Source organism: Takifugu rubripes, chromosome 13, assembly GCF_901000725.2.
Source record: "Takifugu rubripes chromosome 13, fTakRub1.2, whole genome shotgun sequence".
NCBI lineage: Eukaryota > Metazoa > Chordata > Actinopteri > Tetraodontiformes > Tetraodontidae > Takifugu > Takifugu rubripes.
In genome coordinates, this window is record NC_042297.1 from 16,469,722 (window position 1) to 16,541,810 (window position 72,089).

General features: G+C 41.9%; 1 protein-coding gene across 3 annotated transcripts; it reads right to left on the reverse strand.

The window, feature by feature from the left end:
- Nucleotides 1–9,164: 9,164 nt before the first annotated feature.
- pcdh17 (protocadherin 17) lies at nucleotides 9,165–55,495 on the reverse strand. 3 transcript variants are annotated; one of them, XM_029846074.1, is made up of 5 exons: nucleotides 54,801–55,495; nucleotides 51,540–54,144; nucleotides 38,561–38,619; nucleotides 37,963–38,135; nucleotides 9,165–13,966 (listed from the first exon to the last, which is right to left on the reverse strand). In XM_029846074.1, the coding sequence occupies exons 2-5, from the start codon at nucleotides 53,823–53,825 to the stop codon at nucleotides 13,272–13,274; spliced, it is 3,213 nt and encodes a 1,070-aa protein (XP_029701934.1). In that variant the 5' UTR covers nucleotides 53,826–54,144; nucleotides 54,801–55,495; the 3' UTR covers nucleotides 9,165–13,271. The 3 variants fall into 3 exon arrangements, with proteins under 3 accessions (XP_029701934.1, XP_003969709.1, XP_011608397.1); XM_003969660.3 differs by having other exon boundaries at nucleotides 51,330–54,144; XM_011610095.2 differs by lacking the exon at nucleotides 9,165–13,966 and adding an exon at nucleotides 18,596–19,836 and having other exon boundaries at nucleotides 51,330–54,144.
- Nucleotides 55,496–72,089: the final 16,594 nt, after the last annotated feature.

Sequence of the window (72,089 nt, forward strand, 5' to 3'; positions counted from 1 at the left end):
AGTGGGTGTCCAACTCTCCTAGAATTCATCATCCAGCCAGTTTTTACAAGTATAATTTTTTTTTTCCTGTGTCAACTTGTCTTACTATTATTATTATTCTCTGTTAAAAAGCATTTTCCAAAGGCAGAGCTCTCCTTGGACAATATTCTGCAGTCACAAAAGCCCATTTTATTATTCATAACACCACTTTGACTTGTTTTGTGTCATTGAGAATGTGCAAACTGACTCCTAATGTATTCCAATTTTGCATTTCAAAATTAGAGTGATTTGTATCATTACAGCTCAGTCAGGTTGATGGAGGGGTAGATGGAGCCGCTGAGATGTTTTTGGAATATTAGAAAATTTTACTTTTGTAGTTTTCAGTGGAAACTATATGCGCAGGCGTTCAATGAGGGACATACGGTATAATTCCAAAGAAAGTTGTGTTTGGCTGTGACAGATGCATTGATATTGGTGGCAAAAGGGAGGTAGAGGTATATGGATTTTATTTTTTAAAAATCAGCTGCTTTTACCTCAAATTTGGAATATTTGAAAACTTTGAAGCAATTGACAGCATGCCGAACTTGTCAAGGTCCTTGCCAAATAAAAGCAGCAGATGACCATGTAATGGCGGCAGCCCCTTGGCATGAAAAGGGAAGATCTGCACATAGTTTTGCAGCTTTTGTTGTTGTTGTCTATTTACTTAACTTTCCCTAGATGGTGCATTTGCACGCAGCATAGTCCTCACAGAGCCTGTTTGTTCCATCAACGTTAAAGGAGCCGAAAGGGGCTCCCATTTCAGATTTCAATTTGACTGGCTCCATTTGAATTTCCATCATTCAAATGATGGCTGTGACCTTCTGCAATCATAGAGTCGCAACTCTTAAAGCATGAGTATTTTACTGCAGAACATCATCTTATCCAGAGTGTTCCATCAATCCTCTCATACAGGCAAAACTATCTCCTCCAGATCAAATGTAGTGTAGTGAGCTCCGTTAAACAATTAAAGCTGACATAAATGCGGAATGGGAAAAGGCTTTTAGTGACAAGAAAAGAAAAATGATGAACTGCAAAGATATATCTCAGTTTAACTCTCTTGATTTTGAAAAAACAAAACAGAGTATACAAAACAGAACCATAATTTAATTTAGTGATGGCACTGGCTGTGCCAGTCACAACCTTTCCAGTTTCTTAGAGGTGGGCCAACCTTGGCCAAACCACGCAGTTCATCTGTCCTCACATCTGTTCATGAACAAAACACCACCCCCTGTTTACATGGCTGATTTAAAATAACATGACCTCTATGGTAATCACTACATGCAGGTAGAGATGAACAGGCCAGGCTGGTTGTCACCGCAACCCTGCTACATCAGTTGCCACCCTTCATCTTTTTGCCTCGTTCTCTCTTTCTTTCTCTCATTGCATCCATGACAGTCTCACAGATTCCACTCCTGGCAGTTTATCTAACTCCACAGGCCTCCTTCATCACAACAGATCTCCAGCTGTCATAGCAGCCTTCCTCCTAGTGACCACAGCGAGAAGGGTTCCTCACCAACACACCAGGCCCTCCGAGGAAGCAGGAAGTAGGCACAAAGACATCATGTTCCAATCCACTGTGGCTGAGCCAGTTAGAAATCACAGCTGGAGGCAAACACCTTACAAAAATATAAAGTGCCAAAGCATCTATTCCTTTGCTTTTACTTTATCATTTTCTACTTTGTACCAGAAGCGGCGCTCCATTTTCCCTCACTTTCTGCCCTATTTTGCTAGACTCGTATCAGCACAGGTAATACGGACTAACATTGGAAATAAACTCTTCTAATCTCAACAAAGTGGCTGTTACTTTATCCTACGCAGTCATCTGTGGCAAATCAAAGGTTTTATGCAAATAATGGTTCTGATGGGGGTCTTACGTTTCATCCAAATAAGCAGGAATATCAGGTTGTAAGCCGCACGGCTTTGAACTCGCTGTGTAAACAAGTGTCAGGCTTCATGCTGAAAAGCAAACCTCCCCGACGCTCAGCTGTCAAAAGCAGACTATTTTTCCTTATATTACACCTTTTCTAATGAGACGGCATAAACCGCAGAGAGGTTTACGTTTTTAATCAGGTGTGTCTGGAGAGTGAATCACCTTCTCTGCTATATTTGAAACTCCTGTGACCTTAAAGAGCTTAGCGCTTCCTTACTGTACATGTAAAGCTGCAGACTGTCAGCTGTGCAAACTAGATAAATAATGTTCTCTAACTGCTGCAGTTCGGATGTCAGATTTGTAGGCTTTTTTTTTTTTTTTTTCATTTTGCACAGTTTCGAACAGAAAACTTTCCTAAACATACACACTATACTTCCACAGTGTATGTGCGTCTTTTTTTTTCTTTCTATTTTTTCCATTTCAATTGTATTTCAGACATGGCTTCAGGACTTTTGGAACCCAGTCCTTGAGGGCCATAATCCAACCGGGTCTTCTGACCTACCAGGTAGAGAACTCTTTCACCTGGCCTCCACTTGCCTTGGTGAAAGCTGTTTTCTCTCTGGGAGGACAGAAACCTCGGCTGGGTTGCGGCCCTCGAGGACTGGGATCCCGACACCCCTGCTTTGAGGTTTTTATAAATTAACCACTGTACTTTGAGATATTTGCAGTCTGCCAGAGCGTATGCTCGGAAATATAGTGCCAGCCCAGGGCACAGCTGTCTCATAAATGACAGGCGCAGCAGAAAGACAAAGCATGGTGTGCAGTATTTATGACCAGTTTTTAGGCATGTACGGATGTGGTGCTGAGTGCTCTCCGCCGTACTCACCAGTCTACTTATCCTGACCTACATAACCTACGTGTGACAACAAGGATTGTCAGATGAGAGATGTCAACTCGCCATGAGAAAATCTTGTTTCCCTCGGACGTGGGCGGTATCTTGCACTCAGAGTAATGCGGAAACCCATCAAATCACCGGAAAGCTTCAAGAGGAGGGAGAGAGCGAGATTCTACCTTTGCCAAGTGGTGTGCAAATCATGATTGGTGATATTTACCAAGGTTGTCAGATATTTGCCATTTGGATTCATGCTGCTGAAGGAAACGGTGTGAGTGAATGGAAATCTAAGCATTCATCAAAGGTTGCAAATGATGTCCTTCATTTCTTAAATTAATTATTTTATTTTATATTAAAGGATTTTTGTCTCACACCAGGGCCCAAATACATTATTTAAACTCAAATGAAACACTGGAAATCACTTGTAATAATGAAATAAATTGCAGTAGTCGGTGACCACTTCTATTCAACATCGCACTTGCAGTAGGTCGCGTTTGTTGCATTGCGGCAACAACCGTGGTTGCATGTTTGTTTGTGCCAAGCTGAGCCGGGTTGATGCCATCAGGAGTGGTTGTGGTCTAGATACCACACAGGCAGCTCCGTAGCATGCCAGATGCAGCGTCGCCACCCGTGGCACTGTTTCAACCTGGAATTTAACGGTTCATGTACGCCAGGGCTGAACCATCTGGCCTTCCAAAGAAATTTTTCCTGTAAGAAAAATATCATTTATATTAGAAGCCACAGATGAAACTTCTACACAAACTGTTAGAACTTTTGTTTTAGCGCGCCTAATATGTGATGCATTTGAGCAGAAAAGGTTTGGTCCATGTATTATCATTATTTATTGTGTATTATGACACATCAACCTGCAGTTTTACTGACTGCATTCATATACATCAAATTTAAAAAAAAAAAGATAGCATTTGAGTTATTGTGTTTTAATAATAAGTGATTTACACTTCCTGTAATGTATATTTTTTGCCACCTTTTGGTTGATTAAGAAACTAAGGAAATAGTTATGTCTGTAGAGAAGAGAACTATGGGAAATAAGAGCATACATGTGACACATGATAGGGATCCCATTCCAATTACTGTATATGATAATAGGAATTAAATATATCTACCTTTCTCGAGCTTTAGAAATTTCAAAATTGAACCTTTTTGATGTTAAATTTTACTGGGTCATATTCATTATTCTACTAATGAGCTGAATAAATCTGTAGCCCTTCATCTGTTATCTTAGTGAAGTTAAGTCAACTGTTTCATCCATGAAATGGTCTGTTTTTTATAAAGTAACATTAGAAACCTTAACGTTTAAAAAGAGGCTTTATTGCAGAGAAGTATGAGATTCCGGCTTAAAGAGGACCGTGACCGGGGACATGATCATTGGGATGCAGAAAAAGCCATTTTAATCTGTACACTGACATAAAGGCAGCGCACCTTTCATTCCATTCTTTTTTCTTTTTTTTTTTTTTTTTAAATTTCCTGGTAATTATGTAAAGTTAGCCTAGGAATGAGAATCATTCAGGGTGAGAAACTGCTGCGTGAGACAAGAAATATTTTAGACACGGTGCTTTCTGAAACCCTTTTCAGCTGTCACAATGATAATGAAATGATCGATCAATCAGTCCATCAGTCATTATGGTGTGAAATGAATCAATAGCTTAATCTGTTGAGTAGTCCCTCTGTATGCGCTCGATCAGTTAGCCAGTGTCAGTCATACAAGCTCTACATAATTTCAGAAGCGACTTCTTCTCTTCTTTCATTTCCCCATGTCGGACACCTTGTTGTGAACCGGCGAGAGGCAGAGCCGCGTCGCAGGGATCAGAGCAGACGCTGTCATCCCCTTGTCACTCCGGTGACACTTAGAAAAAAACCTGGGTGTTCAGATGTGCACTGAGCTGTGGTCGCAGCTTTAACGTGGGGCCAGATGCACTGTCACACGCTCGTGTCTTTCATTGTGATGATCCGCCTGTTCGAGGCCATGATGGAGACAGGGAGGCGGGCGGCGGCGGAGAGCAATATATCTGAAGCCGGAAACGTTAGGAGAGCATCTCTTGTGTTTTCCATTAAGGTAGCAGGAATGCGATAGCAGTGATGTTGGAGCAGATAACTGAAAGAGACAAAAATGGAAATGGAACCCTTGTTTCTGCTGAATAACCTAAGGCTAACATGATTCACCAGTTAATCCTGAACACTCAGCTTGCTGCTCTACTTTAAAAACAGTAGCAACTCAAAAAAGTAGATAACTTGTTTGACTTGCATCGTCATGACATACACACAAAGGGAACTTTACGTACAGCTTAACGTATTATACAGTAATAAATGTACAGGTTTGTGGCGTGACACCTCTAACACAGATTGACAAGGTAATATCAATCCAGTTTGAGTATCCTTAAAGATAATTTCCTTGCAGTTGGTTAAGTAAATGTCAGGGAGTGTTCGAACAAATCAAACCCTCAAATGGGGGAATCTTTGTGTTATGTGGCACACGTCTCTGGGGATCGACTGTTATTTACACCCTCTCATCCCATCTCCGTTGTTGCTGTGTGGATGCATCCCCTTCTCACTTTGTTGTAGATCAGCTCACAGTGTCTCTAACTGTCAGTCGCAGCCCTTTAAATCCCTCAAGGCCTATTCTATTTACATTAGCCATTAGCCAAGGAAAAGGCCTTTGCCTGCTTATTTAGCAAGTCTTTGTTTTGCTTTCCTCTTGCTGATTCCAGTTTCATTGTTCCGTCCCTCGCTCCTCAGTGACAGAAACCGGGTGTTCCTTTTTTGTTATCATGACAGAGTGCAAGTTTGAGAATAGTTTTGGTGGTTCAAAGCAACAGAGGATGGTCTAATCATATACAGACATGGATTTAATCGCATTTGTCAGTGGCTTTGGAGTTCAGAGACGGGCCGAGGCGTGACACCCATTGCTGCATCCATATTGGTGATGAATAAACTCTTGAAACAAAGGGAGGGAGGACGAGGCACAATGCTTTGATCCAAAGTAAAAGTTGCCAGCTGCCATTTCCAACCATTCACCATACAAAAGCCTGGTCCCACTGATAGTAGGTGTTGAACAGATGCCAACAGAAATTTCTCAGAGATTTTCAGTATAATCTGTTTATCACTGCGGCCAAAGTATTTAGCTATCAAAGTGAATGATTACTCTTTTCAAAGTCTAATTAGATCACTAGCATATTTCCAAACTTGCTGGAAAACTGACATTGGTGGTGTTTGAAAACTGTTGTGTCAACAACAACAGTTCTACCGTGAAAACTTCAAGTTTTATGACTACACCTTCTCTCTTGCATGGTGCTAGTTCAATATTGACACTCAGAATTAGTAAAGGTGTAAAATACTAATGCCTACTTCTACAATAAATAATGCATTTACAAGTCGTGAAGACAAAGTATGAAGTACATTTTGAGTATCAAGTACTAGTTTACTACTTCTTTAGTTGCTGTTAGAATTGATGTCACAGTTTCAAATCACTGCTGTTGAACTTTCACATCCGTCACAGTGATTGTGAGTATTCTTGGCCTTTATTTTCTATATCAGATTTCTATTTCCATACATCTCAAAATAGAGCAATGTTGGCTCTGTAGAAGGGGAAAAAGGTGTGAAAACGGCATTGTGGCGAGTGACATATAGTGACGGAACAGGTAATTGTCATTAGTCGGTATTGACGCTTCAGCTCTGACCAAAGAGAAGTGTCTCTAGTCGGATGATTGTCCCCATGGTCATATTCTGTTACTGTATTATTGACCTTCCTGACATTCTGTTCAAATTGCATCCTGTTGTTGTGGAGCCTTTTACTGGTAACTGTCTTTACTCTCATCTCTTACATCCTCTCTGATGGCCATTGTGGCATGTTATCAAACTCTTGGCATCAAATCACTCAATTATTGATTATGAAAATAACTGTTCCGACACTTTAATACAGAGAAAACAACAGTGGGACTGCTACGATGCTCAAAGCTTTAAAGTCTGGACTCCCAGGAATTGATACTCCTAAAGTGTGGACTTTACAGCCTTTATGCAAATGCTTTTTGATACAAGTAAATGCCAATAATGGCAAATTTGCAGAATTTAGAAAAAAGTGTAAATGCCGTTCAACCATTCATAATAAAAGACCTGTCGCACAGGGACATGAGGCGTGCCTGTGTAACTAAACCTGATCATCCTGGAAGACCCAATAATAAAGTCTTCCTATGACATGATGAGGGCACAGAATCCCTTGTTGGACAGGCAGTAATTGTTTTCAGTTGTGGTCTGACAATGCGCCGTGTCTCCAGTCTAAATGACATTTTGCGAAAGGTCCTTTTAGCTCATAAGGGTCTTGCAAACCAGACATTGGATAAGTCTGAATGGATTTACCAGATGTAGTCCTTTGCCAGAAGCTCTAATCCATGCGATGCAATTCATATGTCTACTTCATATTAACTTTCTCATGTTGCTTATTGACCTTTTCATCTGGCATTTTGCTTTGCTGATTTGAGTTGGCCCTTTCACAAAGGCTGTCTTTAGGTAGGTTTTAGTTGTATTTGTTTTCCTCTGTTCTGCTTCCAGGAGGACCTTCTCTCTTCATTCAGGTGTAAACGAGATACAGCCACACTTGATTAAATTAGCAATTATTGTGATTAAGGACATGGATGTAAATTGCAAATTTCTGAGTGCTTCTCAGAAATGATACCCCTCAAATCTGACATTTATTTTTATTGTGTGTGTCTGTTTGAATAATGCAAATTGCAAAATACAGCAGGGGAGCATGTGTCACCAATGATGAGGCTGGTTCTTTTTGTCTTTCCAGTCATGAACTTCATGCGGAATCCAGCCACTACAATCCCAAGAATATGAGTGCCTTTGCTTTCTTTTTTAATTAATCCCAAACCCGAGGCTACTGGCAGAGATAGAGTGAAACAGGCTCAGTCTGCTCAACATGAAAGTTAATTTGATCATATTCCTTTTGAAGTGATGGATCATTCTACAATAAATAAGAAATAAAATCTATCGCTTTTCGACTTTTCTTTATATATGTAAAACAAATCTTGCTATTAACACTTAATTGCATTTAAATGGTTTTGAGTAAACTGCCAAATGTCCTCATTAGGAATTATCATCATTCGCTGACAGCTGATGGAAACTTGTCATGGATCTAGATTAGCCAGTAACATTTGAGAGTGAATGGTAATAACCAGTAAACCAGTAACAAAGGTATGTTTGCTTCCAGCATTGTGCCAGACAAGTGAGAACTCACCTGTTAATCACATGACCTCTGGGCATGTTTGATACGTGTCAGACTTCTGGTGACTCTGTTGCACGTCGAAGCAGTGATCGATTCAGACAGACATGTTTCACCTGAGGGACATTTGTACCAACCTGTGTCACAGCAGCCGTGAAACAAAAGCAGAACTGGAGCAGATCTGGTAGAATTAATAACATTTTAGGATTCTGCAGCTCTGTTTAGTGAGATACACACTTTCAAACAACTTCTATGTGTTTTGACCCTGAATGGATCATTAGTAACACCTACGATACGATTACCCTTTCCTGCAAATGTGGCCATTTTATAACATTAGCATTTATGTTATTATTAATATATAATGCGTACCCACTGACAAAGAATTAAAATAACAAATATGATATAATGGTTTCTTACTTTATTCTCTCTCTTTACCACCATATGCACTGGTGCAGTGGAGACTAAAAAAAAAAACTTTAATCGAGGTATAATTAGGTGTCTAATTTAGCCACATTGCCTCTTATTTTACATTAAGGAGGCATTAAATATGAAATTACCCTAAAAGCATTTTCTAGAGGGAACAGCACACAGCAGCTTATATCTGCGACTGCGGCACCGTTTCTGTGAAAGCATCTGTCACTTTTACTGACACTAAATACGACTGAAGCAATCTGACTGAGATTTGATGAGTACAGTTTGCTGTATTTCGCTACCCACAGGCCATGTTGAGGAGACTCCAAATTGGCCCCTGAATATGAATTCAGCCTGAGGCTCTAGTTGGACATCTTATCTAAATAGTATTAATAAATATAATTTCAAGCGCCAATTTAATTCCCTTTGCGGAATTAAAAAAGAAAGCATGAGAACATCTTTCCGAATGGCAGATTATAAACAAATGTCAGGAATGAAGTCGTTTGACCAGAACAAGTTAATCATGTGTAGCGTGCCTTTTATACATGATGAAAAAAACCACATATTTCCGTTACAAGCCAGCATGGAGGAGGCAAGAATTAAGAAAAAGCACGACAATGTGGTCTTGTAACGTCCCAAAAAATAAATAAATAGAAATAGTCAGATTATCTAATGGGGGCCATAAAAACGCATCACTCTCCAAACCACCCACACAAAGACAAGCAAAATCTTCATTAGTAATTGCATTTTTATTTAATCTTTTCATTTTTTTTCCAGATAAATCACAATGAACACAGCCTTTAGACAATAGCAGTTGAAATAATCCATACAAATGAATGTCTCTGGTCTCTTCACCAGTTGCCCATTGTAGCGTGGAGGTCTATGCTATCAGTGTTGGGTGTGAGAAGAAACGACACTGACAAACACCGGGTGCCCGTTGAAGCGAACCAAAAATGGCATGTTGTCTCGATGTGTGCGAAGCGGTGGCTGATAGAGTCTGTGTGCTCTTGCATCAGTGTGAGTCAGACACCAGAGGCGGTTGGTCACATTCATCAAGGCCCTGTCCTAATTGTTTTATAAAACCTGCAGTCTCTACTGGGCAGAAAAAAAAAGATTAAAAAAAAATAACACTCATAGTTGTCACTCTGCCAACTGTGTATGATGGCAACGCGTAGGTAGACGATGACAGGTCTTACATTATGCACAACCTCTTAACTATGAGTTGACCTCAGCGGCAGGCTGTGCTCTATTAGAAAGCAAATAGCCTGAGAGAGGGGGCATGGCTTTAAAGAGTACCTTCATTTTACTGGACCCAGCTCATTTCCTCCCACACTTTGCGGGCATAGCTGGGCCAAGAGCACCATTAGAGGGGACAGCACTCAAAATGTAAAAGATTGGCCATTTTTGGCCAGCCAAAGGAGTGAAAACGTCATCCTGGGGTGGCCTCTCCACACGATGTGATTCAAAGCTCTAAATAAAGCCAAGCAGCAAATGCTCAGTGCTCAGCTGGCAGATGTGTGGGCTGGAATTAAATCCATGAATTAAAAGTAAGAAATTCATTGTTTGTTTAAAAAAAAAAATAAAAAAAATGAAGACATAAAAAGAAAGAAAATGGAGGCACAAACACACAAAGAAGGGCTGGGCAATACAGGGACACACACTGCATCTGTTTGAATGACTAAAATCTGATTGTGTATATCATCACACACTTTAGTCAAATCTCCCATATGTAAGATTATGTCCAAGTATCTTATCAAAGAATTAAGTTATGTAGTTACGTATACCGTCAATATTATTTTAATTTCATGGTGTCAAGGCAAAATAAGTAGTCGTGCTGTTGCTGATCTAAAACTGATCTATTGTGTGCTATTTTGAGATCATACTGCCCAGCCTCATGCATGCATCCACACACACACACATGCACGCAGTGTCCATCTATGTGAGAACAAGCTGTTAATCCAACACTAATCCTAACCTTTAAAATCAAGTCTTAACCTGTCAAACAGTCCTTTTTAACAGTGTAAATGTCCTCACAGTGCTGGTTACAGTCAAGATTGAACATACCACACACACACACACACACACACACACACACACACACACACACGAGAATAAAAGATCCTGCATACGATTATATGAAAAGAAAAGGGAGGAAAAAACCATGAAGACAGGTGAGGAAATTTAACCCTTTTCTCTGAAGTGTTTTGCCCTCTTCTTACGTCTCCGCTCTTCTGTAAGGGCCTCATGCATTGAGATGAAAGGCTTTGTACAGCCTTCTGAAGTGCACAGGTGTTTGTGTGCAAAACAGTGCTTTGTTGGAATCACAGTTTGCGGGGTTTGCTTGGAACAGCATATTTAACCGTATGAGCCGTTTGGATATCAAGATTGCTTTACTAAGCCCAAGATTCCAGATCATCTCCAATGTTCCCCCTGTTCTGCGCTCGTCTTCAGTAGAATTCACAGAAAACACACCAGGAGCCTCACAAATCAAAGGTACTGTTCCCTCTGATGGCTGCTGTTGACACAGATTCATTGATTGTGAACTATTTTCCCGAAAACATCTAATCTAATAGCACACCGTTCTGCGAATTTCAGTGTCAGAGAATCTTAGAAAAAGTACCTTCTACTTTTATCTCAGAAAGTGGCTGAAATGTGCCAAAATTGTCCAAAAAATAAATGCATCATTTTTTTCCATATATATATATTTATATAAGAAAGCCTGAATGTGAAGACACCTGGTTTTATAAACCGTGTACCTAAACAGCTAAGACATCAAATTCAAAGTAACTTAGAGAGTATTTCCGATGCCAAGTGTCTTTGCAAAGTATGAGAATTCCAACATGTGAGGATTATATACAGTAATAGCACAGACTGTTGAAAAAGGACCTATATTGGTCCTTCATAGAAAATGCACATTCTGGTGGACCAGGGCTTTATAAGCAGTCACAAGCTCCAAAGATACAATAAGCTCTCCGCGGAGACAGTAAGGCAGTTTTATGATCACCAAGGAAACCACTCCACCTTCCATATGGCAGGTTTTTCTTTTTTTTTTTTGGGAAAGTAAAAACGCGATGAACCCAAGAAAGCGTACTAGTTATTGTAAAAGAAAATAGCTGCCCTGTAAAAAACTGCTCAGTAAAAATATTCAAACTGGGTGGTTGTTGCTCTTTGTTGTTGGTTTGACGTGTTTCCTAGCTCGACTGGCTCATTAAGCTTCGACAGGAAATGTATCTGATCTGCCGTGGATCTCTGGGTAAAAACACTGAAGCCGGCCTGCAAAGATGCAGAATAGAGAGGGAAAGAACACCAATAAATGAACTCAACCTAAAGCAAACTCACAGAGTTCGACAGCTACTAAGGCAACTTTTGCCAAATACAATATAAGCCCATGTATATTGCAACACAACTATATATTAATTTAATAAAATACACAATATAGCTTTTGTACACATAACAATTTGGCTCAAATGCACAGAAATTGCAGTAAAACCAATAAAAATATGTCTTTTTTTTAATGTAAACACATCTAAATTTGATACATTTACACACATAATGATATTATGTATAGTGGTTATGTGAAGGGACATTTTCTGCTTTGTTTATATTTTTGGATATTTTAAAAGGATGGCAGTGTCCTCTGCAGATTTTAATTCATTTATTTTATTTTATTTTTTTAAATGTTTTGCTTTCACACCTTGAATCCAGGACACCGTTTGCTGAGAATCTTCGTGACTTTTTTTTTGTTTTTGCTTTTATTTTTTTAAATAAAATGTATAAATATTATGTTGATATTTCGACACCATACATGGATTCATACATATAATCATCTATATAATCATATAGATATTATCTTTTCACAGTTGAGGAAAAAATGTCCCTTTTTATACAACTTGTGATTGCCTTAAGGCAATGCCACACACATGATAATTCACTGTACACAAGGGACTAAAAGCTGATGATGTTCATGTAAAAGACAATTACACAGATGGCCAGTTGTGTGTAACCATTAGTATGCATGTGTGTGTTTTGCGTGTCGGTGTGTGTTTGGGCAAAATGTAGTGCACATGCGTGAAATTGGGATGTGCAGCTACACTGGCCAGCAACACGGATGTTTAAATAGAGGTGCGAGACAGACACAACTCACAAATGACAGGTGAAACATGGTTACACTGTTAATCCTCGTCCAGCACACTGTTTCAGCTCCACCCACCGCATGAATTGAAAATCTTTTCATGTTCAGGATGGATCCATCAGATGTTAAACACCGATATTAAAGTCAGAAAAGATAAGGTCATTTATGTGTATTTTCAGTTTTTTCACCATCCCAAATGGATTGGAATTTGTCGCGCTGCTTCCGCATCGATTGTCGTGTCTGACCATAAAGAGTCCTCCTTACAGTTCAGTCAGTTCCTATGGCCATCACACAAAACAGAAATCCTCCTACACCCTTGTAGATATGTAGGATTTTACAAGAGACCATGAACAACACATGTATGAGCTGGTGGGCACTTAGATAATAGCTTGCGAGGTGCCAGAGGCAGAAGCTTCTGGAATTAGCTTAAGAATCCAAAACCAAAAACAGTTTATAAATTCAGCAGAGTTCAGATGTTTGTTACGCAGTTTCTTTCAGTTGGTCGGGATTACAGCACTGAAGTGCTGCATATTAAATGTTCCCATTGTCCAGAGCAAGTACTTATCAACAACAAATACAGTGAAAGGAGCTTCTAAGAGCCTTTTAACCTTCTTGATTAATTTTGGTGACATTGACAGTTTTGGCACGAGGGGAATAAGCTTTTGTCCCCCACTCAGCCTCCATATTTCTTTTTTAAATGCCATTTTTTGTGTCACTTCCTGAGCGTGCCTGTGGCCTCACTTCCTCTGCAGTCCTGCAATAATTTGTCGATGTCTCTCACCACCTGGTCAGCGTCCATTCCATCACGGCTCACGTTGGGCTCCGCTTGCTCCAGGACACTCTCCATTTCGCCTGCCGTCTCCTGGCTGATCCTGGATCGGGCCTCTGCCAGCATCTTCGCCACTGGGTCCGAGGATGGCAGGGATGGGTAGACCTGGTCTCTGGTGTGTTTGGTTGGTGACAAATACTGACCATCAGGAGGCCCGTAATGGCCGGAGCAGGTAGCGGGAGGAGGTTTGCCTTCGGCTCCATCAGCTGGACTTTTCACTGCGGAGCAGGGAGGCATGATGGAACAGCCTTTGGTTGGACTGCCAGAGGCCGAGGGGACCTCTTGCAATAGTGGGCTGAGAGCACGTTTTGCCTTCAAGTAGGGCTTGACATTGGCGATCAGGATGGTGTGGTCCCGCCTCTCTTTACCAAAAGTACAGAATGTCTTCTTCCCATTTGGGTTGACGGGTTCGTAGGTCTCCGTCTCCTGAACTGACTCCATTCCCACCGGCACAAACATGTTATTGCGGTAGTCGACGCCCTCTGCCTGGTTTCCTCCAGCAGGGAACTGGGGCATCCAGCAGCGGTCGGAATGACCCAGGACTCGGCACTCCTCCGTGCAGTTCACACAGTCCTCATCTGTGGAAAGAGACAGAAGGACAGGATGAATGGATGGAGACAAAGGCAACGTTTGTTTCAGAAGTGTGAAGAGAACAAAGCGTAGCCGTGGAGGGGCAGGAGGGAAGAAGAATCAACCTGCTGACATTAAACAGAACAGCAGAAAGAGTTGGAGCCCAAAGTTAGCGCAGTCCAGTCAACCCTAATGAAATTACGCAAAAAAAGGAAGAGACCTTAAACATGCCCTGCCAAAAACTCCGCAAGTGCATGTTCAGAAGCACGTGCACGCAAACACATCTTCAAGGGATTTGGGGGACACCTGCTAGCATTTTCCAAAAGCTCTGATCAAGGGGATAGCGCAGCATACAGAAGGGATGGGGAGAGAGAGGGAGAAAAACAACAGTTGAGGTTTGGCAAAGGCAGAGTGCCGTTATCATAAATTCATGTCAGCGCGCTTTGAAGCGCTCCCTCGACAGTGTGACGACGCCAAATGGCTTGCGCTTCTTCCCCATGTGTTGGGGATGTTTATTTGCGCGCTCGATGCTGTTGTTTTAGTGTGTGCACGCATGTGTGTATAATTTTGAGCGTGTTCCTCCCCTTTCATCTCGATTCAGAGGGATGAACACTGGCTGATTATGTGAGTGCTCTTGCCTGTGTCAGACACATCCAGGACTTGGGGAAAAGAGTACAATTTTAAAAAATAGATTCTCTCATTGTCCTATTATTCAGTGAGACTGGAAAACTAGAAAGTAGGAAGTAACTGAGCATATGTTTGGTTGGCTGGGGAGGCTTTAAGACATTGTATTATATATTATACTGTATATTTGAAATGGATTATGATGGTCCATTCTCTCACTTTCTTTCAAACTTTAAAGCTGACATACTTTGATGTTATGCAGTATAAACTGCAGGTAAATTCTAACATTTGAAAAATAAATGCGGTTAGTTGTGTCATCTCTACGGGCTCTACAGTTTTAAATAAGGTCTAAAGCCACAAATAAGCTCCTAATAGTAATTGAACAAGCACGGCAACTACCTAAGATTTGCTAAATTAGTTTTGCTGATGGAAAATTTAGCTTCATTATAGAGGAAAACAAAGAAGAAATTCTTTCATTCTCAGAAATAAAACAGATCTTCAATATCCCAAATGTGAGAATTCCTGAAATCATATACTATATTCTGTGTTTCCAAAACCTTTCAGTGACCTGTTTATTATAAAACCAAAGAACAGGACAAGAAACTACAGTTTTTCCCACAGTGGCCAGCAAAAATCCACACAAGCTTTGAACAAAGTCAGCAATTTTGGTTGATTTGCATTTGAAGCAACGCTGCAGCACGTTAACAAACTAACAGAAGTGAGGCAGTGTCCTATGTTAAGTGGAATGTCTGCATCTTCTGTGAGCCTTTGTTGTTTTTGTTTTTTATTTTATTTTATTTGGGGATCTAACGGCATGCTGTCAACTCCATTATGCAATGCAAGGAACTTCACAGCCCAACAAGAGTGCGCTTTAAAGACAGTGAACGTGGAACTAATACAGTCTTTCAGTCATGCAAATTAGCAGGCAAAGGGGATGTGCTTGAGTGCACTTGGCTGGGCTGTCTTTGCTGTCTTGCGGGTCAGCAGCCTTGATTCCTGAGAGACTGGCCTTCTTAGCAGCAGAGATGAGCATAACACTTGACAAATGTTTGAAGAAGCCAAACAGCAGTGGCGAAGAAGGCCTGACATTTCCCTTGTTGAGGCAGTCATCTGAAGAGGAAACAGGGTAGCGCTGGAAAGCAGAGGCCAGGGCCAGCTTCAGATGAACTTTAAAGGGTGGTTCTCTGTGTGTGTGTGTGTGTGTGTGTGTGTGTGTGTTAAAGTTGCCACCATTCCCGTTTTTTTTTCATCAGCTGTCTTGGTGAATAAAAGATTTCTCCCATTTGTCCCGTCTTTTTGGGTAACAGGTAATTTATTTATTTTTTCAGTTTCCTTGTTCTACAGTGCTGAAAGGCTCTTGTCTCAATAGTCGTCCAGTTTGTGTCCTGTGATAGCTTATGTCATACGTCCAGTCGTGGGTATCGTGCATTGGCGAAGAATGTGTTGGGTAAAAAACATGCTCCATCATGTTGGGCACATGATGTCATTGATGTATGAAAACTCCTATGTTTTCAATATAGAAATGTCTTCCTCACTGTGGAGAATTATTTTTAGCTGAATCTTTTCTTGTTCCTCATGATGTTCCGGGGTAATGGGAAAAACCTGGTCGAGTGTCCCCCTTTTTCCCTACAAATTTAAGTTGGCAACCCTCTTGCATGTGTGTGTGTGTGTGTGTGTGTACAAATGCATCAGCACGCACAGAGAAACATTTGTGTGTGCCTGTGCATGTGTTTCCTGTTTGTGTGCGAGAGTGAGTTGAGATTTGACTACAAAAATATGAGCAACGTGTCGAAGCACGAAGATCGATGATGTGGTCAAAAGCCTGTACATACATAATACAAACCTGGGCACACGTTCCAGCCAGAACACTCTATTACTGCAATCCATCACTGGGCTGTAGAATGCAAACTACATGTAACCAGCTGGACTACCAATGTCTGTCACCCACAGGCTCACATGCATTCCAGACACGAAATTAGCTTATCCACTACAGAATCTTCTTGCACTCAGAGGTGATTGTCCATTCGCCGTGTGCATATTAAAGCATAAATAATCCATGCAGACACATTCCCCTCTATTTAGTTGCAGGAAACCTCTGATAGATTATTCATGTCTCAGCTACACGTTCAACCTTGAGGCGTTCTCTTCATATCTATGGCTAACAATATGACATATGAGAGCAAGGGTGACATTCATCCACCCCCTCGCCTGCTTTCACCCACCGCGCCCTCACTCCCACCCTCCCTCTACACCGTTGCTTTGAGATGGGCAACAGAAGCCTGTACCAAGGACAAATTTGCCTGCAATGATTTGGTTACCAAAGGCGTGTCCAGAGTCTCCCTCTCCAGTTTCCCTCTCAGTGCTGAGCCTGGCCAAAGATAAATTACACTGATATACACAGAGAATCATGACATCTTTTGTCGCGGTGTGACTCGCCTCTCAGCCACTGAAAAAGAATGTTACACACCATTTCAGGGTTAATGAGAATAACATTTTGCTGTGTGTGAAGTGAGGCTTACTGCGCTGGTCTCTCGGTGTAATACCACACTCTGTCTAGGGAGGTGATAGTGAGTCGTTGTAGCCTCATGTTGTGTCAAATAACACTTGTTGCTAGGGCAACCAGACAGAAGCTTGCAGTTATATCTGCCCACAATGAGAAGACACCATTTCCACCTTGATTTCTGGTGGGCTAACTGTCTAAAAGAGTCAGGGCACTGACTCTTATTTGTTACTGAAAAAAAGACAAAAAATAAATAAATTGAAGGACACTCGTAAGCCACTTTTCTCAATGTTTCACATGTATTCTATCATCCATATCATCATTGAATTGGCGTTTGCTGACAGCTACTCTGAAGATTTGTTAAGATGTTTGGTGAATGAAAATGAATTGTCAAGTGGCAGGTAAAGTCAATGTTTGCATTTTGCATTTTAATGAAACTTTATTTATGACAATGGCGGTTAAGTATTTGTCAGATTTAATTAAATCCATAGAGGCTTTTGAGCCTGTGACTGTTTTTATTTTTTCGTTTTCTTTTTTAACGGCAAACACCCACAGCTATCTAACCACCTCTGGCAGGGTTAATTGCCTTGAATTGGAGCAAAAGACTGGGTGACAATGAATTAGAATGGGCAATCGTGTAGCTGCCACATATCTTTACTGCTAAGAACAAATGAAACCAATAGAGGCAAATTGACTTTAAGAACAATTCAGTGAGACCCTGAATTCAACATCAACGCAATAAAGAGAGGGGATAAAGTCAATTATCATGGTTAACTGTGTTACCGCTGTGTTGTATCACTGACCATGATACACAAAAGTTGGGGGAGGGGGTTCTGAAAATAAAGAACTTTTCTTGAGATTATGAAAGAATAATTGAAAAAAATCAAAAATTCCAACTATTCAAATTCAAACTATTGTGTGCTTATTGACAGATTTACACAAAGCAGATGGCAAACAAATTTAAATTATTTTTTTAATGATGAATGCATGTCTGCAAGCATGAGTCAAAGTATGAATTAAATCAAACCATTTTGTTTCTTTTACAAGGACAGAAACAATTACAATCTATTTCAAAATAGTTGGTGTTCTTTTTTTGGTGAAAGGACTGATTTACAAGATTGAAGTATTCCTCTGTAGTTGATGTTCTTTAAAGTGCACTTCTTTGTGTACCAGTAGGTTCACTGAAATAAGCCAATAAATCTGTTGATATCTTATGTGCTAGCCTAACAGTTTCTAATACCACACACAGTATCTCAGTTCAGTTTAGTTAAAAAGAACACAAACAAGGCAGATGAAGCTGCGTTTTATCACCATCTCCAATAATGAAAGTGATGGAAGGTGCAAATATGACTGGAGAATATCAGGATCACAGCAACTGTCTTTCTTCCAACAAACTATTAAATGACTTTCTTCTTTCTTTCCAAGAGCAGGGAAACAACTACCCCCCCCCCCCCCCCCCCCCCCCCCCCCCAAAGCCTTACATACTTAGTACTTAATTAACGAGGGCCATGACCGACTAGTCATGTGAAAGCACATGTTGGTGGGCAAGGACACAGGGAGTTCTAGTCCTCTCCTTGAGCAAATGTTCACTCCTTAATTTAATGTTCAGAATAGATCTGACAACAGTACGGGAAGGTTGCACAAATGAACCCTGTAAGTTTAAATGTGTGGTTTTTCTCAGTGTGGGTCATAAAGCATAGTGTGATTTCCCTAAACACCCCTCTTTTCCCTTCACACACCTGCCCTTCTGGCCCTATGTGCCCATCCCTCCTCACTTTATTACCCAGCGTGGTGATTAATGTCCCTCTGTCACATATGGTTCCTGAGGACGTGTGTGTGTGTGTGTTGGGGTGTGTGCGTGCATGAAAGAGCTGCACAAGGCTTTTGCCTGCAATCCTGCAAACAGGACAAATGAATAGTTTTGTAAAAAAAAGTGTTGTTTTTTTAAGTTTCGAGCTGTGGCGCAGGATAATAGAACACAAACTGCAGGCAGGGGTGAATAATTTTACTGACATGCACACCTGGGAAGATACAATGTTTTCTCTGCCAGCACCTAGGTTAGGATGATCTGATTTTAGATGGTTTTTTTTTGTGTGTATGAGTGCGTGACTGTGTTCTTGTACATACAACCAGAATACCTGTTTAGCAAAGAGAGGAGCAACTTTAAAGGGCTGTTGGAGCGGTTAAGAATTGATTCAAAGCTCTGGGTTTTAAATGGGTGATTATTTGGTCGCGTCAGTTAGGGTTAGGGTAGGGGGCTAGGGAATGTCCCCAACAGTGAGCCCTCATAAAGATATGAGGACAAAAGTGAGTGGGTGTGCATACAGGCTTATATGAGTGTGGTTATTGTGGTGAAAATTCAAGATGGACAGGAGGAATGGCAGCTGCAAAATGTGAGGAGCATCAGTGACAGACCGGGACTGCACCTGTTCACCTAAGGGAGCTCACAGTTTGTGAATGTGTGTGTGTGTCTGTGTTATTTTCTGTTTGATCTTCTTGTCTATAGCCATCTTACCCGGTCGATGAAACCACTCCTCCCCCACACTTCTCCCCCATTTTCAGCCAATCAGGATGACTAAATATTTGAACTCCACAGATGAGAGAGCTTCCCTGATGGAGACTAATGTTTACTAAATATCTTCCCTCACTCGGACCAAAAGCGACAGTAATCTGGGAGGAACCAAAAACTTCTACAGGTGCATCAGCTGGGCTAAACAGGATCACAAACTACACCCTGGAGCCTTGAATTGTAACCTAAAAAAGAGAGGGAAATAGAAACAGCCAGTTAATTCCCTCCTTCACACACAGCACTGCTTTGGTGAAAATGAGAACACTACTCAAGTTTATTACTGCATCTAATACTGTTATGATTCTATAGAGCTGTGCTGGGAAAACAGGTTGTGCTCGGTGGTTCTGTTTTGGAAACATCATTTCTAAGATGTTGCAGTAAAACGGCGATAGGTGGGTCCTAGACTCTTTTAAAATCGCACAATTGTAAAAAAAGGTCATTAAACCCAAAGGTTACTTCGCAAAGGTCTTTTGTTTTGTGGAAGCCTCCCTACCATCATGCTTCACCGTCGGTGTAAAAATAACCTCACTACATTCCAACAATGTTTAATGAATTAGGTGATAAAAGTGTTGGTGAGCATTCAACAGCTAATTACGGTTCTACTGAGACTACGTGTTTGTTGAGGGAACAGGTCTGCTCTGTTTTGGGGTGTGGGTGGCTGAGCACAACGAGAGGGATATTTTACCCCGGTGTAATGGCTTTTATCGCTGTTGGAAGTCAGAGATGGATGCATAGCTGGAAATACTCCACAGCGGTGGTGGGAGTGCCTGGCGTTGCGTCGACTGAATCAAGGATATATATCCCTGGATCAAAGACACCCTCTTTTCAGTCCCCTCCACAGCAAACTGCAGGCTCCTCCAGGAAGCTAATGCCTGGTTAGCCCCCCCCCCCCCCCCACCCCCCACACACACACACACACACAAACTCTCACACACAACCTTCCCCCCAGTGTCGAGACTATTTATGTATGGGAGAGAGGGATAAAAACCCAAGAGGAGAAAAAAGAAGCAGGAGGGGGAGGGTGAAGCGGAGCATAAGCTCATATTCGCACAAAAAAAAAAAAAAAAAAACACATACAAAACCTAATCAATGATGAGCAAGCAGGTCTGCCTGCAGTGGGTGGGGAGAGAGACACTGGAAGAGAGAAGGATGGAGAGAAAGAGAGAGAGGTCTGTGGGTTGTAGGGATGAGGCGGAGTTGGACCTCCACATGGATAAATACAGAGCTTCAAAGCAGCCGTCGGGGTTATAGAAAGCATAATGTGAAAACAATATTTAGAAATGCAAACTGATCTCAAATTTGTCTGCTAGTGACCTAAATAAAACTGCTTTCCTTGGAAATACAAGCGCGCGTGGGTCTGAATGGAGCTGATGAATGGGTGCGCACTGTGATGTGAGAGTTCATCGATTGTTTTTGGGAATCAGTCTGAACAACAGAAAAAAGATATTTGCCTCACATTTGCTGCCGAATCGTTCTCTTCATTAACAGCTGAGCATGCACTGATATCAACTATCAAAGACTTGCGCACACTTCAGCTGTGCGTTTAACTTGGCCTTGAGACAAATGCGGTAACTTGAGACTGTTGCTGGTATCTGTTGGAATCAAACATCAGGGCAGCAGAAAAGATCAACCTCAAACATGTTTTCAGCCCAGATGAACGGCCATGGGAAACTATCCAAGGACAAAAAGTGCTGAGAACAGGCAAGCTGATGTTTATCTGTAACCACAGCGGCGTTGGGTGACAACGTTCCTCAGAAAATTCCCACTGGTCCGCTCGAGTGAGAGATCCAGCCCACTTTTAACCGCCCTTCATTCAAGTGTTTCCTTAACAAAAGGAGGAATCTACTGTGCAATGTGAAGTATAGTTGCATTATTTCTATTGTTGTGCACACACTACCTTGAGAAATTTGCTTTTCACAGCTGGTACAGACGCCCAATAAATATTTCAAGATCAGCGGATCGAGTGGGGAAAGATTCTTGCCTCAGTCAATCAAAAAACCCAAACCTCAGCTTAAACCTGTGACTTAGGACATTATATCATTCATAGTTCCTCCGGCCATACCTCAGCTTCAGCTACTATTTCTCCAACTGCTGAAATGCTCTAATGGTTTAGCAATTGCAGCAGAACAGCCACAGGCAGGCTATTAGATATAGATGTCGGACAGAAACAGCACCGACATTGTTCTTACTGTCATCAACCTATCCACACTAATCAGACAAAAGCCATGTGGAGAACAATATCTACGACCTGAGAATTCACTTTTACTGCGTCTGGTTTTGCCTTATTTTACTACATGACCACTTTTGAAAGAGTTTTTGTTAGAGGTTCGTTGTGAATTTTTACTCTCACGTCACGCGGTAATGTGGATAGCACTTCTACTGAAGAAATCACTCCAGCTAGAAAAAGTGCTGATCGGTGAGATAGTGAAGACAATTTTTCAGAAACTGTTGGTTTTCTTGTAGTTTCCAGAATCTTTAAAGGTGGAAGTGGAGCCAGAGCCTTTGGCTATTAGACCCCCTGATGTGGAACCATCCCCTCTCTAGGTATGGGAGGCTGCCACCCTGTCTTCTTTTAAAATTCAGCTGAAAGAAGCCCCTTTTTAGAGAAAGGTTATTGTTAGTAATTCTGTAGCTACAGTCAATATTTGAGCTAAGCTAATGCTCACGGTCCGAACACAGTAATCTAACATTAAACATGATCATCCAGGGTGCAGAAACATGATCCAGTGACAGGCGTCTGTCACTTCATCGGTTCATGATTGCATGTCTGCACAGCTTTGATTCCACTCTACTCTCCGCAGGTTTCAGAGTTACACGCTGACATCTGGCCACAGTGTCCCTCTGAATTTTAGATCTACATGTTCAGCATAACAATTACAGACCATTTTACGCCTAAAAAATTTGCATATTCAGTGTTTACGTTTGTTCCTGTCTTCTTGTCTTTCGCTCCTGCCCCCTCTCACCCTCTCCTACTTCTCAGTAAATAAAGTTGAACTAAACTGAACTCTTACAAATGCTAGACAGACCATATAATACTGTTGCTATACCCTGGGGTAATTATGTTTTAGAATGGTTAAAAAAAATGGTAAACAAGTTTGCCAGAACTGCTTAAAAGGATGAGTTGCAATGCCGCCTTGAAAACAGGATTAGGACTCTTCCTCTGTTAGCTGAGGGAGACACATTAATGGCCGCGAACAAAGCGAAATATTGTACAAAGGCAAAGGTCGACTGTGTCCTGCTACGTTACCTGGACGGAGACATGGAGGGTGTAAATGAGACAAGAATGGGACTTATTAGAAGATGAGGCGAGAAGCGCAGTGAATCACTGGCTAATCCTCCGTTTCCTCTAAGCCTGTGTAATTAGGACATGGGGGATCACACCGTGACAGGGGATGCTTCTGGCCCGCCTTCCTTTTTCTTCTCCCTTCACTTTTGTTTAATTTCTTCCCTCCTCAGCTGAGGTTTAAGGCTGTCTGTCATCTAAATATAGTTTATTTGTAAGTATTATGCCACTACCTAATTTTGGTATTTGCGTTCATGGCTGCAGCCTTGGCAGGGTTGCATCTGGGTATATTTGCTGGACTCAAACAGGCCAGTTCAATCAAACATTTCTCTTTCCAAAACATACATCCACAGATCACAGTGTGGACCAGATATGAGAGGAAAGAGGCTGATTGGTGTCCTCCTGATTGTTAATAGTCTTAATCTGCTTCCTTCCCCCTGCTAAATGCTAAGGAATGTTGCCTTGGCCCGTTTGTGAGCGTGAGTAAAGTGGGAAAGACAAAGGATAACAAAGGCAAGAGTGAGGAAGAGAGAACGGATGGGGGCAGGGAATTAGAAGGAGAAATTAGGCTGGGAGAATGTGAGTCACAAGCTCACTGCAGAAATCCACTTTCTATCCAAGGGGGGGAAAAATAGGCTATTAAAGGAGGGATGAAGGAAAACCTTTTGTTCCTGATTCAAAGGCTCATCCTTGAAGTGATTCACTCTGACTAAATTATACATTTCAACCATACTGTCATGATACAGTTACCAGCATCCCAAATGTGAGCCACCTCCTCTTGAACAGAAGGATTTCGGTGTCTAAAATGAGGCCGAGTGGCCTTGTCCTGATAGCCGCTCCAGAACAACAAGCACAAACCATTTGGAATTGTTGAGGCTTTATTCAGTCAATCCATACAATAACAAGAAGTGTCTGCCTTCCCCAAATCCTGTCATATTTGCTGAATTAATTTACTTTCTTTTATTGTCTCTCCCACTCTGACAGTCTCCATTTCGAACAAGGGATTCGCACAACCCATGGTGTCATGGCTTTATGCAAGCAATCATGTGCAAGCATGTGCGCCAGTTTAGAAGGATTAGGAAAAGTACTTTGGATTCTCTGTCTCAGCACAACCTCAACTAGATCAAGAACAACATAGTGTGCTCTAGTCATTATTAGCGGCCTTGAATGTTTTTAGTCGCGGGCTCTTTTATAGTGCCGGAGCTACGTGGTGATACATTCTACGTAAAATGAGAAAAAAGCAACACACTGGTGCCGCGGCTAAAGGTTGCAAGTAGAAAAACAGTCCCTGAATTGCTGACCTAAATTAAGGTTCACACCAGGTTTTTTGAGATCAACATGGTGTCGCTGGTATGAGTGAACCATTCAACTATTTTATCTATACAGGCCAGTTGTATCTGAATGTGCCATTTCTGTAGAAAACCACCGTGACACCGAAGCTCTTTTCTGTGCTACATCGCGTAGAGCAAACGTGAGTGTAAACCTTATAACACAGCACCATACAACAGCATTAGGAAAAGAAGGGCGGCAACATTTATGAAATGTTTCCCGGCAGATGTTTTTGAACATCTACAAAAAGCTAAATTATTTGTTAATGCTTATATGCACAACAGTTATACTCAAGTCAGTGCAGTTGACGTGTTGAAGTCCTTTCTGCTTACATATTGTGACTTTTTAATGTAGACTCATTTTTCATTTTAGACTCATTTGATCAAAAGCAAATACATGGCATACCAGCAGACCGGCCGTAACGGAACCTGGCCTTCGGTCTGGCCTCTGCAAATATTACATTTTTGCCTAACTATGCAAGAGCATGCAGATTACACCGTAACACAAACACTATTAAAAGGTGAAGCGGATAATTTGGGGTCTTTAAAATGGTACCTGTGGGTGGGCGAGGTATGAAAAGCAGCAAATGAACACTCTGGCCCCGGAGCGTTAACGTTGGAAGCAGGAAAAATACGAGTGTGAGGATCACTGTGGCCATGACAAGCGCTAATTTCTGATGTCAGAGGGATCAGAGTGACTGTAAAACGCTGTGACCATGGGGGGGGTTCTGTGACAGTAATAGTTGCCAATTCATCTGTCATTTATTTTTATAAATGCTGATTTTATAGAAAATGTATCTATATCACAAGTGTATTTTTAAAGTTTTATAGAGTATGTACATGGTTTTTACATGGATGTGGAGTCTTTTTAATGCCTATAGCTAGAAGATATATAGCTTAAAAAAACAGTATAACAGCATTTGTTACCTGCTATGAGGAAATGAGCTCACACCTCAGTCTGACTGACGTGCGCCAAAGCAGGGAAACCTGTGAAGATGCACCACCTAGAAAAGCCACATAAAACGGCACCTAAATCCCAGTTGGGTGTATTCAAAGGACCAAATGAGCATTTTAAAAAACTGCACTTCTGCATGAAGGCATCTGATCAATTGTGCCAATGAACAGCGGCGGAGCTCCCCTAAGGATGTTGGCCGGGTGTTCAACATAGGCTAAGTGGAAAGGTGGAGAGAGGTATGTCGAGTCGATGGTGTTGGCTTTCTCAGCCCGGGGGCCTAACACATTTAGAGAGCTAACTGACACACTTTGGATATATTAGCCACAGTCATCTCTGCCAACCGCTCCTCTATTTCTGTTACAACGCCCCCCCCATTTTCCTCCTCCCTCCATCGCCGTCTGTCTGTCACTGCTATCTCCTCTCTGAAGAAGACCTTGAGTTTCAGCCACATTGCTTTAGCATCGATATTCCTCCCTGCCCCGGTCAAATTGGTGTTTGCCAGTCTAGACACTGGTTGCTTGTGTCTCTGTGTGTGGACAAACATGAGTGCACAATACCACCACTCACGGCTCTTCATAAGTGTGATTAGATTAAAAGAAACCGACGGAAATGCAATAACGGCCTATCAGTCCACTCATCAGGGGGGATAATCGTTTCAAATAGAAATGTGTTTTCCATCTTACTGTGTCCTTTATACTTTCTTTGACGCTCAGTATGTTTCACTCCTGATTCTGGTTCGAGGCTTTAAAGCAGGCTGAGTTTAAATCTGGGCCACAGCACAAAATAAAATGGCAATACACAGAGGCTGTTGGACACCTATGGTGAGAATGAAAAAGCTAGAAGTGCGTGAATGCCGGTTCTTTTGTCAATTACATACTTTGGATCTGAACTACTCTCAGTCCGGGCTGCCCCGATCTCTGCGGTGCTTTAAGATTAGGGTCAAAGATTAGAGGGCTTACATGAGATAAGAATAGGATTAAAAGAGCTCAGAGATGTAAAATTACAGAACAAAAGAACCAGTAAAAACACACCTGAAGTGTAAACAGGCTCATAACACAACAGCTGCCTGTCCTGCTGGACAATCCTGGCATCATAGGTGTATGTGTGTTTGCCTGTGTGAGAAGAAAACAATGGATTCCTGATGAGGGAAAAGGAATTGAATATTATTGAAACAGCATCCAATATTCCAGAGAGGGATTCAGCACACATCAAAGGCTGCCTCTGCAGTAAGTCTGTTAGATTTGGGATTAATGGACTCCACGGGGCCCTGGACACACGCAGGCAAAGAGATGTACACACACACACACACACACACACACACACCCATCAAGACACTCTCAAGCACACACACGAACGGAAACCTACAAAATCCAGCAACTCCGTCTGATAAGATTCACAACCACAGCCGGCAATGCACCACAGAGCAGGGAGAGCTTCTGGTAGCTCTGATCGTCCAATTTGGTCGACATAAAATTTCCATGAATGTTGCGCCGGCTCATTCTATGCTTCACTACCTGGTTGTTTAGACTGAATGTTTGTTTGTCAAATTAACAGATCGCCCACACACTCAGACATACACATGCACGCATGCACCCGTGCACTCGCAACCGTAAGTCACTTCCAAGCTCCAATGAGTTCATGCAAAATACAAAGAAATTGCAAATAGGGTGGTTACGCTCAGCTGTGTGTTAATGCACTTAGAGGAAAACACGAGGGGTCCACGGCGAAGAGGTTTCTTTAAATCTGGTCAGAAGGAAATGTGGCCTAATCCCTACACTGGTTGGCTTTCCACCCCAATGCCCAGTGGCTCCCACTTGCTGATTCTCCCCCCCAATCCTCAGCCACTGCCCTCCGGGGCTAAAACCACAGGTGCAGGCAAAATGCAAACCACTAGGTGGAAAATGCTTGTTGACAGCATTCTGGTGTGTTTGTGATTGGTCAGTGAACAATGAGGGCGGTTCCTGAACCACTTGTCGTGCCGATGGAACAGCTGGACAGCAAACACCAGACACAGATCTGGGTGGGAAGAGACTGCGCAGAACAACAAGGAGCTTAAAGCGTAAATGGGATTCTGCAAGGCTTAAGCTCACTGTCATTTCACAAACTGTTCGTGAGAGGCAAAGAAGAACGTTAAGAAAAGCTTCAGCACAAATATTTACACAGTATAAGATGGAGACACTCGTAATAACATTTTAAATCATCTCAAAAAATAACGTTTTCCTAAAAAAAAATAGCCTTATTAAATTACAGCGTTAATAGAAGACAAGAGATGTGTCCAAATGGGAATTTATTTAGTAAATATTTACTGTCATTATTATTTAACACTGCATATGAATCTATTGGCAGACTATGACAGCGAGACCTGAAGCTAAAAGCTACGATAATCACCTGTTGTTTCATACATCTTGAATTTTGATGTGGTTGCCTGGTTACAGCAACAGCAAAAAAGTGCATTTTCCATTGGCCTGTTCGCACTAGTTCACCAGCTCTGCTATTGTTTGCCTCTTCTGCTCTGAGTGCCGGCACACAAGCACGCCCCTGCGTGAACCCGGAGCCATGCGCACACCCAGCCAGGCTCTCATCCACATGATCATCCTGAGCAGCATTATCACAATCTAGAGAACTAGATTATCCCCTGGCTTTAAAACTTCATCCTCTTTCATTCCCACTTGGGAGGGGATGAGAGGCGGCGCAGGGGAGCAGCACCCAGATTTCCCACTTGTTAATCAAGAAAGATTTCAGTCACATTTTGACAGGACAGATGGACGGCTGTTTTGAAAAATAATGCAGGCCATCCAGGATATTTCCTCAAGCAAAAACAAATGCTGCTGAACTGTTAAAATCTTAGTCACAGGCACAGATTTTGTAAATCCGATCCACTTCAGGGAAGTAGTAGTAATTATAATCGTATAGATCCCTGCACACATTGCTACACTTGAATGTGATGGTAAAATATTAAAAGGAAGAGCCCTTGCCTAACTCGCCACACTTCCAACCGACTTCCAACAGAGTTGTCAGAATTTCAATGAGGTGAGAGTAAACTGAAAAGACGTGCCACAAACCAGCGGCATGGAGATTCATCACGCCGCGATGTTTATGAAGAAATCCTCCTTAATCTCCATAATAGATCTTTGTTGTGGTTTGAGGTTGGATGTTGAGGTCAGCTGTTAATTGGCCGCTGGTAATTACAGCTGCATCTTAAGCTTGCCAACATCGTCCATGAGGCTTCGGGGACTTGCAACTAATGCACCGCAGAGATTACCGTGGGATACTGAAAAACAACTCCCATTCATCCACACTGAGGCAACAATTTGAAGTCAAACACTCCCTGGTGTCATCATACAGTATGTTCAGCACACTACGGCGTTCATTTATATTTTGCCTGAGCGCAGTGTTTCTGTTGCTCCACATCTCTGAATTTAAATCTTTAAGCTTGTCATTTCCTTCAAATCTTCCATTATTCATGAGTAGCCATAGGGGAAAGGTTTCCCCATGTGTGGGGCCGCTTCCCGGGAAGGGAGGCAACATGGGGACAATAAGCACTCACCCAATTAAAGCTGTGTCGGACTCAAGCAATTCCTCAAGGTATTGCCATGTGACAGTTTAATTAACCAAGCCCCTTATCTAAATTTAGCAGGATCAAAAAGTAACAAACTGGGGTTATCGGGGAAAAACAGTCCCAGTCTCCATCCTCACACGTGTGTTGATTCATCCGCTCACTCACAAACAGTTTGGGGGGATGTTACGCTACACGCGTAATACAGATATCACCGGAAATTCATAAAACAAAGATTGCTTCTACGTACGAATTTACTGTGCATCATGTAGAACAAATGCTTTTACCCATAATTATTGCAGACGTGGGGATCTGCCTGATGACAGGGTCTTGGTATAGACGCATGTCCTCATGTCCAATCCTAAGCCTAACCCCTATCTTTACATGGTATATTTGAATTTTGACCAACTGAGCTTTATGAAATCCAATAAGAGACTTAAACTGTTTTAATAATCCTGTCTGTTTATGGAGCTGCCCTGTTTCATCCCAATCTCCATCTAACCACGAGCTCCTTACCTCCTCTGCTGCATCTGGCTATAGATTTAGCTTTTTGTCATTGCAAAGCCCTAACCCTGACCCTCTGTTTAAGTTCTTCCACGGCAGACACCCTATTAAATGTCAATCTGTCTGATGATTCCATCCACTACCAGAATTTACAGGTTATTCAATGGTGTTGTTTTAGCATTTGCATTCCCAAATTTTACACCATCTCACTGCAGGGAGTGGGCACAAGGACACTACTAGTTATGGTTAAAGAGAGAATAAGTCCTGGTGCCTCAGACAGACCGATCGCATTTATCTCCCTGGTTCCTAATGCAGTGTAACATGGGGAAACAAAGCCCCAGGGCACCGCAAATATTCACTCGCATCAGCTAAGGAAACGGGCTGCATAAAGGGAAATTTTCTTGACTCACTGACTGAGTAGAATGTTACAAGACTCAATGTTCTGAGAAATGACTTGTTTTTCACCGTTACTTAACGGAAGCAGAACAATTTCCTCCATTTGTATCTGCAGGAACTGAACTGATCAAACAATATTTTACTTGCCGTTTTTGTAATTAATAAGACTGCTGCATTTAATATGGAGCTACTGGGCGCAGCACCAAACAAATCACTGCAGCAATACATGCTCAAATTGCAGATGATTGTTTTTTTCCAGACCAACGTCCGTGGATAATAACCACGCTTACAAGTTCACAGTTTTTCATGCTTTACAAAGACAAACACCTATTTCTGTATAGAGGTGAGCTCATGTAGTGGTTTAAAGAAGATATTCTCCTATTCAAAACTTTATTTTAATGTTACTTCTATGATGCATTATTTACTATCGAACTTTATTGCTAATATTCCGAACGTTTACTATTTCCGTCCCCTCAGTAAACAAAATTGTAAAATGGTCAGTTTCCTCTAACTCCCAGACAAACAATAGATTCAAAGGTATCATTGAAGTGCTGCTTAGGGACCAACAGAATCAAAGTAACATTGTGATGCCATGGCAGATAAGCATTCATTTATGAGAGTTTTATATATTTGTAAAGCTGTGGATAAATATGATTACATGTTCGATGCTTGCATTGACTCTTTACAGAGCATTTCATTCTTATAGAATATGAAAACTGTGGTTTCTCCCATAGAGAGGACGATAAAGCTGCAGTCTATGAAAACATCAGGGCACTGAAAATAGCACCCATATGCAAAATAGTGCAGAAAAAAACATGCAGAAATGCATCCTGCACACAAACAGACCAGTGGCTGCCTGTCTATGGACAGTGGACAGATGGTGGTGCGATGGCCCTGGTCCAGAAAGCAATGCTGTTCTGTATCATTATAATCTGCTCTGTAGTGTGCTCCCTACTGCTGCGAAGGACAACATGTTTCACCCTCTGAGAGCAGACAGCGAAGCAGTTCCGCTGCTGCTCTGCACATGCTCTTTAAGAGCTGCTGCAACCACAAACGGAATGATATCGTGATGCCTCGATTATTTTGCCCTTGGAATATTTGGAAATTTCGTGCTGTTATATTTGCCGTTTGTCTCTAAGTGACAAAAAAAAAAACAAAAAAAAAACGACACCACACGGGTGCAGGCGAGAAAATGATTGCATAGAATTCAGTCAGACCAACACAAGGCTGCTGAATTTAACTCACCAATATTCATTAAAACACTTACAACGATAATAACAGTAAACAGCTTAAATTACGAAATCCAAAGTTGGTGCATATTAAAATATCCTGCCATCAAACCTTAAGATAAGATCCTAATTGTGTGCCGTTATCACAGATTTCACTAAGCTTTTCAATTAGAGGTTAATGCCCGATAGCAAAAAGGAACATGTACGATGTGCTGCCTCGGGGATCTGCTACACAATGGTAATTAATTTTATTTAAAGCAGACACCAAGTCTACAACACTGCTCACAAAGTAAACAAGTGGGAGCAAAAAAAAGTCTCTGTTGAGATGATGGACAAGATAAATACGCTGGCGGTATCATATGGGTATGTGGGCTTGTGCTTAAGTGCTTTTGAGTGTGGCAAAACTAGTTTGGCCAGCAGGGTTCTGTTCGCTGTCACTGTCGAGTAAAAACTGTTGATAATGTAGTTTTCCCACGGTGTTTACAGCAAGCAGGACCGTGTACTGTAAACATCACATATGCAAATGGCTCATTCCACCTGGTTTCATTCTGTGCTTGTATGAGCAAGAAAAGGAGAAAAATTAATTTCTATTTTTTTTCTCCACAGTTTTGACTTCAAAGACAAACACATTTGTCAAGCATATTGCAGTTTTATAATAATTCATAAAAATAGTAACAGTGACGTTTAACTCAGGCTTCTTGTTGGTGAAACCTTAACAATATGGGTGAAGAGTGATTAACTTTAAATCTCTATGACTCTGGATTAATCCCTATAATCAGTGTGTCTACATTTTTAAATGGGCCTTGCTTGAATAATATTCCCACTGTGTTTAATGGCTTTGTGTGTGTATGTGTGTGTGTGTGTGTGTGTGTGTGTGTGTGTGTGTGTGTGCGTGTGTTCAATGTCTGCTATGTGAGCTCACACATGTAATAATACCCTGTAATGTTCTCTTCTCTCTTTGAGAAAATGGGACAGGGCGATTGTAAGCTCTCCGGGCAGCAGAACTTATTAGAGGCCTCTTCACTGCGGGAGATCCTGGTAAATGCTGGTGGCAGGAACTTTACAGGAACTGTTCCTCTCTCTTGACGGTCGTGTCTCCACTGTGGGGTAGGCCCACTCGACGATGTCATGGGTTTCGATCGCTGACAGTTAACGTCACAGGGGTGGGGCTTGCAAAAGCAAAAATCATAACCATGAAAACAGGTAAGAAGGTACAGATGAAAGGAACTAAGATGAGAATATATAAGAGCCCTGTGGATTTTGCAGTTACAGATCTATCGCTGCTTATGAAATGCAAAACAAAACAGATGTTTGCTGCTTTTCTGGATTGTGTGCCAATGAACATAGCAGTGGAGAAGAGAGGAGAAGCCTCCCCTGCTGGGATAACGTTCCCTTCTGCTGGATTCTGGATTCATCGCGCTCTAGATTCAGACAATCAACGAGTAGACCTCAAGCCCCACCCAGGAGATTTCTGGGACCGATCTACGTACCTAGCCTTTAGGCCCTGTAAAATATTCTATACTTTGTAACTTTCAGAGAGGTTCCATGGTGACATGCACCAACGGCCCGTCCCTGTAAAATTGCCCCAAAGGTCCTGCAGTGGAAAGGCTCCCATTGTAAAGAGCCTTTCCTTCTGAAGGCTTGACCAGTCGAGCCTTTGACGGGACATTTAAATAGCACTTAGAGTGAAATAAGACACGTCTTAATTCATCGCTTCCATAAAAATGCCCTAATTATTCACCGTGGGTACTGGGGTGTGTGTCACAGACGTAGAGCCCAAATGCTAAGTGTGTGAGGCATTCATCAATCCTCTGCTGTGCTGTGCTGCTTGAGTCAGGATTCCTCGGCTGAGCCGGGATCAGGGGGTTTGCTCCGATACAGGCGGGCTGAGGTTTAGAGGTTGAGCCCACAACTGACAGCTAAAACAGCCAAGTATCACACACACACATGCAAGAAAGCAGACAAGAATGGACACTAACCTTCATGATCCATAATCATAACAAAGGAGTTTCATAAGACTGCATGTATTAAAGAAAATAGTCCAATCCCTTCAAATCTTCTATAATGAGAGAGAGAAAAAAAAGATTTTGATATCTTCCCCTTCCTTTACCCTACGAGATTTTAGGCTTTCAACGGGATTCTACTAGCTTAGCTGCAAATCGCCTCACTGCTTCACGATACGGTCGCAAGATCACGTGGTCTTCCGCCAGTGGATAGCCACACACAAACATACACCCTCCCAAATCTTATTTGACTTTGAGTGATGTCCAGATTGCTGATGGACTCATTTTCCATCACCGGGGTAACTGGTGATTTTGCCATGAATCAGGCTACCGGCTCAACCAGGGATGCGCCATGAAGGGGCTGAGGAGCAGGAAAAGATGAAAGGCTCAGAGACAAATCCCTCCTGCTGACCAGCTCACACCAACAGTACGGGGAAACAAGAGCATCTGGCTGCCGTCATCCGATGGTGCTTATTTTTCCAACCTAGTTCCAGAGGCCGTACGTTAGACTGAGGAAAAAAAGATGAAACTGACCGTAATTTCAAATGAACGACTGCTGAAACGAGGCGCCAACGCGGGCGAAGTCTGCTGGTTACAGACAGACCAAGAGGGTTTGCTGGAGTGACGCACAAGCACACGGCTCTGGATGCACCGTCACCTGTCTGCCCTGTTAGGACCATCACAGTAGCATCACGCAGAACTCCTCCGTACGTCGTCAGGTGTAAAGCGATGCTTTTAAAAATGGACTAAAATGCTCATAAATAAGCAATTTGCAATTCGTCTTAAATATTAACAATAGTCTGCCTCCTCTGAAGACTTCAGACAGGGTTTGTGCACCTCTTTTGATGATATAGAACATCAAAGTTATGCAATTGCATCACCTTTTTCTTTTACTGAAGGTCGTACAATGGGAAAAGGGGCAGAGCTTGAAATGCACGTGAGTGTGGTAGTGTGTTGCTGTGTCTTATTCCAAAAAGATGGATCTGAGTATCAGTCCATCACTGCAATATCAAGAAATATGAGGACACGTAGAAAAAGGATGGAAATATGCAAGATGGCGATTAATCATGTTCTTTAGGTTATGATTTTTCTTTTCAAGTATAGATTTGAATTACAGATTCAATGCACATGTGCACAGCTTATGAAAGCCCGCCCTTTATCTGTCCATAAAATATGACTGACGTTGAAAGGAGTGCTCTTTTTCAACAGCCTTGTAAAGGTTTATTGAAGGCCAGAGTGACTTAGGCAGAGGTTGCCATGGCTACAGGTGTGAAAAGGGCATCTGATCAGACTTGTGACCAGTAAATTAATCTCGGAATTGCATTTCTTTGATCGAAGGTTCACTCATGATTAAAAGTTAATTTGTGTGAACTGAAAGAAAGGTTGAAGATTATGTGGACTGGAAGCACTTACAGTGAGGTGGCTTCAAAAAACTGAAACAGCCGCGAGCCAAGACGGCAGAATATTACGGATGGATTAAAGTCTTACGCAAACATTTTATGGAATACATTTTAAGCTTTGCTAATAGTTTTAAATGATACACACTTTCTGACTTCTAAATGGGGGCGTGTCCTTCATACTTGATGGTTCATTGAACTGAAAAAAAATGGGTTTTACGTTTGAATTTTTTTTTTTTTTTTTTTGTTATAACGGGGCAATTCTCCTCCCATTGCTGCTCAGCTGATTCATCCTGTTTGAAGAGCCCTCCGCTGTGACTAATGCAGCCCATTGTGAGGTTGATGCTGAAACAATATATTGTTCTGCATTATCGAGACAGCAGTGCAAGAAAAAACATGCAACTGAAAAAAATAAACAAGAAAATTAAAGGTGCCTTCAGCTTGCATGCTCCATTTAGGAAATGATATGCAAATATTCACAGCTGAAAGTGATGTGGAAAGGTGCCGCACCCCCTCCAGTATGAAATGTGGTGTAAAATCAGCCACACATAAACAAAAGTACCACTTGGACATGCTTGCTGATACGGGTGGAGAGCAAAAGAGGACGGCAATGATCAGCGGTCGCGCTTTGACCGACGCAATCAATGAAGACAACAAGCGGGGCGAGGGCGACTTATCAGGGAGATACAGCGATATTCCCGGAAAGACGGTGAACTGAGCATCATTTTAGACAGTCAGATACATTAAAGAGCAGAATATAGGCAGTATGAGAGAGTTTGCTTTTTGCAGTTCTCATGTACGGCAAGACAGCAGATAATAAGCCATGGCACTTTATTTATGTAACTCATGACCTGGGGGTTTCGACAATCTCTTTTCCTTACAACTTAATTTAACATGCACAGAGGAATGCATCTCATGTCTTATCTCCCTGTATCTGCGGTGTCCTTGTACTCTAATAACACCCCCTCCCCCCGCCCCGTCCTACTCGTGCCTCACATTTAAAACAAGGCAGGAGGCAGTTTGATTATCACACTTCAATCGCGGCTCATTAGGACAGGTCAGCTGGTGCGGTCAAACAGCTTCCCTGTCAAACAGAGTCCCTCTCTGCCGCCGCTTCCATTATCCCCGTCCATCCATTTACTCGGATTCATTATCAGAGAGTAGCATCTCCCTACACCGCTGCCGCCTGTCTGTTCGCGATAGCGACTATGCCATCTCTGCAGACGTGAGCAATGTGCTGCCAGCCACTCCGCTGGAGCCAGACAAGCTCATATCAGGGTTTGCTGCAGATGCGCTTGAGCATAAATTAATTGCCGTATAAAACTGGCAAAAAAAAAAATCCTTTTGATATACTTAAGCTTAATTAATACATTGCGACTAATTATGCGAGGCTAATTAATCAATTTGATACTCGTCCCTAATGTCACAATGTCCAAATTATGTTGTTTGGATGGAAAGTGGGCAAACGGGATGAAGAATTAGGTATGGAAACAGAAAGTTTTGTGTTTTCACTAGCAATGCCAGGGGAAAACATAAATCGTAATACGAAGACAAATGATTTCTTGGGAGGGGGGTAAAAACAAGGCTACGTCCAAGTGAACCTAAAGCCCAAGAACTGAAAATGGGATTGTAGATTGAATGGGACTTAAACTGCACGCTTGGTTCCTATTGAATTTGTGAATGAGGTCGGAGTGTCCTGGCAGGAAAGCAGAAAGACCTCTGGAACGTGCGAGCTCTGAAATAGATGCTAAATGATGAGATGTGAGGGAACTAGGCCTGCAGTCAAATTACCCCATAGCGATCCACAAACACCCCCTGTTCTTTTCCGCAGTGTGTGGGCTTTTGTCTCTTTCCATGATAGAAACTAAGCGGATGCACCGACTTCACAGCTTTCTGCTTTTCAGGTTTCTCTTCACTTTTTCCAATATCTTGTTAATTAGATCACATCATTAGGACAAAACCGTGTTAAGACAAAGTAGAGCAGGACGACTTTTTAACAAGATCACCCTGCATGTGGCGGTCGTGATTCATCTCAAATAGCTGGGGGAAACAAGTACAAAAGCAAATATTTCAACGCACGCAAAGGACAATTTGAAATTCGCAATTTGAAAAGCCAAGGATCAGACCACAGTGCTGTTTTCTTGTGTAAATATTTAGAGTGAGGTGTAATTTGCTGCTTTTGAGCACTTAATAAAGATGAACTGGAATGGCGCCAAAGCGATGCTCCACCATCTCCGCCTGTTCGTGCACAATGCCTTGGCCTCCTGCCCCTACCGCCATCCACAGCTTAGCTAAGCCCACATGTTATTGGCTAAACACACCCAGCTGCAGCCAGTTAACTGTCTAATCTCACATCAATCGATTTCCCCAAACAAGGAGAGGTGCCGAGCTGCGAAGACACAGTGGAGGGTGAGAGTAAATGAAAGTGTGGCAAAGGATTAGAAACAGACAAAGGCCGGTTTGGGCCTTTTTTTACTGAGCGTAAAGCTACGTGTTTGTTTGACGTGTGTATAACCATCTCTTATCTGACACGGGCCTTTGACGGTCCGCTCTTAGGAAGACGCCTCCAATTCTACCACTTCAATGTGACAGTTTTTTAATTGCAGGCTGCTCCATGTGGGGTTTTCTTTTGTTGTGCATGTATGTGAATCTTTGTCCCTCGTGGACAACTAAATGGGAACATTTTGAAAATGAGAGCCATATGGGGTTTTTAATTGACCAATTTCTCTTGCCAGCGCATGTGGCTTTGTTCCATTCAGAAAACCAATAAAAATAAAATAAATGTGATCTCTTTACACATGCATATCGCGGCACACAGCGCTGCACAAATTGTCATCAGCCTTCCGTAAGGAGTGAAACATTCCTTCTGTCCCCGGGATTAATGGCGCTATTACAGAGGATTCTTGCTCAGTACACGGTCATGAACATCCAGATCCAGCCAGTGAGATGCATGCGAGTATAACTATTTCAGTGAATTTGTTCCCATGGGAGTATCGGTTTAACTCTTTCTTTTTTTTTAACTTCAGTAGGAGCGCTATAACTGACAGACATGTCAGAGGAATGCCGCATACCCGCTGTTCCTACTGTTCCATGAATCGTCGACATATATGTTCGCTGGTCCCCTTCTCTCCCCTGACCCTTCACCAATCAAATGAGATGGTTGGAGTGTGAAAGACTGGAATGGGTCATATCTGGGGAGTTATTGTTCTACACATGTCGTGTGTAATTTGTCCGACCCACAGCGCTTAGAATAATTATTCATATTTAATCACCACACTACAAAGCTACATCGCCTGCCGCTCGCTAAGTCATTTTCCATGTTCCATTATCAAAGTTTCAGAGATGGGTGCTCAGGGAAGAGGGACTAAATGGAGAGGCTGAAGTAGTTGGGCTTATAAAAACATAATGGGCTTGTCTGCTTTGATAAACTGAGAACGTGCAGAGAATGCGCACCCGCTCGCTCGCCCTCAAATACGCACACTGGCATGCACACAAAGTGAGAAAAGTGCAGAGAACAAAGTAGGAGAAGAATAAAGTTGCAGCCTCTGAATTCAGGAGCTCAAGCGGCACAGAAAAAAACTAATTGATAGTCGTTCGGTCCAAGCGCGCGTGGTGCTGCATCCATTTGTGCGGCTGGTGAAATTGCCAGTGAGAACTCACCTTGCTCCAAAGGTGCTGGTTTAATGCCTGTAGCCTTCAACTTCAGAGCTTCCTTTGCAGACATGTCACAACAGGAACCCTTGTTGGTGTCTTGGTCGCTGTCAGCCTGGTCGCTGTCGCCATGACCGCTGTCCCGGAGGCTCGCTCGCTCCGGGTCCTTAAATGTTGAACTACTAGAAAAACAACAGGAGGGGGAATATAACGGGTATTAAAACGCAGCACTTATCAGGTTGTGTCCTTCACCAGGATGGAAGTATAGGAACATGGTAAAACATCGATGGTGATTAAATAATTGAACAATTTAAACTGCAACATGTTGAGGATGTATTAAAAGGCCTTTTAAAAGTGCCGTATCGGCAGTATTGTCTGCCTTACGAGACAAACAGCGACTGACGTGAAAAAGAGAGGATCTTGTGTGCGATGATATTTTATGTATGATGAAAAGGAATGCTGGTGACCGCTGTTAAAGTTAATTACAGCAGCGTGCCCTTCTCCTCCCTGATGCGGCTCAATGCAGTTTATTGTCAGTTTAGTCGCTGAGGAGAAGACACGGAAACCAGGGTCAGATGTGGTGATAGTTATGGATCGCAGCTCTTACCTCTGGACAAACTGTTGTCTGCTACCCATATAATTAGGCTCCGTGGGAAAATTGTCCGTCTATGAAAGAGAAAGAGGTACAAATGTGGGTAAGAGCGAAGCAAAATACAACTTATGAGCATGCATTAATATGCAGAAAGTGAATGAGTAAATAGAGTGAGTGACACAAAATACTGAGGACTCAAAAAAGGAGTGATAAACGACATGAGCACAAAAAAATTCCAGTTAAGGTATGGCAGTGAAGTGCCAGTAAAAGGTTTATAATCACATCATAGTACCCGAAACCGAATAGAAGTCATTGTAAAAATACTTTTAAGGAATAGATCGGACGTGTCGAGACGATAATTTTTTCCCGAAAAGGGACGGATTGTTCGAAAAAGAACATGTTCTCTGGTAAGTCTTGAGTCATCTGTTATTTCAATTTCAATTATTTCAATAGAAAACTACCACCGCTCACACCACAGAAGAAAAACCAACGCTTTTACATCAAAATGACATCATAAATGTGAAAACAGGGCACAAAATATCACATTTTTGACATAAGAGTGACAAAACAATGGTGGAGCAGAATACTGATGCTTTGAGGATAAAGTTTCCGACACTATCGCATAAAGCAGCCTTAAAGAGCCGACAAACCCGTCTTCATGGGCGCACCCTTTGTATCACATTCTCATATGATCAATAGAATCCATACATGCACAAACATGAGGTAGGTGCAGGGAAACATGAGAAGTTCTGTCTGAAACTCATTAATGTGTCACAGAATGAGCCCTTCCCCGCACGTGAGCAGTGAATTAAGACATATGCTCCCATTATCTTTTATGAAGCTCTTTAATTGCATTATTTGAAATGAAAAGGTCACCAAAGTTGCAATTCCTGTCTGACATTTACATGTTTTCTGTCCATTTTGAAATATCGAAAGCAAAAATGTGAAATGAATCACAAAGGCCTGGAACAATTGTGTTAATCTTGAGAGCCCTGTTGGATAGAGGAGGGAAGGGTTGAGAAATGGTCCAGGAGAAATATGGATTCTTTTTTTCAAACTGTGTGTCACAGTCACACAAAACCTTCTAGTTTAGACTCAGAAAGAATACGAGCAGCAAAATGTCATTTGTGGTGAATAACGCCTCTTACGCCCGGCATTTTCACACACACAGCTGGGCTCTCAGTCGATGGAGTATTTCAGTGTCATCCGCGCTCTGTGGTGGTCTGGTATGAAAAGAGGTTGTGCGAAGGTCGGGCTGGCCACCTCAGTACCCTGACCTTTCATGCCAAAACCTTCAGCTCTACCTGAAGACTTAATTCCACCTTGAGTAGCTAAGAGAACAAAATAAAATGCCCCAGAAGGTTTCAAATGTCAGACTTTAAAATCATTTTTAAAAAGTTTGGCGTTGAAATGATAATAGTCTGAGAATATAAAAAGAAAAAAAGTCAGGACAATTTTGATTTATGCATCTCCTCAGTATTTTATGACCAGGGACTTGTCCTTGGACACACTTTTCAATCAGCTCTGCTTTGTTGTACCAAATATGAACAGGATGAAATGGCATTAAAAAAAAGAGAGATTTCTCTTGATTGTGACAGGGTTTAGTGCACAGGCAATAAATAGGCCATCACCATATCAATTTGAAATGATCCTGAATACATTCTTCACTTTCAAATGCGATTATTTCGCCAGTAGAAGATATTTTTTTCCACTGAGATGCTTAGATTTGCAGGTGGCAATTAAAAAAAAAAAAAACGGACACATGTTTCCTGCCAGTTAAAGTCCAGGCTGACATTAAGCCATCAGTTCTTCCGGCCTGCCCGCACGGCCCAGCCCTCTCAATATAATGGGCCTTTGTTCAATTCACAGATCGATAACAGCCAGCATGCGCCGTTTGTTCCTCGGTTAATCAGAGGCAACAATTATTTAAGGAGGGCATGATCAGCCGTGGCCAGATGTTGGTTATTAGACATTGTTATGCAGTCCATAAATTCATTTGGCTGCATGTGTAACAGGGTATTAAATGATAGATGTCTCCGCTTGTTGTCTTCCTTCTCCCCTTGCAGGGCTGAAGTAAACTGAACTACACGCGGCTGCTTTAAACAGTCTACCTCATAGCACAAGTTTGAGCTTTAAGATTTGATTAAAATATCACTCATAGCTAGACAATGGACCGAGCCGATCTGGGTCATTGGATTGCTTGGATTAACAGTTGATGTTAGTTTTGTTAACAGTGGATGAATGTCGCAACCGTGCGGTATTGAATGACGCTGAAAACGGAACAGCATTTCATCCAGCAAGGCCACAAAGGTCGGCGATATACTAAGTAGAGTCGGGCTGAGTAAGTGCAAAAAAGCGGCACTCTATTCAGCATTCCCACCGAGGGCCTAGGACTGACCAAGCAGACAGCAAACCAATTGAGACAAATGGGACAAACATATTGGAGTGCTATACTACACTCTGGCCTCGCTGTTGCTTTTTAGACAGTATTCATTTCTGCGAGACGGTGCTTGTCCCAGTCTGTCTCCCTGCGCCTTTACAAGTGTCTGAGGTGAGCGTGGCAAAAGAGGGACAAATTGTACTCTCACACATCATTGGACAACTTTTTCCTTTTGGAAACAAGAGTGCAGATCTGTGATATATCCCTCCAGAGTGTGACACATGCGTTTGTCTCCTGCTGTCAAAAAGAAAAAGAGTCATAATAATCTGTCTCTGTGTATGTGTAAAGGATGTCACGGTACCAGGACCTAATCACCCTCTTCCAATTTCCAAAACTAGAGACCTGAGCCTGCTGGAATAGGCTATTATTACCAGCTGATCCGGGTGACATCACTAGTGTAAAATGTAATATTTTTAGCAATGAATGATACCGTCTTGTGACATCGGAGCCAGATTAGTTGCGGTTGGAATATAATGGAAGAAAATCTTTTTTCCACTCTCTCATGTCTCATGTCCAGAGTTTCGCCCAGCAGAAGAACTTTGGAGCTACCATGGAGAACGATGTGGAAACTGCCTCTATCTTTCCTCTGATGAGGAGTAGTATTTGCTGAATAGCTTCTTACCTGCTAGCCACTCTAGGTAGGCATGGCAAAGACTGAAAGAACAGAGATACTACCAAAAATAACTTACTGCAAGTTTTATTGAGCATTAATAACACCCTCTGTTGAGATCTACTCCCAAAGGCCCTTCCTAAAACGTCCTTAGATATCTTAGAAAGCCGTCTTTAAGAAAATGATAAAACCAATGAGACAAAGTGAAAGAATACTTAAGAAAGTAACCAAAAAGGAGCAGGAACAAGGCAATAATTAGACGTCATCGATTGACTAGTGGCCAAAGAGCAATTTTCAGTGATGAAATGTAATTAGCTGGTCCTACACATCTTCCAGGAGGTAACACACCAGTCAATCAGCAGGCTTAAGTGAACTTAAAAAGCATCAGAATCCCCCGTCTAAATATGCTCTACTGTCTTCAAACTGCGCGCAAGAGGTTGGGTCAGACACAGAAGTGCCTCTCGCCCCGGTGCATTAGAGGCACACAAATGGACGATTTTAGATTGAGATCGATTCTGAGAGCACAATCTGCTGTACAGGGCTAACCGCCGAGGCTGTGGTATTTAATGCCTGCTTACTTTTGAAACTCAGCACAATCAGATTAGGCAGCAGATTTGCAGTAGATGAACATACCAACAGAGTTGATGCTGATTAGACACATTTCTGCAAGTGACTCCTGGAATGACTGGACACGACACAATGCTATTAATTGCAGCAGCAGCCTTCTCTGCATATATTTACACCTTTGTATGCGCGAGATGCCTTCCATCGCATTCTGGCTATGGTGCATGAGGGCAGTGAGGACATCCTTTCTAAGGATGCTGCAAGTTTCAGACAGATCTTCTCTGTCACGCATCTGTAATCAAATCAATTACAATCAAACACAACCTCATCCTAACCTTCAGTTGGCATCATTGCGACCTCTTTCAAGTGTCAACAATCGGACGCACGCAAAAAATATAGGGTAGAGATTGATACTTTAACGTGAAATGATGGGGCATATTTATGCATGGTAGCTTCTTAACTACCACATGGTTGTTTTTTTTGGTTTGTTTTTTGAAAAGCACAGGGGAAACCCAAATCTAAAACAGGCTACATGCTAATCCCACAGAGTTAGATTTGAGATTATCCCTCTGTGCATCTATTAGTGTGGCCAAGGCTTTAGAATAACATCATAACTATTTTTCACAGTGCATGGTGGGATACATTTAGGGTACCATACAGGGTCACAGCAATCCTCACCGATCATTTGGACACCCCAACAAAATGGAAAACGCACTATGAAGTGCACTAAATAGGACAAAGCGGCTGATTTTGGACACGATTAGGCAGTAGCAGCTGAATTTTGTGCATGATGATTTCAGACCTTGAATGACTGGCGTAAAATGAGTCACTTTTCTTCCGAAGCACATCCGTGATTGGAATAAACCGTCAAACTTGATGCAGACACTGTGCATTACATCAGGTAAAAGCTCTTAAATAGTTAAAACTCAAATTGTGTTGAGACTTGGAAAATGCTTGACCACAGCAAAGACTTCATTTTTGTAACGTCATTTTTACCCGCATTTAAAAATAAAGGCCAGAGGATTTACGCAGGTGAAATAAATGTGAATGCCAGTTCAACATAAAAACAGTCATGTTAATAGTGAGGCAACGCTAATCATCTATTGCTTCGTAGCACGCATACAATTGCTCCAAATCATCTGCTTATAAGTCAGTGTATTGGATCACTGCAGAAGCAGTGTGACCTCTCTATGGACTATTAATTCGCTATCAGCAAAGATACAACATTCACAATAAATAAAATGTAACAGATCACATATCTTGCCTAGTTGACCATGCTGTGCTTTTAGCGATGCCTGTTGGGAGCAAAAACACACCCTAACAATGCAATTTGTGTGTGTGTGCGTATCTGGTCTGTCTCAATAACACATCCTAGAGTAAGAAAATACAAAATAGTGGACTTGTTTTTCACACTAGTAACTGAGGAGGGAGATCGGTGAAAATCTGAAGAATGAACGAGCACCAGGAGGGCTGAGCTGTTGCGCTCGCATGTCTTTATCAAGAAGAGCAGACAAAAACTCTACTTCAAAGCTGATTTTCCATAACCTGCGCAATTGCTACTAATTTATTATTCCTTTTGAATGTGAGTCTGAGAAACCAAAGACATAATTTTCTCCTCTGACTACAAATGACTTCTTTGCTCTCACTTCTTGGGGAGTTTTCTTCAGTCAAAGTGGGGTTGCTACAATTGCCTTTTCAGCTGTGTATGAAAGAAAGCCCATCACGCAGTGCTATTTTTTTTTCCAGCTGCCTTTGTGGAGCATATTTTCTAATAATGTTTGCCATTTAATTCTTGTAAAGTAATTATTAGTAAGGAGCATGAAAAGAACATTTTAGGATATTAAAAATAAATACTAACAACCCCCCTCCCAGATACACACACAAAATTACAGATGAAGTGATGTTAAAATGTGCCCTTGAGGCTGACATTATTGAAAAAAACTAAAGAGTAAAAACTTGAATCATTTTTATTCTAATAACCCATCTCACAGTCAATCTAAAATAAAACCCCACTAAAAATAGGAGTGATGGATAAACTCAAAACAGATGCTGGAAAAAGAAATATAACTCAGATTTTTTCCAACAAATCCAAAAACATACAGTGGAGTATGCAGGGTTTTTTTTTTTTTTTTTTAATCTCTCGTGAATGTAACTGAATCATTAAACGGCTCTTGTTGAATCATGATCGTCTTTAAAAAAATATATATATAAAATAAAAAGATAAATTGAAATAATAGTGACCCAACATCCCCCTGGGTGCAGATTGCACTAATCCGCCACCTTGGAAACATAACTGAACCTCAATATCATGGATTAACACTCATTTCTGGCTATTTGAAATTAATTTGACTGTGACCCATTTACCCAAATTTTGGGATACAAAACAGTATTTTCTCTTGCCTTTTCTTTTCTTATCAATAAGGACAGTTTGAACATGCTTGTCTCCTTGGTTTGCCTTAAAATCAATATAATCACATATTGGCTTCGGTCCAATGTGACTCAACTGGGAGTAAAGATTTTGTGCTTGTAGTTTTGGAGCGCGGTATTGTAATGCTGCCTGTCTTGAGGTTTTGTGCTTGCTGAAATTTGCTCATCAATCAGCAAAACAGGTTTCTTGGTACCTGGCGTCATCTCTGACCTCTCATTATTACAACCCAAAACTCTGAAAGTGCTCATCAACAAGCAAGCACAAATATAGCACACATAGTGCATGGAAAATATTTCTTTACTACATTCCCTACACAGTAAACGTCTAATAGTGGGAATTCTAGGAAGGGTCGGATTTTCTGGTTAAAACGGCACAGCTGCACCCCCTAACAATATGTGGGAGCAAAGGTAGTCATAGATTTATTTAGTCGGTGCAGAAGATGTGTGTTCTTCACAGATCATGAAAACACACAGTTAACACAAAGTAATGGGTTTAGCTGCCTGCCTCTAAATTGAGCAAAGCAGTTTTCAGGTAGTCGAAAGTGCACTTTCACGGTACTTTTAAGACTATTGTTGCATTTCAGAGGCCATGTCAAAATGGGAGACAGAATTCAAGGGGTTCGCAGGGGCTCTGTAGAATGCAAGAGTATGCAGGTTAGCTAGATTGAAAGCTTGTAAACAGAAACATTAAAGAGCAATTTATTTCATTTGGATTGATCGAGCAAGAGCAGTTCCGTAGTTCAAAGGGTTTTAAGCTATTTCCCATAAGCCCAGCACTCGGCCCAGCCAGACACATACACACACACACACCTGTGTTCTCCCCTTCTGCTTCTCGGAGCACACATAGAGCAGATGGACTGTGCCTTTCAAGGTGACCTAAGTATCTACTGTAGGTGCACTGAGCCTGAGGTAAATGAGCAAAACTGGGGCTGAAAACAAAAGAAAGACAGAAAATACTGCTCAAGTTCCTAAAATAAAAAGACCTGACTCCTTATTATCAATAAGCTGTTGTCAAAGTATTGGGCACTGGTTCTTCTCGGTTTCTTTTAAGTGCATTGAGGGAGCACTAAGCATCTCTGCAAGCAGCTTTGGTATTAATCAGCGTTCTAGAGGAGAAACAACCGCATATAATCTCATGCTCTAAACCCAGTTGACCTTCCCTTCAAATGCACGGATACCTCATAGATGCTTTCAAAGACGTGGCCCTGAGCCTCCGCGCTTTGCTAATTTTTCCTCCCCTCCCTTGCTCTCCCACCCCTGTTGTCTATCTGATTAGTTCCTTTCATAACTGCACCCATTCGCTTGGGAATACATCGACTCAGCATGTCAATGTGACCTTAAACAGGATGCATTTTAGACAATGTGTGTGGGGACGGGGGCCGTTTTAGCCCATCAATCGTGGAAGAGGAGAGGAGAGCGGGGCCGAACGCGCAGGTTCCATCCATCATCGAAACAGTATCGAGAGTGTCTCAATAGCAACTTCTGTTCAGTTATCATTGAGACGACGCTTTCATCTCAGTACTTCATTTATTAAGAGCGCGTGCAGATCAATATGGCAGGCATACACGCTCTGTACTGTTGACAAGATAATCTCATCATTATGAATTTGGCTTGTGTCGTCACTAACATGAGCAATTGCGACGCTTATCTGGGAGGACAAGAGCAGCAAGGAAGTGTGTTTGCAAAAGGGAGGAGGAGCAAGCAGAAGGCACAGAGTTAGAGCGCCGCTGCTTTTAAAACAACGCTCAGGGTGACAGATAATGAAATACAGTATTTCAGTAGGAATAAATGAGAAATAGAGCAAACCAGCAATTGATCTGAATGCTGAAGTCTCCAAATGATTTCTCTCTAAGACCTAAACCCAGTGAGGAGCCTGCCGGGTATGTGTATCACAATAGGAAAAGTTAAAACCAGCCAATACACTGTTCCCAATACACCATTAGCACTCAGCAATGCCGCCGCCACCCTGTTGAGAAGACAGTGAAACATTTAAAAGTAGATCCTGTGCACGCTAGAACTTAGAGGGGTCTTTTGTTCAGGTGGCATTTAAGAGTGCCAACTAATTCACCTCTGCTGCAACGAATCCACAGCAGAACAATTTGACTGTCAATTCCCTTCACACACAAACTAGGCTTTAGGCATCATGTCGGGGTTCTAAAGAAGCTCCCGATGTATGTTTGCCAAAACAGAGTGGCAAGCGGGACAGCGTCGGGCATGACTCAGATGCACAAATGGAGGGATTATGCAGAAGATTTTGAAGGCTAAGTGACTGTTATAGACTCCAGTGGTGGTGAAATTGCTGTACTTTTAAAAAAAACAAAAAAACAAATTGTGTTTGCGTTACTCACGGGGCAACCGAAGGAGAACCAAACCGTATAAGCTGAAGACAAAGATGGGGGGGGGGGGACAGTGAGGGAAAATCATTTTTTCTTACAATAATGAGCCTGGAGGTGAGAACAGACACACATAAGTCTTCCTCAGAGTTGCCGCATGCTTCTCCGACAGTACATGCCTGGGGGCCACGTTGCGGGGAAACGCGAAGGAAATAAAGCACTCTGTTTGGAACAGTGGCAATTTGATTTACATCTTATCAGACAGATGGACAGGCAAGACAGATAGACAGATAGCTAGATAGATATGACATTCAACACCCAACACTTGGGGGGAATGGCCCCATACAGGGACGTCCATTCCAATCACGGGGAAGAAAAGCTAGCTATCCAGAGCACAGCTGGTGGTAACGCAGGTGCCTGCGTGTGTACATGTGTTCATGCATGCACACATGCACACAAAGAGCAGATGAATCCAACATTCCTCCACTGTGAAGGTTGGGATTTGTTCTCATTTTGCGTGACCGCCATGAAAGGGTGGCTCGCAATATTTTTGCCTAAAATCAAACCAGAGACCTCTCTGGGGCGTGAACAGGGATCTTCTTTTCCTCCAGTAAAATGGCGTGCACCAGAGCAGGCGGTTTTCTATCAGAGGCGGGGAGGGCAAGTAAATACTCGCATTTAGTTGTAAATAATCAAATTTTGTGGGGGTATTTATTTCGGTTTGAAAATAATCCTGTGTTCTGCCCTCTTGTTGACACAAATCTGCACCCAGAACGCTCTGATGTTTATCGTGACATCCTATGCTTCCCTCTGATTTGTAAAACCCTATTATTTATTAATGAAAGCGGATGCAAATATAGCTGTCATTTTATGTACTGCACTACAGAGCAACCTTCACCTTCAAGACAGTCAAACGGCACTTCACTGACACAAGCACGTCTACAAATCCAAATCAAGTCATACCAAACAATAAACAGAACATTCACAACAACCTCCATAAGTAATATAAATTAAATGTAGGCTTGTTTATTGAGACTATTTGATGTTTTTCCCCATAGCAACATTCTGCAGTCTGAAGATGCTTATTCTTTGTTTTATCCATCATATAAGCTTAGGGGAGATGAAGAAAAAGAAAGTTACGTATTAATAATTCAGAATTTCAACACATTGTACAGTAGCGGCCTCTTTATTTAAGGAGCTCTGAAGCTTACACCCAAAGGCAAGCTGGTGATATTTTGTTTCTTTTTTAAAATTGTTTTATACAAAATCTCAAATGAAATAAATTTAGCCATGTAGACTGAATTACTAAAGCAGCAGGACAGAAATGCACAAATGACTTCTTGAACTGTCTCGCAGTTCTGCAAATGACTGTTTCTGCATTTAGCTGCCGAGATGCTCAACCCTGTCTGCAGTCAGATTTCAGCGCCAGCAAGTTTACCGGATGTGTTCCTCGGAAAGCTTCAGAGCAGAGCAGTTATCTAAAGATGAAGGGACTGGGAGGGAAATGAAATAAGGTGTATTTTTCTATTCATTGCACAAGTGGCTACTGAAGTGTGGGAGCACTTTCAATACAGTAGAGCACAGAGGATTTGATAAAACATTTTTTTTGGGGGGGGAGGGTGGGGGATTTGTAAAAAATAAACAAAAAACAGGCCAAGTGTGGTTACATGCACAATGTGCGTCAATGTTGGGATGGATTGGGAGTAACTGCCAATTAAAATCTTGAAAGCACTATAAAAGATATGGACACACAAACACATGTACAAAAAAACAAAGTCAACTTAAATTATGCAGCTCGTTCTTTAAAGCAAACATTTTAAGCATCTGCTCCAGATACATTGTTGGCATGCATATCATTAGCCTAACCTAAACAGATCACAGGGGTGAAAATTTGATCACACACACACACACACCTTTTGAACGCCTTTCCTGGTTCAGAATTGTGACTAAAGTCTTTTGTTATAATTAGAGTGTTTGGTGGTAAATTTAGCAGCAAACTTTGGAGGGAGGGAAATATTCACTGTTTTTTTTTTAATTGTGTCTGACACTAATGAAGAAAAGAGAGCAAGAGAAAAGGGACAAGTCAAGTCTGCAGAGGTAACAGCCCGTTTCTCTTCATGACACTTCATCTAAATTTCAGAACCTAAAAGGCAGAATGTCGCCCCCTAAAGGTGATTATTGTTGCCTTTCAGATCCCCTTTTTCTACCATCCTCCCTGCATCTTCTTAAGAGAGGTGGTCTCCTACGATTTGGGATTTTTGGTATTGAGGGCAGCATTTATAAAAAAAAGGGGAAACAAACGCAACTGAGACGGCTGTGAACCAGTTTGTGGGCTACAGCTGGCACAGCTAGCGTAATGAGGGATGAAATTCTTGAACATATTCCTCACAGGCTCACTTTTTGGAGCGACTTACTGAAATCCCTTCTTCCTGAGCATTGAGAATTTTTGCAGCAGATTGGTTTTAACCTTGATTCCACACTAAGTAATTCCGTTCAACGCCTTAAGTGGAATTAGGCATCATCATCCATCTCCTTATCCCAGGAATTCTCTTTAGCATTGAAAAGAAGCTCTCCAATGGGCTGGGTGCTGGCATGGTGGCGACAATAATAAGGCCAAAAGAGCTCTGCTAATATGTTCATATTATTCCTGCTCCCAGTCAGAGTTCATGCCCAGCCTGTCTGCCAGTGCACCACTATAAAATATCATTAGGCCAACAGTAGAGTGCAGAGAGACTCAGAGCTACAGTCAGTTACAGTAGCTCCAGTAGGTGGACATGAAGACGCTGCTTGCCTATTTTATCTGGCTCTGTTTTTTTTTGTTTTTTTTTTTAATTTAGCTTCTGCTTACACAAACAGTACAGTGACAGATGGACTGAGAGACTTTGAGATCAATGGTGTGGCAATTCCGTCTTTGTTTCCTTACATTTTGCCCGTAGCCCTCTCTGACTCAGGTTACAGGTCTGTCCACAGGAACGCAGAGAGGAAGCAGAAGCTTAAAGGAGTACAGAAAGTGATACGCTTCTGTACAGTTTCTGAAGAAACTTAATGCCTTGGGCCATCTCCCTCCACACAGGTCTCTGTTGAATAATACAATAGAGCACCCTGCACTCCTATTGCAAGTAAACAAAACACCAAGGAATGTGTTCCCATTTCCCTTTGGACATTACCAAGTGCACAAAAAGGAAGTGTAACGACGTCAGACCCTCCACAATTATCGGCCCTTCATTAGTAAAGACGCAGGCTGCAGAACGGAGCAGCAATTATTTTGTTCCACTGATTAGGAACCTGTAAACGGCGTTTGCATTGACCCTTGCACCGTGCAGCTGGCTCATAATAGGAGCAAGGCAGAGGCTGGGGGCAGGAACAACACGACACTGAGTGGCCATTTTTCCTGGTGGGAACATGTCACGTCTGATCACATTCATCATCACGTCCATGTCGACTGCAAATGCTGCGACTGGAAAACGGCATTCGAGAATGTGATCCATTCGTTTGAATGATGACCTTCAATTTTACAACTGAGTAAGGTCAAAGCTAATAATAATCAAGTAAATGATAAAATTATTCAATGAGGATTTATCATTTATATGAGCTAGTAGTTATTTAAAGCACTTTATTTTGTAACAATAGTAATAATGACAAATGGCATTAACACTGCCCATAGTCAGCATCATTGTGTCTCGCTGTCGTCAACAATCCCTAATCCATGTCTGAAACGACAGACTTTTAATGGGCTTAAGGGCCAATGACACAGAAATTATCACGTTAGAAGCTTATACATCCAAATTAGTCCGCATAAAGACACATAACTGCGAGACTAAGTACAATCTTGCTAATCTCTGGGAATTAATCAATATGGCTCTGTAAATGTGCACAGTTATAAAAATGTTAGACATGGAATGCAGAAAAGACCAAGGATGCCTTCACTCTGATATTTCATACTTGGGTAAAATTTCCCATTACAGGTATAACATTTTTAATAAATTTGTATTAGATAATATTTAGGTCTGCAACAAGCCAATCTCATAATTCCAAAAGATTGATTTGACAGTGATTGATCACTTGATAAAAAATGTGCATATCCAAACTGATTTCAAAAGCTTCGTTGTGACACATTCGAGGCACAAATGATTTGTGTTGATGTTACGGGCTCTGTTATATTAGAACACCAGGATGACTGTTTAATCCCTCTAATGTGCCACCCTCCCTCCCTCTCTCTCCCTCACCCCTTCCCTCCCTTCGTCTCTCTCTTTACTCCTAGGAGTCTTTGTCTCTGACTGCTTTATCTTCCTTTTCTTTCATTTCCACAAAACAAGGGCAAATGTCGATACAGGAACTGTTAGCTTTTAGAGAGTTGTGATGTGAAAATGGTGGCAGAACAGTGACGGAGAAGAGTGCAATTTCCCTTACCTGTATGATGGACATGCGGTTAGTAGGTGTGTCTGTAGTGCTGGTGACTGGGCCTGTGAAGCTGGTGTGGCATCCCACGTGGCTTTGAGGCACGCTGATGTTATTGGTAGTGGGCTTTAGGTACATGACCTCTGACCTTGGTGAGCTGAGTGGCAGGCGTGTCTGGTAGTCAAAGTACATAGGAGAGGTGGCCAAGGAAGGACTGCTTACCACATTCATCACATTCATGGCATCGCGCTCCTCCACCTCGCTCTGCACCAGCATGATGTCGTTCTTGTTAATCTTCTTCTTCTTGCCTTTTCCCAGCTGCGGGTGCGAGTACTCAGCAATTCGACAATTATAGGTACGGATTTCCTTGTTTTCCCGCTTGCACTTTATCGCTATGGTCACCATAGCAGCCAGAAGCATAATAGATATGATGCTTAAAGTCACAATGAGCGGGAGAGACATGTCCCAGTTCTGACTGTCCTTCATGTGAGGCAGTCCATCAGGGGGACGCCCATCGGATGCCTTGACGATCAGCCTGGCAGAAGCAATGAGTGTTGGCTTGCCGTGGTCCGAAACACGAATGATCAGCTCCACGTTGGGGTTAACGTCGTCCCAGAATGGGTGGGCTGTCCGCACCTCCCCAGTCACTGGATCAATCTCGAAAAGATGCTCCTCGTTACCTTCTGAGATTTCGTAGGTCAGCCTCCCACTTTCACCGTAATCGTTGTCCACGGCCCTCACTGTCGTGACAATGTAGCCAACGCCAACATTACGTGGCACGTGGATTTCAGCCGTGTCATTCAGCAAAATGGGTAGAACTATGACAGGGATGTTGTCATTGACATCTAGAATGCTGATCCGCACCGTTGTGTTGCTCTCCAGGTGAGGAGATCCAGCATCTTTAGCAAGGATCTTGAAGTCGAAGTACTTTATTTGTTCGTAGTTGAACGATCGGACGGCATAGATGGCACCATTGGCAGCGTTCACATTAACATAGGTGTTGACATCACCCCCGCTCACGTTGGAGTTGATTATACTGTAGTACACCGTGCCATTCTGGCCAAGGTCTGGGTCATGTGCCAGAACTGATCCAAGATACTCCCCTGGGATGTTATTCTCGGGTATCTGAAGAAGGTAGACTGACTTGGTGAAGCGTGGAACATTATCATTCTCATCCAGAATTTTAACAGTGAAGGATTTGGTGGAATTTAAAGGAGGGTTGCCATTGTCTTTGGCCACGATGGTGACATTGTACTCATCTTGGACCTCTCTATCTAAGGGCCTGTCTGTCACTACAGTGTAGAAGTTGTCGTAGTTCTCCTCCAGTTTAAATGGAACATTACCGAGGACTCGACACTGAAGCTGCCCGTTTCTTCCAGAGTCCTTGTCTGTGACGCGGACCAATGCAATGACCGTGCCCGGAGGTGCTGCCTCACTAATGGCTCCTTGTCTCACAGACACAAAGCCTATAGAGGGCAAGTTGTCATTTCTGTCAACGACTTTGACTGTGACTTTACAATGGCCTGGGATTGAATTGGGACCTAGATCTTTTGCTTGGACATCGATTTCAATAACTGGGCTCTCTTCATAGTCGATTTCACCCTGAATTTTTATGACACCCGTTCTTGAGTCTATAGAGAAGAGTTCCCGGATTCTCTCAGGGGCATAGCCACTGAAAGAATAGACTACTTGTCCATTGTTGCCCTCATCTGGATCAGTAGCATTTAAATCAATCAGAACTTTGCCAGGAGGTGAATTTTCAGGAATTTCCACTACATACGAAGGTTGATCAAACAATGGGCTGTTGTCATTGGAATCAATAACTTTAACATTTATCTGCATGGTACCTGACCTGGGGTACTCTCCCCCATCAGTAGCTGACAATATAAGAGTGTGATGGCTTCGTTCTTCTCGGTCCAGCGGTCGCTGAATAACTAATTCTGGGAATTTACTCCCGTCCCCGCGGGATTTCACCTCCAAGGAAAAAAGATTGTAGTCATCGCGTGTTATTTGATAGGTTTTCAGACCATTTTCCCCAGCGTCTGGGTCATGTGCACTGGTCAGGGGGAAGCGTGTTCCTGGCACTGCATTTTCAGAAATGTCAATATCAATCTGGTCCGAGGGAAAAGTAGGCGAGTTGTCGTTGATGTCCTGAATATCTATTTTGATCATACAGATTTCCTTGTCATTGGCGAACACCTCCATAGAGAGCTGGCACTTGGGGTTCCTCTTACACAGCACTTCCCTGTCGATACGCTGCTTCGTGAACAACAGTCCGCTTTGTGGGTCCACGTCGATTAGATGCGGAGCAGAGTTCTCCAGCACCCTGAAGTTGGTTTTTTTACCCTGACCTCCCGGTCCGATCTGCTCAGGTCCTAGTCTGGCATCTTTGGCAATGTTCCCAATCACTGTCCCTGGACCTTGCTCCTCCGGGACAGAGTAATTCAAGTTTTTTAATGTCAGGGCATGAGCCCACAGGAGAAAGAAAAAGAAAATAGAAAGATACATCCCCACTCAGTAAAGGCTGCTGTCGTGTGTCGTATTTACTCTTCCTTTGACCTGTTGATATTTTCTTCAAATGTAGTATTTCTATTCCTCTGGATTAAATAAAGAGTCCTGTTCATCATGTGAGGCCCGAGCATTCGTCTTTTTTCCCCTTCCCCCTTTGGATTGTCTTTGCTCCACGTATCTCTTCCTCTTCCTCTCCCGGCAATCTGTGGTGCTGAACGCCTAATTTATATTCAGCTGAGTGCCCGGACTCATCTGAGCAATAATCGCGATCAAGCCTCCAAACAGAATACTCATTGTAAGTGTTCAGTCCTATCACCTAGGAAGGAATAGAGAGAACAGGATACATGTGTTACCATGCATATGTAGTAGAGACTCTTGCACATAAAATTATAGATTACGGCAATGTTACCAGTAAGACATCAAATCCACCAGTGCGGCATAAATGAAACGGCTTATGTGTAATTCATCTGCACTGGACAGCATGTCAGTAAGTTAACCTTGAAAAGACACCCCCAGCAGCTCCAATATGAATCTCCCTGCCGGTGTGGTTACGTCGATTACTGTGTAGTTAAAATCTAACATTCATTTTCAGACAAGATCTGACTCTAAAGCCTATTTAACCATCCTGAGAATGTTGACTGAAAACGCAATAGGGTAACTTTAGTATCAGGGCAACGCTGCAGTCACACAACTGAAAACGACCTATTGTTGCGGCTATTTGAATAAGTGTAAAAATGAGCCTCTTACACGCATTAACCAATCCGCATAATCCGGATATTCACAATAAGCCTTATAAAATTCGGAAATGAGCTGCCAACATCTCAGTGCTGCCGCGTAATTCTCCCTGCCTCCGCTGATGCTCTCCCCGCAACATTCAGCGGTCCCCAAAAGAGACTGTTGCGTTCAAAGACACAACTGACAATCTGAGCTTCACGCCAGAAAAGAGGAAAGGAAAGATTTTGGATAACTTACTCGAAGAAACTGTTGCAATAGTCCAAAAAACCTCCAACGGCCAAAGTGGAAACGCTCAGTTCCACGCGCGTCCAGGGAGACTTTCCGTCCCCCGGTGCGCTTCGGGAGCCGTCCGCAGGTTATCTCTCTCCTTTCTGCTGGAGAAAAAAGCTGCACGATTCAAATGCACACGCAGACTACAGTGCAGAGCAGTGGAAACTGAAAAAAAAAAAAGTGCTCCAGAAAAGTATGACTGTAATGTCAATGAGCTGAAGTCCTCCGCTGCCTGATTAGGATGCAACGGCTTGCGTTCTGCCTGCAGTGAGTCACCGCGCGTCAGGAGAGAAAACTGTTGGCAGAGAACTCAGTGATGAGAAAACAATTCCCGGCCTGCTGCGAAATATATCCGATGTGGATACTTAATATGGGATTAATGCTTTCCCCTCCAGTCCGACGCTGCGCTGAGTGACGGATGCCCGGCGTGGCATTTTTGTCCTTGTCCGCCGTCCGAGTCAAAGTCCTCGGATATGAAGAAGCAGAGACAGCCACGGAGAAGGCGGTCGGGTCAGTGTCTCACACACAATCCAAAACAAAGTGTCTCTAAAGCAGTCAGATCGGTACTTTTGTCTCTTCGACAAATACGCACAGCGGTTGTTTGGTATTATCAGCACGTCCAACGATCCGTGCGCACTGTGGGCTTTCTCTCACTGACTGAACTCCGGACACCGCATGGTGCATTAAACATTGTCGCTACTCCTCCGGCAGCCAATGAATTTGAAGAGGTGGGGAGAGAAGGAGGGATTCAAAAGGCGCGTCGGGTGCAGACTACAAATGATTGGTGGCTCCGAGTTCACCGGTGGCGCATCTGTGTTTTTTCAAATATCACACTTCATTGTTGTTTACAATAAAGGGAAGCGTGCGTTGGGCGGACCGCGCCTCCCGGCTGGACGGTGGGCTGCACTTTTCAGTTAGGTCATCCGTCAAAAAAACACAAAAACACGCACACACAGAGACAATGCACACACACACACACACACACACACACACACACACACACACACACAAACCCGACAGCATCATTTGAAATTGGCGTAGGTGGAATTTCAATAGAATCATCCGAAATTAAAGATTGTTTTTTTGGCCTTTCGGGAGTGCATGGAAATGTAATCAGGGCAACGGTGCATGTTGATTCTGACGTGGAGAGGGCAGAGATTTGGTTGCACCGCATGATTTTAGGGACCACGTGGAAAATCGATCACCTTTGGGCTTGACCTGATTTTTTACGAGGCAAAGTGAACATGATTTATAAATAATACAGTTTATAGAAGGAATATCAGCTTTTTTAAATCTCTGAAAAGCCTCAAACATGTCATCACTTCCATAAAAGCCCATGTTTCACTGTAATATCAGAAAACAGCATATCTGATCATGGCAACACTACAAAATGGGAATTAAGTGGAAACAGGCTATAAAATGTCTGAATATTTAGATATTATTCATTAAATGCCCGACTTGGGAGGAGTCACCACAATTTACCTGTTTACTCCTCCACCGTTCTTTCTCAGAGTGTCAGCTCGGTGTTATCTCGTAGCCCCATCAGTGGAATCGTGGGTATCAACCTCTTTGACTTTCACTGTGACCTTTCTGTCTGACGGGACAGAATGACAGCAGCGTCAGAAGCCTCCATTAGTCCGATAGTGACCAAAGCTTGTTATTCCACAGATTTGATGTACTAATGTCAAGGCATTGATAGCGGACCAGTATGAAATGTCACCCCGCTATCTACACATCAGGCGGGGTTGTGTGTTGGTTTTTTTTTTCAAAGGAAATGCATATTTTAAAATGGAGCCCTCTGAAGTTCTGACTGTGTGTGTTCTTGTGTACATGTAACACAATGAGGACCACAATGAGACTTTCGTCAGCAAATTGGAGATATTTTTGTAAAGTGGGGACAGTTTGGTTGGTCCTCACAATTTAAGACCAGTACTGAAGGTCAATGTTGAAATTGAGTTTAGGTCAATCATGAGTTGGGGTGAGGCATGTCCTGATGATGGTAAGGGGTTGTGGGATCCATTATGTCAACACAGGTCCTTACAAAGATAGAAGTACAAATATGTGTGGGAGGTGCAAGAATTATCCAACTCGAGATGAAATATGACGACAAAACCAAGCAGATCTAATGCAAAATATGATTACTTGTGTCTACAAAAGCGATTGACCAAAGTTCTCTTTGCTGTATTATCCAGTTTCCATATGACCCACAGTCGTTTCCTGGATAACAAATTTATTTTTCCTCGGTTCTTTTTAAGTCCCAGCTATAGAAATGCTTAACATGGAGAATAAGAATACCTGCCTCTAAGAAATGTCACCGGTGCTGCCAGAGATAAAACCCGCCATTAGCAGCTTTTTTCATTAGCTCAATTAAATGGCACTCAGGAAATGCACTGACAGGAAGTGCATTTGGAATGGGCTGGCGGATTAAAACACAGTTTTGTAAATTAAATTTCAATCTAATGGGAATGACATTTTCTGTGGGTGGTGATAAGGGAGCCCACTCAAACTGTTTCACCCAATTCTGAACTCTCAACCTCTTTTTTCCTCACACCCTGATTTGCACGTGTCCCCCTCAAGCTGTGTAAAAAAAGTGCAATATGCTTCAGAAATTGGTTCAAACTGTGCAAAAATTCCACTTAGCATGTGCTTCCTTCACTTCTTCCTGTAAAATCTGTCCAGCTAAAAAAAAAAGAGAATGCTTCAAGACGATGACTCTGCAGCTGCCTGCTGTCCCTGTGACATTTCACTATTTCCTCCTTTTGTTCAGCCTCATTTTTCACATTTCGGGCTTGTTCCGTACATCTTTTCATGAGACACGGGCACTGCCTCTTTGTTCTTGAACCCATTCTAAGTTTTCTTTTTTTCTCTCTGATGTTCAGCAAATGAAATATCTTGACTGAGAAATGAGCTTTTTTTCATGATGTTTTTCCTGGTTTGGAATTATTGATGTGGGGTGGAGGTTTTTTTTTTTGCTTTTTTATTACTTTAATTGTTTCTGAGTTATTTAAAATGCTTTTGACCTCATTAAACATTGATTGTTATTCATCTGATGAAAGTTATACAGAGTTATTCAAAATGATATTTGTTGGAGCCTAAAATAAGAATTTTTCTCTTTCTCCTTTACTGAACTTTTATTCATTTGTGCAAATGCTCAGCTGTGGAGATTGATAAAAATGTTTCATCAGGACCACTGGATGCTTAAATATATTCAATGGCAAATTTGAACACCTGAAAACACAAATGGGCTTAAACTGAATTTCTATAAGACATGTAAAAGCTTTAAATTCATCAGATTTATATTGATGGTGAATCTAACAGCAAATTGTTGAGCCTTAATTCTACTACTGTGCCTATACCATTTTTCTACTGGAGTGTCCGGGTACACGCAGAGAACACGAAAAGAATTGAAAAGAATTGTGATCATCTCCTATAGCTTTGTAGTATCACGACTTGCTCCCACAGAGCTAAATCATGTCTGGCCAGCTGAGACTTTACACAGGATATAGTAAGACCAGTAGATAGTTATGACTGCAGCATGTCTTTTATTCACCCTGATGTGCAAATAATTACCTTTCCTCTCACCTGCAGAGCTGAGCATCATGCTGTGACATGAGATGAGACCAGCAGCTCCAATTGTCTCTCTGACAGAGATTAGCTTTTATATGTTAGCCTTCCATTTGAAAGGTACACTAGCAGACATATGCCACATTTTCATTTCATTTTTTAAAATAATTTTGCGGCAATAGTAACGTTCAAAAACTAATCTTATCTTGAGGAAACACAAGGGCCTTCTGTTTTTTTTTTTTGAAGTCACTGGTTTCGAGTCTCGAGCGGCTTTTAAAATATCTCAAAGCTTTAAACATCAGGGTGGATAATGAAGAAAATATTTAGAGAGGAAAAAAAGTGTTTAAAAGAATGCATGAAGTGATACAGGAGCCATGATGAAACAGAGCTAATTATTCATTAACACTTATGAGTGAAGGTTGTCTTTTTTAGCCTTGGAGTGTTTGGTCTGAAGTATTAAGTCTAATAGAAATTATCATTATTCAGAATGTTCCTTGAGCAGTTTAAATTATTATGTTTTACATCTGAAGTCACATGGGAATGAGACAGAGCATTATGAATACTTGCATTATTTGGATTCTATACAGTATTTATGATGCATATAGGAAGTAGCAGAAACTAAATCAAGCACCTGGTCTTCAAAGAACCACACGGCCCTCCTACCCAACAGGGGCCCATTCTGCCCATTCTATACGCTCCATATTTGCAGATAACACATCATCTGCCTCAGAATCATGGAACAGGTCAGAGCTGACTTTTTATCAATATTAATGATTCTCAATCTGCAGCCAAAATGAAAGTTTCTTCTTTGTTTAAATGACAAACAGCAGCTAAAAGAGTGAATATTGACTCTTTCTTGAAGATACGGAGGTTGGATGCTTAAAAACGCCTTTAGACAATGACCCTAGACTTCAGGAGAGCCCCCCTCTGATCGGTGCCCTCGACCACAATGTCTCCTTTTGTCCAGGAAGGCAGATTTCCCATCTGTTGTGACCAGAAATGCACAGCAGACGATGTGCTTCCTGTGCCAGACCAGGAAATGCATCCTGACTCAAGAACTGCTCAGCTAACCATACAGAGACACAATTCAGCCTGCTCTAAGTGTCCATTATTGCCTGCTTGGGTCAGCCACCAAACAGGGCACCGACAGCCTGCAGCACACATTTAAAAAAAAAAGAAAAAAAATCAACTTGGTCCCATTTCAGGACTTAAGCAGACACACCACACACACACCGTACTGAGGGAAATGGACAGGAAGGATTACTGCGTAAATGTCACATCCTGGATGTAAACGCTTCTCTTCTGGTAGAAGCTATAAATGCCAACACAACACAACACAGCATCCCTAAGAAACATTTATCACTGCTGTATGTGAGAAACATAATGGCCTACAGCTCTACAGGGAGTCGCAATTTCATATATTTATGCATTTCATATTTTGTATTACTCTCTGTTACACTGTTGTCACATGATTTCTTTGTGCCCTCATATTGGTCCATGCATCAAGCCCCTCCAGCTCAGAATACATCAATAAAATAAGGCATATGATCAGTTCTTCTTTAACAGAGAAAACAAAATATCTTATTGATCTTTGCTCACTAATGATGACAGTGGATGAAAATGCCGAGCGACTGTCCCGCGTTCACTTCATGTCTTTATTTAATACGAAACATCCTCCTCCTTTACATCAAAATGGGTCAAAATGACTTTCCATAGAGGAGACCAGTTCATTATAGGTCATTATTTCTGGAAATTCAAGAGTGGTGAGGTATAATTGTTAAAAACTATCTACCGATTCTATATAGGTGACCTGATGTCTATATTTGGCTATCTTTGAACTTACTGTGGATTTCTCTCTCTCTTTCTCTCTCTCTTTGATATTTTTTCTAACTCCCTATAAATGTTGCCTCTGCGCAATAGTGTTCTATGTTAATTTACAGTCACACTGGTACTAATTTTTTGTGCACTTTACCTCCATTACAAGATTGTCTGCCTTTGTAGTTTTAAGCTAGCAAACTACTGCACATAACATTCTAACTCTACCGATATAATCACTTTTGAAGGATTCAGAGAAGAAGAAGGAAAACAAGTGATACTGTTTGTCATATCAGACCAGTTTGGTGTTGAGTTCTAATGAATTCTTCATTGTCACACTTTACTCAGTGGCTGTCGTTTCATTTGAGATTGGGGATTGGAAAAGAGGATTTTGTTTTTTCTCTTTGATGTGTTGGCTATACTTGAACTCAACTCAATTTTGCTTCTAAGTGGTTGCAGTCTCACCCCCTTTATCTCTTGGGTGAGTTACTAAACATTATCAATTTCGCTACAGTTATTAGCTTCTGCTCTCAGGGAGTAAATTCATTTTCAGGAACAGTAACATTTGGCTATTTTTATATTTTTGGACCCTTTCTGATGATACCTACTCTTGCCTCTTGAATTTAGGAGGAAACCACAATGCCCATTTTAGAGTTGTGTTGCAATTTGAATGTTAAAGTAATAACATTCAGCAGGACCATGGGAACAGGTGGTTGCTATTGCAGTATTTCATAATACTGCATGGCGCTCAGTGTTGCTCATGTTGCTGGGGAGTCAGAGGAACTCATTATTTAGCGGTACACACTCCCAACAGCGTTTTCCTCCCTCTTCACATGCTGTCTCCTCCTTTCAGTCTGTACATCCTAGCGACCTCTCCTCCTTCTGTTCTCTTTGTCTCTCTCCTCTCAGTTACCCTGTAGAGAACAGGTGTATCCATCTTTCTCCCCCCGATGAGTTTATTACTCTGAAGTGCCTCCATGGTCCCCGTGGACCCCCTGCCTCCTAATACGCTTATCCCTCGCAGTCGGAGTGGGTGGTCTGATAATGCTCCACTTGAACAAGTCATCCGTGTCAGGGTCCATCTGGTCCACAGTCACTTCACTCAGCCTGTGTCTCACTGGGCGGACGTGATGACTGACAGACACTCGCACACCCATTAAATGTGCGTGACACCGCAGTGCAAGAGTGACACGGCACCTGTGACAACATGGCAACCACAAATATATGTGTGTATCAAAAACCTATTTATTAAGTCAATATTTTAGCATTTCGAATGTTTGTGGAGTAACAATGTAAGCTCCCTCAAGATGCAAATCCAATACTCAATCTCCTTTTACGTCTGATCTGATCCTCAACAGCTCCTTGTAGAAATACTTGGCTTTGTCTGAATGATACAGGAGTGAATCCCAGGAGAAAGAAAAGACCCTCACAACCAGCACAATTGACTGAGAGATCCACAGCCATAGTTTGTACTAATCCATCAGCACAATAGGAAGCCATTGCACCTACCATACCTTTTTACCATCTACCGTATCAGAACAAAGCGGACATGGATTACAGCATCTCTAAAGCTATGCAAGTTGGGATGTGATGCTGGCTATAACGGCAAAACATGCAAAGAAAAGAAACCTTCCACTGATTGTTATTCATATGACAGCCTTTCAAGAAATTTGCAGAAGATCTGCCCTCTGATTGGAAGCAAAACCCTTTTTTTTCCTCAAACCAGCACAGGAGTAATCCGATCCACCACCCACCTTGTCTGCTTCCCCCAATTTTTTTTCTCGCACTTCTATAGTTTTTATCCTGTCTTTTACATGCAAATCACCCCCCCCCCCCCCCCCCCCCCCCCCCCCCCCACACACACACACTCACACACACAGCAGCAGATATCAAAACTGATGAATGAGGGAAGACAAAGTCTCCATCCCATCTATAGAGTGGTGCCATACCTGCACCGAGATGCATATCGCACTGATGTGCGGCAAGCCAACTGCCTCAGGCCGCACATGCCAGGCCAGTAGGAGGCGGTAATGAACCAGACATGCATATGTGCAGAGAGACTTTTCTCTGTGGAGAAAGCATGTGGTCACAGTGAACATTGGCAGTAGTAATGGTGAGCAACAAGGTTTTGCAGTGGCCCGATGACAAGTGCAGTTGTTTCTATGAGCAAGACTAAAACAATTGCAGAGAATGTGTATTGGGAGTTATTGTTGCTATGGTTCTTCTTCTACTCTCAATATTTTTCTTCACCTCCAGCGTATGGCCTGGAGTGCCTGCATGAAATAACCGGAATTTCTTCATTTTCGAATTGCTCTATGCCTGATCCCGTTTATCACTCCGTTTTCCGGCATTCTATTGTAAATGGCCAGATGAAACAAAATGCATGTTTTGCGTTTTCATCCGAAAATGTTGTCCTGTCATTGAAGCCTCATCAGATCTTCTGCAAGTCTTTGTAGGCCCTCAAAACCATAAAGAGCCCATTTACACAAAACCATCAAAACCATAAAGAACCTGTTTACACAATAACCACATTAACCAATAACCTTGCCAAAATGGCAAGGGTCCGTTTACACGAGAATGGTACTGGGACTGCCTGAATCTGCAATCTTTTGAAACAGGACTCCAACGGGAAAAGTATTGAAAATGTTGTGTTTTCATCTCTTGTGTAAACAGGGAGCGGTACAGGCTTGTTACTCTTTCAGATACAGGTAGCACCTGGGAACAACAACGGTGATGAGAGCTATGGCCGACTACCGAGCAACGTGTTCTGCTAACTGTGCTGGGTTTGTTGTTTTCCCTCCAACAAAATGTGGATTTCCTGCACAATCTGACCAGCGAAGACACATTCTTATTCGCCAAAAACTGTGTCCGTCGCTAATGTACCATAGAACGTCACCAACTACGGGCCTGACACGCCCGTTACCGCGGCCACAGACTTTGCATGGATCTGTTCAGCATCAGGAAATGTATGAATCAGCTAGAGACAACCGTTGCAACATGTGTCCTGATCAGTGCTTGTTTAATCTAAATGTGTTAGAATAAAATTCTGCAGAATAAAGCTACATTATTATCATTATTATTAATATTATTATGTTGTTGTTGTTATTATTGTTTTTATTATTATTACACACATTTCATTTTAGTGCCAAATGTCACTAAATGCATAAATAACAAATATGTTTTTTGTATTAGAAATGTGTTATTCACAGTATTGTTCTGTGAGTGAGAAATTTTGAACCTCCAAACTATAAATTCCTATAATTATACCTGAATATGACCTTTTCAGATTCCCCTTTTACGAGTGTAGACGTGGTTCCTGTTGTGTTTAATGGATATGGTTTTTTTGCAAAGGCTCCTAACAAGCCTCACAAGTCACAAATCCATTTTCACTTTCAACAATGTCAGCGCACATAACCTGCCTCTACGGGCGCACGCCAAGCTCTTCTCAGTGCTGATTTTAGCCACTGGTTTTGGTGGTTTTTTTTATTTCATTCTCATGTTTACATCAGGTCACATCTTATATGTTTCTTGATATGCTGGCTTTTTTACACGGCAGCCGATTGTACTTCACCAGTGACACATTTAAATGGGTTCTTTTCATGGAGTATTTGTTTGATGGAAACAGCTTCTCTATAAGAAGCAAGGTTATTCATAGTATTTGTTAATGTTGATCACAGTTTAATGATGCATAAAGAATCCAGTCTGCACCCATCCTTGAACAAGAACTGGATTAGGGTTTGACTGACTCAAAAGAGGCAGACCACATGGTCGTCCTGGAGACAGACATCTTCCAGGAGGAAAGAGGGTTTTGAAAGTTGTCCCTGACCCAGTTCGAGGGTCTGAGGATGAAGGATGTCACAATTGTGCAGAGCCATCTGAGGCTCCTTCTGAACATTTTCTGAACATTGTATTTGGGCTCTAAATAAATTTGATTTGATTTTAATCACCATGGGTCTGGTCTTTTGATCGGGGGGCAGATCTGCTTCTGGATAAGCAGATATTGAGGACAGAGCAAATGGAGAGTGCAGAATTTAGCAATGCTTGCAATGGACTTTGTAGTTTGAAAATAAAGTGAAATTGTTCAAAAATACTCTCTTAGTCATACTGTTGCTGATAGATGGTTTGCCTTAAGGATGAACATGTTCAGATATCTTTTAAAACCTAATTTAAGGCCAAGTTCCTTTTTTTGATGTGGCAAAGTGCTGTAGTATGCCTTTGATACATTAAATTGATGTCATCGCTGCATCTTGTATTGTCTGTTTTACATTTTTTTGCCATCTGTTTAGTTATTTATGGACCCTCTCCCTCAGCCTTTTGCAAGGACTCAGAAGAGGAGGACTCAAATCACAGTGTGATATTTGTCAAGATTTTATGATGGAGACACAAGAAAACAGTAGGAAACAAGGGGAGGGCTGTAGGGTGGCAACAACAAAATGAATTCTTTAAACTGCTTATTTTTCAGTGTGTGCTTGTGCTTTATTTGTATCTTCCAAATGCTTACAGGAGCATAGGGTGAGATCCATTTTATTATTGCAGTTTTCTCTTCACACTTTAATGATGCATACGCATGGCGAGGGGGCAGGGATGGGTGGCTGCTTTTTTTTCAGCTCCTGTTACACTTGTGAATCATTTTTGCAGGATCAGAAAAAACAAAAAGGCAGCCAGAGGAGCTGGGGACACACAGGACCTATGTAGGAAACCAGGACCTCAGAAGCTGGAAAGCAGAATCTGCCCGTTTCCTTTTGTCATCCTCACGTCGTTGTCTGTGTCTATTCACCCAGTTATTCTTCATCTGGACAAAAAAAGCACGGAAACGTGTTTTTTGATATACAAACACTGAGGATAGGCAAACTGGAGTCAACAGACAAGGGCCGGTCAGGGGCCGCACACAAAGACAACTTGTTGGTTAACATCAGCGTGTCGAAGCTGAAGCAGGCCCGGCAGCATTGTCCTGGTGTGTGTACGACGGCACACCAGGATGCTACGTGCATATTATTAACATGTGTTTTTCAAATGAGGTAGCAACAAAGCGCTGCAGAGAGAGTCCTGCAGGCCAGCCACACGACTCTCCTGCAAACACAACAGCAGACGGGAGGCACACCACCAGTTTGAAGGAGTTGTGGGAGCACTGGTGTAGGAGGGTAGGAGAACGCTTTATAAAAAAAACAACAACTTGAAAACAAATGTCAAGTGCAGCCCTACACCATGTTTTTTTTTTCATGTTTTTTTTTTTAGTGATTCTATTAGTCTAAAAGTGTTGGTGCTGACTGCAACATGATTTGATAAGCAGTTTGTAACTGATAACCCCTGGAAACTGCTGGGGTGGGATGAAAACACGCTAACACTAACACACACCTAACATTTCGGGGACTTATATTGTCATAATCCATTACCCACCCCCTTACCCTAACCTTAGCACTCCCAACTGACCCCCCCTAACCCTAGGCCCAACCTTAACCCAACAAAAATGTCCCCACTATGCCAGTAAAATGAGTATTTTGGTACGTAATATATAGCCAAAAACAGAACTCACATATAAGCACAGACTAATTTCTATTGATGTGCTGTTTAATCTAGCTGAGCTAACAGTTGATTGATGTCTGAACTGTGTTAAAAAGATGGAAGGTAAAAAAAAAAAAGATGTTGCATCAGCACTTTCCTAAAATCCTAAATTAATCCTGAATTTTTTTCCCCTCAAGTTTCATACATTGAGATTTTTTTCCCCACTTCTAAATGTGTGATAACAGCAATAACAACATAAATAATGCAAATAATTTTCATAAATGCTGATTTATGTCTTTGGAGTTAAGTAGGCTGCTCCTCTGAGATGGGTTCAGTGGAGAGGTGAATTTGATAAAGAATAATCCAAAAATAAACTAATCTTCTTCTCCTGTGTACCTTACAAAAATAATACAAACTACATAAATAGCACTCTTGGCTGTAGGCACATATCTGCATTACATGCAGTTAATAACGCATGTCCACATGAGAATACTAATAGCCTGCTCTTAATCCCTCGATTATAGTCGTGTGTTAGATGAAGATGAATGAAACCAGCCAGCGTTTCATCTCCCACGTTCTTTAAAAGCCAGCTGCGCTACGGTTGTGTTTAATCTGCAACCCTCATCTTGTTGCACCTTCACAGATTGCAGGCTGTGGAAATTGTCACCGTCATCAACAGCAGCAGCAAGAAGGGGTGCAAAAAAAAGGAAAATCACGCACATAAATACACACAACAGTATACATTAATTATCTACCCATAAAACAGCTGTGCATAATTACTCTGAGCTACTAAATTTCCTGTTTTTGACAATTTACAACGTCTTAACAGGTTGTAGAAAAATAAAAGACTTTGCTGGTGTGGAGAATTTCTCACGCAAAAGTGCAAAGTACATGGAATGACATCATTTTAATAAGCTAAATAATTTCTTCTGAACCTTCCTTTATGCATCCAAGCCCAGATTTAGTCTTATAAATTTAGGAAAATGAAAACTGGCTTTTAAAATGTATTTTTTACAGTGCAATCATGTAAAAGTACAAGTATCTAACACAGGAGACTTTTTCTATGGGATTTATTCTACATCAAAATGGTGGTGAAGGAACGCTCTGGGAACCAGGGAAACTTTGCTTTAGTACAGCAAAGGAGGACGTCTCGCAAGTTCAACATTCCTCCACCAGAAACACACAGTTTAGCCAAAGACCCTGGTAAGTGGAGATGTTAAGCAGACAGAAATAAGTCTCCTCCTCGTGCCTGCGGCATAATTCAAGCACAGAAGCCTGTACCTCGACGTTAATGATGAACAAAGAGCAAGAATGCACGCATGACCCTTGACTTTCCCATCCGTCCCTTCTTCTCAGATTAGCACCACCTACCTTCACGAGCACTTCTCATTAAAGTGGATTTACCATTAGACTCAGTCGGACATTCAGAGCCTTGACCCCCAATGTGCATCTTATTTCTCATGCCTATCTGAATTCTATTGCACTTTCTTCAAACGTATGTCCTGGAAGGACAAAGGCTATCTTAGAGGCATCATTATTTTAAAAGTTCTTTGTTAAAAGAAATAATTAGATTGAGCAATCCTAGGAAATTTCTGTGGGATTATTATTATTAGTATTATGGGTATCAAACTAATTACACCTACACATTTCCCATAAATACAGCTGACTGGGGTCACTGAGACTGAAGCCGCTTGAGGTAGATCAATATCAGGCTGCACAACGTTGGAATGGATTAGTTTACCGATGTTTACTTTTTGTGGCTTAATATTGTGAACATGTGTGTTGGCCTTGGAAAACCGTCAGTCCTTTTGTGTCCTCTCTCCAGTCGAATGCAAACACAGTGTGCCACCAGCTCGCTGGTTTATGGATTCCGCAGTTCAAATATTCTTCTTTTCAGTGCCAAGCATGAACTGAGGCCAAAGCATTTCAGCCGTGGCTAGCTAAACTTGTTGTCCATTATGTGGAACACGTTAATCTGGTTCCAAATTGAAATCGGAGGGAGAGCTTGTCCAAAATACAAGCATTTGGTCCTACACAACGTGCACTCACATTAGAAGCATTCAGCCATGTTTGAGATGCATTCCTGTTTGAAAACTGATGGAAACTAACTTTTTTCTTGCTTTTATCCATAGGTGTCATACATTTGTGTCTGGAGTTACAATGAGTGGTCGAAGTGCATGTGACAGACTGAAACAGCAACAGCTTTGATTCTGAACTGTGAGATTCACCTTAGGACTGGATTTGGAGGCTGCAAGGACATGTGAGCCAACCTTCGCAAGGACCTCCTTAATGATCATGGCCCGACAGTCAGATACACTTTCTGCTGTGTTGTATAGTCCACTTAGTTTTTATCATTTACTATTGATTTTAAAATCAATACACATGACAATGCGCCCATGCAGCATAGCAAGAGTACAATTGTGGATGTCTAGTGTGGAAAAAAACCTGCAAGTAGCGCTGAAAATTATACATGTGAGCCTGTTTTTTTTTATTTCTACACAAGTCAGGCTTCAGCTAAGTGGGTAGGGTCTCACCCAGCATGAGAAATAACCACAATGGTCATAGGTTCTGCATTAACTGGTGTGTCTAGGTTGGTTTAACGTGTACTCTCCTTCACCCAGTCATTGCATCACCTCCGATCTACAGTTGCCCCACGCTCACTTTAATTATAAATGCAGCTTTTATCGATTTACCCTTACCATGGCCGTGAAGTGCTCAGACTGCTGCATTAAGCACCGTAGTCGGACATTAAGTATCTTAATGTAGCCGCATCTATTAGCATTTCTGTTGTGATTTATTATTTTAATTAGAGAGATGTTTTACAATTCAAGTACCTCTTGTCGCCATGGAAAACTTCGCTTTCTTTCGACAAAAGGACGACGTGTTGCGTACAGCTGATGTGTTTTCTTCTATTTGTGTGTTCTGTGTACAGCGACACTGAAAGCATTTCATTTATCAACTGTCAGGTTGACTATGAGAACACAGGAAGAAGAGGATAATAGCCTGGGACAAATTGGCAACAAAGTTCACCTAGTATGTGGGTTTCCAACAGTTTCCTCCCACATCACAAAAATGTGCACATTGCACTGTGCATGTATGTGTGTCCTGGGACAAACTGGTGACCTGTCCAGGCTGTGAAATCCACTTTGGACTCTGGGATGTATTCCTGCATGTAGTGACAGATTTCAGCACCCTATTGACATTGTAGCTATAGCTAATCATTATGTGTGTAACCTTCAAAGGAAATATGTGCAAATAAAGTGTAGTGGATGAATTTGTGGCAACTTACATTCACTATGAGCACAAGGACAAGAAACCATTCACTCCCGTCTATCATAAATAACCCTGGTTGGAATCTTTTCACTCCTCAGGTCTAAAGTGTAGAGAAATCCTCCGAGAGTTTAGACCTCAGCCAGTGCTAAATACCACCTTCTACATGTCAATACTCCCCTAGCACATGTTCCCAGAACAGTCTCGGTGTGCCATGATAAATCCTTGACCCTTGGAACATATGTTTACATATGTCACCCCATTTTTTGGACCAGCAAGGCCTTTTCTACTGGGCTAAACATACTGAAGAAAGTACATTGATTAAGATGTAAATAAAATTACTGTCCACATAGTCAATTCTCTTCATGTCATACATCATATCCATTTGGTTAGACTGCTTGCAGTGTGGTATATGTGGTAGAGTTTTGTGTTTTATTTCAGCTAGCTTGTTTTCAGGTTTGATGAAATCTACCTGACGTGACACATCCGTGTCCTGTGATTGGATTAACACATGTGAGAACCGGAAACTAAACCCGGAGATCCGCGATCAACAGCCAGCTCTGCTATCGGTGTTTCTTAATCTACGATGGCTGAAAGAGAAGAGACAGATTTGGCTGGAGACACCACTGTGTCCACTGCTTCTGTCGAGCGGTCATCCTCAGCATTGAAGCATATTAAAACTTATCCTAGAAATGGGAAGCATCAGAGAGGTTGAAAGGTGAATGACATCCATCCCACTGAAGGATGATTCCTGGTTAAGAATAAGGGAATGAAATATTATGATGGGTCAAGAGTTGAACTTCTTAAAACACTATAACTTCATGCAGAAAAACACTTTACTGTTAATGGAGAGTGAATCCTCATTACCGGCTGCAATTTCTGTATATAGCGAAGTCCACAACAGAGAAAATGGAACACTGGACACTTTCAGATCGAAGCCGTACTTAATAGGTTCAATTCAAGTGCAAACTCAATACACCAATCTAAAGTGAATGGCTGTATAGGATGGGAATGAAAGTGAGGGAGCGCGGTAAACAGGGACCTCAGCTGATTTATAGCTGCTCTGCCAACAATGAGAGGCCAGGTGTTTGGATGGTAGTAATCCTCGTTTCCCTATCTGCTGAAAGCAGAGGTGCTCTGTTGCAGACGTGGCCTCTTATCCAGCCAAGGCCAGTTTGGAAGAATTACTGGTGTTAAGTTCCTCTGCCGGTGCTGGAGAGATCTGTTTGCTTGAACTGGCGACACCTTCGGTCTATGTTGCCTTTTAAAGCAGTTTCCTTGGACCACAGGATGGGTTGATTGAGGGAGACACCTAAAACAGCCCCCGGAGAATAACAGAGAATGGGACAATGTCAATAGTGATTTAATAAAAATGGTAGCGGTCAGTGTAACTCGGCCAGTGTGGAAACGTGCTGATGGTGATGGCTGCATTTATCTTTACCACAAAACAGCCCAACTCCACAATAGAAAATAAATGAAATCACGGATCATCTGTCAGTAAACATAATAGGAAATGGGGAAATGCGCACTCAGACAATAAATGAAAAACCACTAGTTTTGTGCAAAATTATGTAGATTTACATGCCAATCACATGGCAGGCTCACACCAGACATCTACATTGAGGTCGATGTGCGCTAAATTTTCAAATTATATTAACATTTTCCTGAATTTGCATTTCTCCAAAGGCCACAGACTCCCGACCATGAGAGGGTCGAGGTCAGTGACTCAAATTAGACATGACGATACGGAGGGCATTTTGCTGCCACTCTAAGCAGTTTTGCCATTAATTCAATATAACTGTACACATGAACGCAGCACCTGCGCAAGCCCTTAGTTCAAAGAATAGCTTGTTTGAGAAATGACTCGTGATGCGGCTTTAAAACTTTGCTCTCCATTGACTTTGTATCCCTGTCAACCCCATAGTCAACTGTGGCTACAGCCACTGATGTGTGGGTAATCTTTTTAGAAGAAGTATTGATTACACTGGAAACTTTAACAGACATATATAATACAGCCTGACACATCAGCGAGCCAAAACCATTCTGAAGAAATGATGCAACGTATCCTGAAAGTGGAGTGCAACTGGTGTGTGTATGGCTCTAAGGCCTAATGGAATAGGGATTACATTCAGCTATGTACAATTAGGCAGCCGTGATGCCTCACTCTTGAATGTCACATTTTAGTGATGCTCTTCGGTCTGAGTCCAAAAACAGAACACTGCAAAGTGAAATGGTGAGATACAAAATCTGGATGAATTGGAAGATTTTTTTAACTGCACATGACTATTACCCAAAATCCAGCTGTTCTTTAGTACCACCAGCAGCAGATGACAAAATGACAATAACCTGCTTTTCTATGAATATTAATTCACAGTTTTTTTTTTAAAGAATTGTTGAAAGTGTCAATGCGATGAATGTCGGAAGCCATGCAGTGTATTTTTTATACATGGAGCGGATTTGGCGGCCATGTGGAAAAAACATTTCAACGCAAACATTAAATGAATATATATAAGCTATTTTTCAGGGTCCAGTGGCAGCCAGGAACCGTGTGGGGCCCTCGAACGCAACCTTGTCAAAGAGGGTTTGACTTTTCAAGGGCAGAGTCAGTAATCCCATCACATGCTGATTGGTTAGGATACATCTGAGTGACAGTGCTCAACCTGTCTGCTATAAGTTCATGTTTGCGTGCACTACCTGGAGCTTGTGCTGCATTTCAGAGCAGGCCTGATGTTCATATTTGCATCCCCCTCGGAACCCGAGGTAATAACATTCTGGTCATTGTCATGCAGAGTTTATATCTTTTCAGTAGATACAGAGGGATTTCAGAGTTGAAATAGAGGAGAAGGCTGTGTCAGAAGAATTTATGTAACTTATCACGCCATTTTTATAGTCTCTCCAATCACAAGCATTATTAATGTCTTGGATACACATGTATATACAGTATGTACACAGTGTATAAAATGTGGATTTGTTTTGTGCATGTTTAATTGGATGATTTTTTTCTTAAAGAGGAGGCGGCTTAATTTCTTTACCATATGAGAATACACACACTGTCTAATAGGCAGAACTCACATAATTGTACTTATATATTGTACTTACCATGGG

Coding starts and splice junctions, on each gene's coding strand:
- pcdh17 (XM_003969660.3), bottom strand. CDS start 53,825: ATGTATCTTTCTATTTTCTTTTTCTTTCTCCTGTGGGCTCATGCCCTG. Junction 38,620..51,329: donor ACCGCATGTCCATCATACAG/GTAAGGGAAATT, acceptor TCTCTTTCATAG/ACGGACAATTTTCCCACGGA. Junction 38,136..38,560: donor AGACAACAGTTTGTCCAGAG/GTAAGAGCTGCG, acceptor TTGTTTTTCTAG/TAGTTCAACATTTAAGGACC.